Raw genomic sequence first — 65424 nt, forward strand, 5'->3', positions numbered from 1 at the left:
GTATGGTTGTGGAGTTTGGAGGGGTATACAGAACACGATCGAGAAGTATTTGAACCTCACCAAATGGAAGCTGGGAAACGGCTGCAAGATTAGCTTTCGGAAAGATATCTGATTCGGAAATAACACATTGAGCGAATCCTTCCCAGAGTTATTCTCAACCACAGTAAACAAAGAGGCCACCCTGCCTCAGTCCTATAGTGTTCCTCATGAATCCTGGGAGCTTCATCTCCGCAGGAATCTAAATGATTGGGAAGTCCAGAGGGTAACAGACCTCCTTGCCCTCATTGAGCCCATACACCTCTCCAATGCACCTGACTGTAGAGTGTGGAGAATTAAATAGGAAGAGGCCTTGAATGTGAAAAACTTCTACAATAGGGTGTCCACGAAAGATCATCTAAGTTCAAGAGCCATTAAAGTGATTTGGAAAGTCCTAATTCCCCCAAGGATAAGTTTTATCTTATGGGCAGCTTTGCTTTGCAAAGACTCCCGCCTGGATCACCTCAACAGAAGAGGTATGGTGCTAGTGAACAGATGCACATTATGCAAAACAGAGGAGGAATCAATAAACCACCTCTTCCTACACTGTCAGGTAGCCACCGAACTATGGACTTCTTTCTCAAATAGTTCAAGATACACTGGTGTTTTCCAAGATCATTGGAACACAACTTGGACCACTAGGCAGAGATAAAAACTAAAAAATCAAGAAGACAAATCTGAATGATCATCTCAGCGGCTATAGTTTGGAACCTCTGGAAGGACAGGAACAACAAGATCTTCAAGGAGGCCAACTCTAATAGCAGAGCGGACATAGAATACGCCAAGGGACAATTTTTTGCTTGGTCCAGGGTCATGAAAGAATTTAAGGATGTATATTTTATGGATATGGTAGTTAATTGGGAATTTGGGATGCTTGGATGATGTAACAAGCCCCTCTTGCAATCTTCCAAAGTTCCAAGTTTTTTATTTCTCTTTGTACAGTTTTCTTCTTTCAATCTACATTCATTCGAACTTTCAAGAAAAAAGAATTACATATCAAGTCAAAGTTTGCCCCAGTTCTATCTAAAACATTCAATAACAACAGATTTCAAGCACAGGTTCACCCACGTTATTTGACGCTACGCCAGGATGTGTACCTCAAGCAATATATAGCTTATCAGGTATAATATCCCATTCAGGAATACTTATAGGCTCGTGGAACTGAAGCTCCAACCCTTACTAACATAAATTGGAATTATGGACCGATAAAATTTAAAAATGTATCTTTTTAATATTTCATGCAGTTGATTCCTAAGATATTATGTTTTAATATCGAAGTTCATTATAATTTGTTCACGAAATCCTCTTCGTTTGCGAAAATCCTAAATCAAATCTCTGCCGTACTAAACCTCCACATTTGTTAGGATTCCGAGACTCAGTACTGACCACCAGAGTTATCCTCCTCTACTACAATGATATTCAAAGACCTCTTATAAACTTCGCCTAAAACATCGAATGAACGGTAACGTACACGCAAACAATTTTCCTCCCCAATAAGTAAACTAATCAATTAGCTCTAACTATTGAACTAAATCCTAATTAGCTCATTAAATTCTCTATGTACTGTCTTTTGTCTATAGTTTTCTGAAACTGATTATATTTTCTTCATAACCTTCCAAGCCTTTTCCCCGTTTATGAGGAAAAACTAGAGTAATGCCTAGCATTACAAAGCCTATCTGCTTCCGCAATCAAACTAAAGCCTTTCTGACGTGGATATAGTATTTACTAGCTGATTAGAGTTAGAAGAAAGTTGATTTCTCTCATCTTTATTAGGCAGTTATTTGCTTTTGAAGTTACGGATTTATTTGCTTTTTCATGCGTAGAAACATTTGCAAGCCAAAGTCATTATAGGTAGTTATGTTTATGTATGAATGACAAGAGTAAAGCAAGAGTAGTTCCACCTTCACCATCCATTCCTTGAAGAAGAGATGAGGTAAAACATATCTTGGATAAACAGTTTGTTACAAGCAAGCAGTAATAGAAAGAAAGATGGAAGAAGCCAATCCTGACTGATGAAGTTGTATTGCAAATTTAATCTAGCGAAACTTTCTTAGACATGGAGAATGATGCGAATATAGTATTCACTAGCTCATTAGATTAAGAAGAAAGTTATTTCTTTTATTAATCTTGATTAGACAGTTCTTTGTATTGGTTTTGAACTTAAGAAGTTATTTTCTTTTTCATGTGTGAGAGACATTTGCAAGCAAGAGTAGTTCTAGGAAGTTATGTTTTAGTCATATATAAAGATGGTAATATGCAGAGATAAAGGAGAAAATAGATTATACGTGTTGAAGTTTCATAGTTTTGGAGTGATTGCTGCAAAGCTACTTGCAGTGATTCCAAGAAAGGGTTCTTGGTGTGAAGCCAATAATAGTATTATTATGTATTTTGATGCTTCGTTATGATTACTGCAGATGATTGTTGTTGTCCGGGTTATTTCTTACTTCTCATTTTCTAGGTATTTAATCAATCTACAATCACCCATTTTCCCTCATTTTGTTGCTAATTCAGACTTGTCTTGACCTATATTTGAAATCTACACAACCTAGAGAACCCAAATGTTCATCATTTCTTATTTAGTATTGATCCCTAGACTTGTAATTGTTGTTTATTAGCCTAACAAACACTATTGTAAGACTCTAATAGGCTTCGAACCGTATATAAAATCGTACCAATAATCTACATGTTTATGCATAGAAATCAACACTTAACAATAACCAAGCTCAAAATCCAAATTAATTATATGAGTATAGAAGAAGAGATTTACCTGACGATTGAGAGTAGTAGGATTATGGCGAGACCAGAACATATCAAGCAAATTCTCAAAAGCACATTCTTTAGGATCATACTGAACCCTAACAACCTCAGAATGATTAGTTGTTCCAGTACAAATATCATTATAAGTAGGATTATGAGTAAACCCTTGAGTATAACCAACTTCAGTTTTAGTAACTCCAGGAACTCTTTGAAACGCTAATTCAACTCCCCAAAAACATCCAGCACCAAATTGAGCAAATTCTTGACCAGGAGCAGGAATATCTTCATCAGGACCTTGAGCAATGGAAGAAGAAGAAGATGAATCCATTGTAGAAGCTTTAGTACCAAAACCCAAACCTAATTTTCCTAACCAGTTCATTGAGGTAGTAGTTGATACGAAATTAGAGTTTTGAGGAAAAGAAGATAAGGGTTTGTTGGGGAATTTGGATTTACGAGAGAGAAAAGAAGAAGATGAAGAGGTAAGAGAAGGAGAGAAACGAGAAGAGATGATTAAGAGTGACGAAGGAGATGAAACGGAAGAGATAACTGAATGAAACATCCTTCTCCTGTTATTGGTTTGTAAATTGTTTCTTTAGAGAGAGAGAGAGAGGAGGCGTGTCTAGGGAGAGAAGGTTTTGTTTTGTATAATAGATAAACACTGTCCAAGAAATGGATTGTTGTTTTTTGGAACACCTCAAATCCACTCTTAACCCATCATCTCCCCCTTCCAAGCGGCTTATGTCCCGGACAGATAAATCTCCGACAATATTATCATGGGACAGAAACTCATCCACTCCTTTAAACAGATGGAAGGGATAAGGGCTATTTCGGCCTCAAACTGGATATGTCCAAAGTCTTTGATAGAATCAAATGGAATTTTTTAATCGAGATTATGAGAAAGTTCGGTTTCGCGGAACATTGGCTCAAGATGATTTTCAACTGCATCTCCACTTCATCCATGTCGGTCCTTGTGAATGGACGTCCTAGCCTCAAATTCTATCCTTCGAGAGGAATCAGACAAGGAGACTCCCTATCTCCTTTCCTGTTCACTCTAGCCATGGAAGGTCTGAGTCACCTCCTCACCTCTAACCCCAGCAATGGACAATTCCCGGATTTCCCACTTCTAACCCGAGCCTGACTTTATCCCACCTCCTCTCCGCTGATGATTGTATTATTTTTGGCAAAAATTCTATTGATAACATTCATAATCTTAAGGAAATTCTTGGTACTTTTTGCTCCGCTTCGGGGCAGATCATTAATTATGCTACATCCAATATCTTCTACTCTAAAAACTCTCACCCCAAGTTTAAGTGCCTCATCATGCGCACTCTCAAAGTGAAATGCACTTCCACTTCAGAAAAATATTTGGGTGCCCAACTATTCATTGGGGCAAACAAAACTAAGGTGTTCAATGATATCCTAGAGCAGATCCAAGCCAAATTATCTAAGTGGCACACTCTTTCCTCTCTCAAGTTGGTCGCACTGTTGTCATATCAACAATAGCTGCAACCGTTCCCCTATACCAGAATACGATTAATCTAGCATGGGCCACGTGAGGCCCGAGCAGTTTACCGGACAAATTGTTAAGTCGGGCATTCCCGACCCACCAAGGGAAACCGGTGGTTTCTTAGTCACAACCATCTAAAAGCTAAAGTTCCATTAAAGAGCGTTTCCACGGGGTAGAACCTCTTGAAAAATATAAGGTTTTCATGAGGCTAATCCTGAGCCGTCATCCAAGCACGGATACCTTCATTTAAAATAATATTTTTGGTGTAGAAAGTCTCAAATTCAGGATCTTCCGCTGCACGGGTTTCCTGGGAAACGAAGTCATGGGCATGTAGGTTCAGAGCCAGACCGACTACTCCAAGAGCACTCATCGATAAACCGTCGACGGTCGTCAAAAGGATAACTTTTCTTGTTTGCGTATTTTTCGTATTTGACAAATCCTTTCGAGGAATTTGTGGATTCTATATAGAAATTTGTTTTTTTGGGTGTTCTAGTCTTTCACATTACTTGACAATGTTCACGCTTGTTTTGGAGCTCAAATTGACCATGGGTGCTTAATTAGTCTTTCTTTCTCTTTTATAGACCTCAAATCAAGTAAGGGTTTAGGTTGGGTAAATCCTAGTTTGGATTCGACTTCTCGTGCCTTGAGGCAAGACGGACTGAAAGGGCGAGTAGATTTATGCAGACTCCCCTTACTACCCCGTGTTATGACTTAGTTTGCCTTGAATAATCTAAAAAACGGTAAACAGTTGACTAAGGTCAAATGAGTAGTACCTCGACATTTGAGGATAAATGAACATGACACGACTATCCTTAAAAGGTGAATAGATGTGCCTTTGTTGATAACCATAGAATCTGGTTTTAGGAAGCGAATGTGCCTATATAGTCATTCGACAACTGAGAAATACGTTGCTTCAGAAGTCGCGAATAGAGACACATAACCTCTAAGCCATAATTAAAGTCCTCTCGAGAAAGGAAACTGGTGGATCCTCATACCTTCATTATGGTTGGTCTGTTTGAAATCATAAGGCAACTCAGAGTTTTACAAGAATTAACAAATGACAACAAATGTTATCCTTCACTCGCTTCAATGCAGATCTTATGGAAATCCGACTGATGCAAGTCAAAAATAAAATTTATTGCTTGTTAATAAATGGAAACCCGAGAGATGGACCTAAAAGTTACGAATAAAGGAAGGTTGTTGTTGTAGCTATGGGGTCCAGGAATCTTCTCTTGGGTATTGGAGTAGTTTAGAACTTAATAACGGTTATTCCATTCTTTGATGTCTGAAAAGATCAGGCATTTTAAACCATTTCTAAAGTAACAACTAGATCTGAAAGAGAACAAAATCTTTTACATTATTCCAACGACTCTGATGAAAAGATTTAACTTCTCGTTAAATCCAACATTATAAATCAAATCAGATTAACACAAGACACATACAAAAGCACTAAAAAGATGGACCTCTTAGGTTGAGTAAATTAAAATCACACAGTGGTCAATCATTCGCTTAAAGTTGTGCACGTGGCTGAGCCATTAATATACTCATTCTGATCCTAGTGAATGTGATCGTATCTGAAATTTCTCTCACGCAAAGAAGATCTCAAGGCGTCGGGCTTGCTTCCACAAACCTCTCCTTCTAGAGCTATGGGTGGAGAGTGTACACATACCCACTCTTCTTCCGGAAATTAAGTGATGACAAAACATAAGGTGCGTAGGAGACCTGTGCCAACCTCTCATGTCAAGGCTCAAGTGGCTGAGTTCTTTTTGTCCACCTCTCTGGTGGTTTCGTCAAGGTCTCGCTTGTGCGCATTAAGGATCTGCCACGTGCTGCCTAGGTGAATCAGTTTACTTTTTGGTAGGTCAAGGATGACCAATATTTGGCTCAGCATTATCTAAGATTATTTTGTGATTGACATGCAAGAAATAATAAAAGAGTTCTATAATTTATTTTATATCAATATTAGCCAATTAGAGACCTAACATTCTCTTATCTTCGACTTTCAAAGAAATGTGGAAAATTTGCTTTGATTCATATTGTTGGTGGATGTCAATAAGATTTCTTGTTGAAAACTTCTATTTCTACAAAGAATCATTTAATTCTTAAAAGTCAAAGATATAATTTACAACTTAACATAGAGACCTCGTTTTCAAGAAAAATTACAAAAATGCCTAAAAAATATGGATAATATCAATTTAATTTTGTTTTTAAAGAAAATATTGAGGACAATTAATAGGAAAAGAAATTATAAGTATCTGCAGAATTAAATGAAAATCATATGGATCATCCAAATTAAATTTTAGATTGAGGTATAATGCCTATAAATTTGACAAGATTTAAGGTAGAACATCACATTCACATCATCTTCTACACTAGATAGATAGAATCAAAACATATTTTTGTTAGAAATGGCGGGAGAAAGAGTCGGAGCAATTGCATTTCTCATCATGTTTATGGTTTTCACTTCAGGTAGTCGACTTACTTCTCATCTTGTTTTTGTGCACGCTTCTCCATAGTATGTTTCTCTCCCCGCATATAACATATATGTATATACAAATTCTATGCAGATTATGTGAATGTGTTGGTGGTGCAGAAGGTAGAAGGACTACATTGTTGTCATGACAATCCAATTGGACCCGGCGAGGCACTTGCAACATGTAACTTGAGCAGTCCAGAAGACCAAGAAAAATGTGACAGCTTATGCAAGGAAAGTTTTTGTCGGGCAGGAAAATGTGTATTCAGTAAAAGTCACCATCATTGTCATTGTTGTTGTTAGATCAATTTTGTGGTAGGTCGTACACTACAATTGTTGCCCAATCACTAATAATACTTATAAGGAAAACTTATGTATTGGCTTTAATTTATTTTCCAAATATACAACAAATAATTAATAAAATTCGTACTTCGGAAAATCTCAACTTAATCCTAAACTTAATGCAAATTGTTAATATTCATTATAGCTAACTTGTGTGTTCGATTCTTTGTTCATGGCTTTGTAACATCAATATGTTATTGCATAAAAAATTGTCAAAGTTGTAGCATGTTATATTTGATGTCTCTAAAAACTTGATTCTCAATATATACTAGTTGGAAAAATTTATATTTTGATCGATAAATTTTGAGATACATCCTTAACAAAAATAAATTCACTAGTTTTCCCCTAATTAAGAAATTTGGTTAAGATGTGATGATGTCTCAAAATGGCTTTGGGGTATGCGAGGGGTCGAAATCGCAGGTCAAGAAGTCGATAGGACCGGGTCGATGACCGGAAATCTAACCTTCACCTGTTAATATTTTTGCGGGCACCTACGACGTCTTTGGACTCAACCTGTGACAAGAAACTAAAACACACGTGACCGTAAAATCCCTGGGACATCATGTTGGTGCCGGCCTAAGGGGGTTCCGACGGTCAAGTCAGTAAGCTTGCAAGAAAAGTAATAGATACGTGAATGATATCCTTGGAATGTTACCGTTAGTTGGATAATGGTCGTAGTTTAGGCACGGCTCGTAAAGTGGTCGGAGTTGGATCTCTACGGGTAGACTGACTTGTTTGGAGAGAGTTTATGTTAGCCTATGAGGCCTGTCCTTGAATTACGCAGCCCTGGTGAGGTTGGCCTTGGTCGAGGATATGTACCGGAAATAAAATGGTCAGCTTTAAGGTCTGACCCTGTAGATAATCACGTGGGGTGATGTGGAAAGGCTTGAAGGGTCTTACCTTGTTTGATAATCATGTGGGTGATGTTGAGAGAAGGTCTAACCTCTAGAGAGATAAAGTGAGCAAACCCTTTATCTAGATTTAGAATTAATTACGATAGCTCATGAAACTAGGAAGGACATGACACAATAAGTGCTAAGCTAGAAAAGTGTGGAGCAAAGAAAAAAACAAATATATCATGTGTGTGAGGTAATGGGTTTTATCACAATGAATAATTGGTTCAAAGCTACAAGTTATATGGGATTTTAATAAAACTTTCTGTAATTACATTAAAGCATGTGTTCTTAAGCTCCTAAGATCTTCACTAATTAATTGATGCAATTTTATAAAATGTTTGTCATATTTTGGGATGCAATTTGTCTTGCAACCTTCAAGAAGTAAATCTCGGTCTCGAAGGTGCAAATAATTCTTTAACGATAGTGTATTTCATACACGTTTCAAGTCTCTAATATCTGTTGGAATCGGAGTCAATTTTGGCTCGACCCGACTCGTCAAACTTAGAAACGGAATGAGCCATTGTGTTCGTATCGTCGAGCTCTTCAAATTAGAGCCAAGAATCACTCAAATCCGATTCCGGATGAATGAGAAATTCAAGGTTAAAGTTTGGACGAAGATCGGTCAAATTAGGGACTAAAGTGTCAAACCGGACAAGTCAGATAAGGGGGCATTTGAGCGAAGAGGATGCTTTCAGATCTGGACGGTGGGCGTTCCTTCTGCGAGATTGCGCCAGATCGGACGGTCGCGCTCATCCCCCTGTCGGGATCTCTTCGGGATAATGTCTAGAGCATTGGATCAGACAGATCCAACGGACCATGACTTACCCGGTTCGGGCAGGAGGTGGGCTAACGCCCATGCTTCATCTAACGGCTAGATTCATGATCTGTTGGGTACCATTCGGTACTGATCCAAGGGAGGGCGTTCTCTTCGAGTTTTGGAGCATGATCGAACGGCCTAAAACCCAACCGACACTAAACATGATTCAGACTTCAAGTTTGGTCCCTAGTTCCGAACAGATGTGTCCTTATAACCCCAACAAACACATATACCCATTCGATTCCTATATAAACAACCCAAACCCACTTCATTTTACATCAATTCATTCTCATCTTCTCTTCTCTTCTAACAATTAAGTATTATGTGTGTATGGAATACTGATTGAGAAGTAATTCTAGAATATCTAGAAAAAAGGGAGAAAAAAGTTTTGAGTGAAGTGATAATCTTAAAGCATCAAGAAGATAGAAGTCATTATCTTCTTCTCTTCTCTTCTAACAAACAGTTTTTTTATTTGGGAAGTACTCTAGTATCTAGAAACGCTTCTGACAAATAGTTTCTTATTTAGGAAGTACTCTAGTATATCTAGAAACGCTTCTAACAAACAGTTTCCGATTTGGGAAGTATTCTGGTATATCTAGAAACACTTCTAACAAACAGTTTTTGATTGGAAAGTATTTTATTATATCTAGAAACGCTTCTAACAAACAGTTTCTGATTGGGAAGTATTCTAGTATATCTAGAAAAGAAAGAGAGAAGTATCTGAGTGTCTAGAAGATCTATTCGCCTCAAGAGTCATATTATTTACGAAGGTTCGCCCGCTTTCAGAAAATAGAAGTACCATCTTAAAATTCTGAAAGGATAGTCGTTGTATCCCGAAGGCATACACCCTAATGTTTTGTACTGTTACGGGGGTGTAAAATGTCTTAAGGAAAGAGAATTTATTCTCGCCTCGACTCCATTATCTTTTGTCTATCTCGGTTAATCCGAAAGAGGGAATTACTGATAAAGTCGGTATTCGCTTATCGTTTATCTCTCTATAACTTAGAGAAAGGAAGTTCCCTACTTCAACCCAGGCTCCGGCTTAATTAAGACCAGACAGAGTTAAAGTAAACTCAAACCATAACCAGAGGAACAACAATCTTAAGACATTTTATATTACGATTATTTCTCTGGTTATAAGAAATTGATTTGGTTTATTTTCTGTATGTTTCAGAAAAAATGGCAAGAACCACTGTACGAGTTATTCTGCCTAACGCCACGAACGGGGAAAAACCAGAGAAGTTCAAGGGAACTGACTTCAATCGATGGAAGTTGAAGATGATGTTCTACCTAACGACATTGGGTCTGGTTAAATACTTAACAAAAGAGAGGCCCACCAGTGCAGAAATAGAGGATGAAGCGCAACGTACCGCTGAAATAGATGCATGGAAACAAGAAGACTTCTTGTGCAAGAACTATATCCTGAACAGTTTAGACGACGGACTCTATAATCTATATTCGGTTGTAGAAATGTCTAAACAACTGTGGGACACCCTTATCAATAAGTATAAAACTGAAAAGGCGGGTGTCAAAAAGTTTATAGTAGGACGATTCTTGGATTTGAAGATGACTTATCCAAAACCAGTTATGGCCCAAGTCCAAGAACTACAAAGTCTCCTACAAGAACTACATGCAGAGAATATGATAACGAATGAACCTTTCCAAGTTCGAGCTTTGATCGAAAAATTACCCACGGGGTGGAAAGAAATCAAAAATTAGCGATAAGAACAAAGATATGAGTCTTGAAGAACTCATCCTAAAGCTTCGAATTGAAGAGGACAGTCGCATTGCGGAGAAGAACTCTAAAAAGCTCTCTAATGTGAACGTCGTAGAGACCGGTCCAAGTAAGAATTCGAAGCGTAAGCATCTGTCTAAAGACGGAGGAAAGCCGAAGAAAAGCCGAAGAAAAGGGTCAGGTTCGGCCAATGTTGCAACTATGGCAAACGAGGTCATCTAGCTAAGGATTGTCGTTTCAAAACCGGCAAACGACATAAGAAGGCAAAAGACCAAGCCTCGCTAGTAGAAGACACTGAATCAAAATCTATGTACTATGATTACTGAAGCTGAAGAAGTGTCTGAGAAACTTCAGAAATTGAACCTCTGTGCTGTGGTATCTGAAGTTAACATGGTTAACAACTAGAGAGAATGGTGGGTCGACACCTGAGGAACTCGTCACATTTGTGGTGACAAAAGCCTTTTCTCTTCTTATAAAGAAGTAGCCGAAGGAGAGACCCTATTCATGGGAAACGACTCAACCACTCAGGTCAGAGGAAAAGGGAAGATCATACTAAAGTTTACTTCAGGAAAGGAAGTGACTTTGAACGATGTACTCCATGCTCTAGACATCCGAAAGAATCTGGTTTCTGGTTCTCTTCTAAGCAAGAATGGGTTCAAACTAGTCTTTGAGTCAAATAACTTCGTCCTATCTAAGAATGGGATGTATGTTGGGAAGGGTTACTTAGGTGGGGGGGGGGGGGGGGGGGGGGGGGGGTTATTTAAATTAAATGTAACCTCTGTAACGCCGAAGGCGTCTATTATTAATAAAATTAATAATTCCGTTTATATTGCTGAGTCTTCCAATATATGGCACGAAAGGCTAGGACATGTGAATAATAAGTCATTAAAGAAGTTAATGAACTTGAAGTTAATTCTGAAATGCGAAATTGACTCAAGACGAACATGTCAAACATGTGTAGAGTCAAAAATGACTAAGACATCGTTCAAATCAATAAAACGAGACACAGAACCTCTAGACTTAATTCATAGTGATCTCTGTGACTTGAAGATGGTTCGAACCAGAGGTGGAAAAAAGTATTTCATCACTTTTATCGATGACTCCACTACTAAGGAGTAAGGATGAAGCAATAGAAAAGTTCGAGCTTTATAAAACCAAAATAGAAACTCAATTTTATACAAAGATTGAGGCTTTGAGAAATGATTGAGATGGAGAGTATGAATCTCCTTTCGCCGAGATATACGCCAAGAATGGCATAGTTCGTCAAACGGTGACTCTTGTGGTATAGTAAAGTGAAAGCACAGAGCGTTAGAAGGGATAAAATTCGATCAGTGGAGATTGAAAACGATGATCGATCAAATCTCGATGGGTCATGTGAAGTATTTCACTAAAAGCTATCCCTAGCAGTGGACGAGAATACACAAGTCTTGAATACTTGATCCTAAAGGTTCAATTCGATGACGAATCGAAGAAGACAACCGCATAAGTGAGCGGAGTAGTATGTCAAGCCAAATGTCAAAACCTAAACGGTTAGACAAGGGCGACGACAGAATATTCTCGTTGTACAGAGAATTACAAGAGGATCCTCAGATATGTTAAAAGGAAGGACCTTTGCTGAAAGATCTCGAGATCAGGAGTTATTATAAATAAATCCTCAAGTCTTTGTAAGGTTGATAAGACGTAAAGTTGAATATTACATCATTTCGTTCTAGACGTGACTCGAATAATAAATTCAAGGGTCTTGGTAAGATTTTCGATTCAAGAGTGTGAACGAAATCTAGAGACGATGAAGGACGAAATAGGGAATGATAACTTTGATGATCATGGGATAGTTTTAAATCTATCAACGGAGTATATATGTTAAGACATATAACTTAAGAAAGAGTTAAGCGAGAAACTCACCGTGTGTTATATTTCAAGGTTCTAATGATCATAAATTATCATGTTATGGAACAAAACTAAAACCGCTACACTAAAGAAATTGTGTACGAAAATAGTTTTGTCAAAGAGGAGAATGCAATGGTTACCCTAGAACTATGGGGGCAGATATTGTTACGGTACCCTATATGGAATATTGTAAGATTCCACCCAAGTTAACGAATAAGAGAAAATACTCTTGAAATGTGGGGGGAACCGAGAAGGAACCGAAAAGCCAATTATAAAAAAAATAAAATGGCATATAGAACTCCAAATTCTTCTTAAGATATAACGTCGTAGGGACGTGAGAAAAGGGAAATTATGAAGTACATCGGAAACCAGATTTAGCCAAAAAGAATCTTTGGTCGATAAGGTTTACTTGAGCTAAGAACTATAGTTATATTCACTAAGTTGTGACAAGATTAAGAAATCAAGTGTGTGAATACAAGTGATGACGTGAATGTCTAATTCACTCAACAAATCTGAAAAAATACAAAGGGAAAGAACTTATCTTTCTAATCCTAAACTAAGTAACGAGATTCAACCGTGGATCATCTGTTCAAAATAACAGACGATACTAGTTAGGAATAAGAAAGTGTTTTAGAAGATATGATTCGATGTTTTTCCAGATTGAATCGTTGTTCATGTTTGATAATCTGAAGTGCATGGTTAGATAGAGAATGGTAGAATTACCAAGAACCACGATAAGCATAAATACTTGAACTTGAACAAATTCAAGAGAGAGTTATCTGAGTAACAAATAGTTCTTAGGTATCTGAGTATACTCGTATGATTTGGTTGTACATAGCATAAAGGAAAATGAAGATATGTGGACAACACTCGAATCTCAGATACAAAGTCTAAATAGTGGATTTGAAAAATCACTAAGGGCTACGATATCACAAAATCCTCAAAGGCAGACGTGCATAGCTGGATCAACAATGTAATCTTAAAGGCCTTTGATGGATACATTGCTCTGGAGAAAGCAAAGGAAGTAGGTGAACTTCTTGGAGGATATTTGTTTGTGATTGAAGCCAGTGCACGCAATAAACCTAAGTAGTTGTTGCGTAGGCACTAATACGGTAAGTCTAGAGAATTCAAAATAAATAGACTAGCACCGTAAAGCAATTGCTCTCAAGGAATGCATAAATTAAAATTATGCTCAATCCTAAGTTACCTGGCGGATCCGTAAAGAACAAGGGTGAACAAGAGAGTTGAAATCGCATCATCAAGGGGAATGTGGCAAAAACGCCTAAAGTAAATGAGTAAAGGCATGTTGAAACCCTACCTAGATGACTGAAGATCCCACGATCTAGGTTCAAAGGGCAACTAAAGCTATATCCTGACCCGACAGTAACACTGTAAGAGATTTATATCTCTTACCCATTCCTAGGATGAAAACAGTGTTGCCTGCAATGAGAGGCTAAGCATTAAGCTTTTAATGAATCTAAAAACTTAGAACTTGACTTTAACGTGAGGTATAGCAGGATACCTTATAACGAATAACCAATATGTGTGTGAATTGATGTCGGTTCTATGGAAAGGTCGTCTAGGCCGACTTCTCTAAAGCACACACGAAATCGGGGTTGTTCAGGGCCGAAATGAACACAACCGAGAACCTAAGTAGGTAAGGGATGAGCTGTGTGATAGTTATATTCAGGTTTACAATGTCTAGGACTCAGTTCAAGACGATAAGTTCATTGCCGTCCTTGTAGACCTTGTAGTTATTCACTAGGAAAGGTTCAAAGTCGAAAGACTACCTTCTTCCGATGCAGCGAAGTTCCGCATATGAGCTCTTATAGTGCCAATATAGAATGTATATCATAGTAAACCTCGAATTTTCATTCATGTGGGAGATTGTTGGAATCAGAGCCTATTTTGGCTCGACCCGACTCGTCAAACTCAAAAACGTAATGAGCCATTGTGTTCGTCTCGTCGAGCTCTTCAAATTAGAGCCAAGAATCACTCAAATCCGGTTCCGGATGAATGAGAAATTCAAGGTTAAAGTTTGGACGAAGATAGGTCAAATTAGGGACTAAAGTGTCAAACCGGACAAATCAGATAAGGCCATTTGAGCGAAGAGGATGCTTTCAGATCTGGACGGTGGGCGTTCCTTCCGCGGGATTGCGCCAGATCGGATGGTCGCGCTCATCCCCGTGTTGGGATCTCTTCGGGACAATGTCTAGAGCGTTGGATCAGACAGATCCAACGAACCATGACATACCCCGTTCGGGTAGGAGGTGGGCTAACGCCCATGCTTCATCTAACGGCTAGATTCGTGATCTGTTGGGTAACATTCGGTACTGATCCAAGGGAGGGAGTTCTCTCCGAGTTTTGGAGCATGATCGAACGGCCTAAAACCCAACCGACACTAAACTTGATTCAGGCTTCAAGTTTGGTCCCTAGTTCCGAACAGATGTGTCCTTATAAACCCAACAAACACATATACCTATTCGATGCCTATATAAACAACCCAAACCCTCTTCATTTTACATCAATTCATTCTCTTCTTCTCTTCTCTTCTAAAAATTAAATATTCTGTGTGTCTGGGATACAGATGGGGAAGTAATTTTAGAATATCTAGAAAAAAGGAAGAAAGAAGATAGAAGTCATTCTCTTCTTCTCTTCTCTTCTAACAAACAGTTTTTGATTTGGGAAGTACTCTAGTATATCTAGAAACGCTTCTAACACACCGTTTCTGATTTGGGAAATACTCTAGTATATCTAGAAGCACTTCTAACAAACAGTTTCTGATTGGGAAGTATTCTATTATATCTAGAAACGCTTCTAACAAACAATTTCTGATTGGGAAGTATTCTAGTATATCTAGAAAAGGAAGAGAGAAGTATCCGAGTGTCTAGAAGATCTATTCGCCTCAAGAGCTCATATTATTTACGAAGGTTCGCCCGCTTTCAGAAAATAGAAGTACCATCTTAAAATTTTGAAAGGATAGTCGTTGTATCCTGAAGGCATACACCCTAACGTTTGGTACTGTTACGGGGGTGTAAAATGTCTTAAGGAAAGAGAATATATTCTCGCCTCGACTCCATTATCTTTTGTCTATCTCGGTTAATCCGAAAGAGGGAATTACTGATAAAGTCGGTATTCGCTTATCGTTTATCTCTCTATAACTTAGAGAAAGGAAGTTCCCTACTTCAACTCAGACTCTGGCTTAATCAAGACCAGACAGAGTTAAAGTGAACTCAAACCATAACTAGAGGAACAACAATATCTACCCCTCTTTCTATTTTGGAAGATAGATTTCTATATCATAGATTTGCTACAACCCCTAATCTCATAGTTATTGATATTGTCCCTGCTTTTGAGTTTATTGTTGAGAAAAACTCAACATAGTTTGCAAAAAGGGTCACCACTTACTAAACTTGAACCTATAACTTCGGCTCGTTATTAAGCAGTGCGGCCGGCTATGACAAATTAACTTGTTTAGATGCCATATGTGAGAATAGTCCCACATGGGAGAATGGGTAACTAGCAACCAAGAATATAAAGTATAGGTCCTCTCCACTCATTGCCAATTGGTTTTGAGTTGGATGGCCACAAACTTAACATGGTATCAGAGCTCGGCCCACACGTGATAGGCTTAAAAGCCATACGTGCTCCACGTCACCCGTAAAGGAAAAAACACACGTGTTAGGCTCAAAGAACGCCACACGTGAGGGGGCGTGTGAGAATAGTCCCACATGAGAGAATGGGTAACTAGCAACCGAGAATATAAAGTATAGGTCCTCTCCACTCATTGCCAATTGGTTTTGAGGTGGATGACCACAAACTTAACACCATATGTCGTATGAAAGTCCCGATTAAAGTTTGGCACTGGGTTATGAATGGTTGGCCATGTCACGGTACATTATTTTCGCTTCGAAATTTTTTCTTATACAAATATAATATTGAGAACTTCCTCTGCATAAAATACCAAGATTGATTTCATATCACTGTCTCTACATATATTTTTATAGTAATATTATGACATATGTATACTTAATCAAGTGAGAGTGAGAGATACAACAGTTCCCAAAACAGAAAGAATCACTAAAACAAGATAATTATTCCCTCCACCATTGGTACAAAAACCATCTGAAGTAGAAGAAGGATTGAGAGTACTAGGTTGATTCTTCTTATTAGAAGGTTGTAAAGATGAAGTAGTACTTGACTGAGGTGAATTGGCAGGAGAGTTTGCTGTTTCTTGATCTTGATCAACATTAACATGAAGCTTCATTCCTCCTAAACAATATAATGTGTTACCAGATATAAAATATCTATCACCTGGTGAAGGTAATGGTATTGTTGTGTTACCATCTCTACTTGTCGTTATTACATTTGTCACGTTGCACGCATCGAAGCTTTCTTTCTTTACCTCGCTTACACTGTTCGACGATGAGTACGAGAATACTACACAAAATGTATACATTAATATACATATTTAGTATATATTAACAATATGAGGATATTGCTTTCGCCCGAAAAAGTGGTCTGAGGCAGATGAGCCAAACATCTTTTTTTTCTAAGATGATTGGCTCATCCGCGCCAACGACATCCGTCATGGGCTATGGTTGGTCGACTTTTTCGGGTGGTGGTATAAAGTTTTTCTTAATGAAAGGATTTTTACCCCCACCTACCCAGCTAATAATCTAAATAAAAAATCTCAAATTTTAATTCTGGTTGGATTGCAAACAAGTGCACAGACTAATCATCTAACCATTCTTTCATGTTAGTTGTTGCAAAGAAGCAACAAAATAAGCGGAACATCTCCTTCTGGAGGCCCTTTAAAACTGGAGGCTTAAAGCCACCGCTTTGATGGCTTTGGGCGAGGGCCAGGCTTGTGTTCGGCCTGCTCCCCGCTTCAATATTCTTGGCCAAGAACGTGGCTGACCGAGATTTAGATATATCCAAATCTTATCTAACCACGTCACCCAGCAGCCGGAGACGGGTCGGGCATAGTATTACCATTGTTAACATATATGTAAGTTGACGTTAAAATATATATATATAAATGAGAAATATGGTTGAAATATCAATAAAATACAACATAAAATAACATATATAGAAAATAAAATAAGAAAAGGAAAAGAACTTACAAAGAGAATCGCCAACTTTAAAAATCTTGTCTTTAACCCAAGTATCAAGATCAGAGCTTATATCCCAACCAGCTGTATCCCCAACCCTGTATGTTGTAGCTCTGCATGTCTCCCCGAAAAATCCTACAACAATAACAATGGCAGCAAAAGTGTAGCAAAAATGTGACTTACCCATCCTTCCTTTCCTTACTCAATCAAATCAAATCAAATACTCCTTAATGATCATTTGTTGTCAGAACTTCTAGGTCTATATATATATATATACACACAAAAGAGAGAGAGGAAGAATGCATGGTTTATTATTAGATTACCTAACTTCCCAACTAACATAAAGCTTTTGCTTTATGTTGTTAAATAAGTTCTTGTCTTAATTATTATATCTTGTTTTTTGTTGGTTTAACCAATATATGCATTAGTCAATCTCTGATTCTTTTTTATTGTTGAAAGTAGTTGTTTTAATTTTGTGTTATATACACTGTTCGGACAATTGTTTTTTTTTTTTGAGAAATCGACTACGATCTTGTTTAGGATATCCGACATATTTTTACTTGTGGTCTTGATACAAGTATGAGTTGATTAAGGCTGCCTCTAGGAGAGCCCCATCTTTTTGTTCTTTGCCCATTCCTCCCTTGACACTCTCCTTACGCCCCGGACTAAGCAGTCTGAGGCTTTCCGACTTGGCCTAATATGTGATGTTTAAATCCGGCATGGATTAGGAGCAGTCTAGAGGATTGCTCTTAGCCCATCCCTCTCTTGGCAGTCTCCGTGGACCTCGGACTGGACCTAATCTGTGATGTTCAAACTCAGTACGGATTAGGCCCAATCCGAGTTCCTTCGGAGTACCCCCAATTCATAGGGGGCGAAGAGAGAAAGTGACCCAAGAGTAAAATGAATAGGTGCCTATAGATTCACTTGTCGATTGATAGTTGTGATGTATGTACGAAACATTTTATTTTAGGCCGACAACAAAAGAAAGAAAATTAAAAGAAAAGATGAAAGAAAAAAAAATTAACACGTCTGGTGATCAAAGGAGAAAGGGATTTAAGAAATATAATTAGATCTAAATAGATATTTGATGATTGATAAGTTTGGTGAGAGTGAAGGTAAGGGTTGTTTTGACTTAGAATTTGTTCTTTTTCTTCCTTCTTTTTTCTCTAGAAAAAGGAATTTCTTAGTTCCCTACTATCAACCTAACTTACATCACTTCTAATGTTAGGTACCCACATAACACCGGAAAGTGCGAAAATGAACACACATCCCCGACATACATACGTAGACTATGGCACGCACAACCACGACACAGATTATGACACACGCAACCACGACATGTGCGTAGTCATACCACATTTTTAGGTTGCATAACATGATCAAGTGGAATTGGCAAAACTTGTAGGCGAAACATTAGCTCCCTGTAATTGAATCATATTACCCTCACCGCCTCACGCCCACGCCAATCATGACCAGGAGAAGAGCTTAGATTAGTAAAAGTATAATACTAAGAAAGATGAGAAGAATGTTTCATGTATTTCATTGATATCTGTTTGTAAGGCTAATTAAATTATCAAATGTTTTGAACAAAATCAAAGATACAATGATCAACAACACAAAGAAGAAAACCAGGAAGCTGAATCTCTATATCTCTTTTACCTCCTAACAAGAATATGAATTGCTTTGAAACAAGAAATGATCGCAGAAGCTATGTATGTGCAACAGGGATAATCCATCTCCCGATTTTAACATTTAACTCGATTCCGACGAGCTTCAGGGATCATCACCTTTAGGCATTCTCTTCAAGATCAAAAATTCTAGACAGAAATTTAAAATAGGTTCTAGTTTGTGTGTGTTACTGTCATCTCTGTTTTCTTTGTCTTCGTCGGCAATCAAAACAATCTGAACATGGATTCTGAGACTTAATTTCTCTTGAGTTGCTGGATTTGAGTTTGCCTGGAGGTACTTTTAGCTCTTCTACTAGTACCTGACGAAGTTTCTCATTCTCTTCCATTAATTCCTCTATCACTTGCTGGTGTTTCAATACCTGAAATGGATTTAAGAAAACGTTCAATAAATTGGTCGGTCTCATGATCCAAGCTTGTTGTATAAACTTGGTTTCATAAAAAATTGTTACCATCTGAAGAACGTTATTTTCTGATCGTAAACGCCCAGCCTACAAAACAAGAAACACATCTTAGAATATTATCAGTCACAATCATCTACTTTTGTAGCAAATGTACCGACCTAGACAATTGTTTTTTAGTAGTCCAGTCTTGAAGCAACTGTATCATAAATCTTGATAGTTCAGTTTTTTTACTAGAAAAGAAACTACAAGTTTGTCTTTGTGTAAAATGAACACCTGTGACCTATGTATGAAGTTGGGAAAGGGCCTGGCTCGCTCGGTCAGGCCCGAGCTAGAGCCAGCCAAGTGACCGAGGAGTCACGCAGCCAAACTTGGCCAAGCATATATATATATATAGCTGCGTGTGCGTGCCTGGTTCAATCTGGCCCGGATTCACGCAGAGGGGTGACTGAAGAGTCATTGGGCCAACACATATATTCTCAAGAGTCACTGGACCAAACAAGTGAAGAAATATATTCGTTTTCTATACGTATGTGTATATATAATGTGCATAACTAAATATTAGTATAAATATGATACTTCTTCTGTGGGAATGCAACTATTATACTACCATTCAAGTGTTCCATATTATTATAACGTATCAAGAAAGAAATATAAAGATAATAATGTAAACTCAAGCGGTGACTCAAGTTACTCGTGACAGCAATTGCATAGTCTATGAGGCATGAGCCCATGAGAAGAAGTAAAATAAACTTAGCCTCACCATTTCACTAAGTTGTGTGTCCTCGTCCTTGAGAACTGGATTCTGCAAAAAACTACTGATAACCTTTTCAGTACGACTTCCAAACGATGTTTTTGGGGAAGACGGAGTAGCTTTGGATGAGAACGTTTCGTATGCAGAGCCAATGTCCAAATTTCCATCTTTTATTACGGGTGTCTTACTGATTGAGTTAATGCTGGTCTGTAAGGAAGGTGGTAACATATTTTGACCAACGGATAAGCCAGGAACAGCTCCGAACTTCATCATCATCTTTACCATTGTTTGCTAGCAAATAAATAGGATGTACATCAGGTACTGAGAGAAACAAAGCTAAAGATACGATGGACGAAAGGAAATATAATATGTAACTTAAGTCAGAGATAAGTTGATACCGCTATACATGTTTGAATACGCTGTATTACCCCAGGCTTTATAGCTAAACCTGCCGGTGTAAACAACATCATCTTTACTGAATTTGTATGACAAGATACAAAACATATGTATATACATATATAGACACGCAGCCACACATTAGTGAGTGTGTGTGTGTGTGGGCATGTGATATGATCATTCACTTTTAATAAGATAAAGAAAGTGTATATATCTACATAAGCATGTGTTTGTGTGCGGGACTATCATAAAACAATGAAAAGACCCAGACGGAAGGCGGTGCATCGAGTAACGACATAAAGGTAGCACTAAATCATCCAACCGGCACAATTAACTATTCAAGAATCCTAGCTTGCTCCCGATAGCGTTATTCCACTTAACCTTCTCATGGACAAGAACCTAAAGCGACCAAAATTAAAGTTCAACTTTGGAGGTAACGAGCAACCTTATCTAGTTTACTCAGCCTGCTTGTACGATATATCTTTCGTGTGAAACCACTTTTATTCTTGTTTACTTGTTGGTGTCTAAAATCTTCTATCAAGAGTGGAAGCCACAATTGTATTAGTGAAGTAGTTCAGTAGTCAAGACTCAATTGAAAATTGTTGGATAAGGTTCTCTTGATTAGGATGATAATCAGTCTAAAACGTGACAGTTTCGTCAAAGACACGTATCTATGGAGATAAATATGATATTTCTGTAATGAAAAAAGACTGTTTTGTAGCTATTGTTGTACCACCATCCCAGTATTTCATATAATAATCTAAAAAGATTTTGAAAATAGAAAGAAAAGAAAACGAAGAAACAAGAAGAGGTGAACCCAAGCCAAATCCTGAACAGGAGAGTCTGTGATACACTGTATGCACATGGACAGAAAAGTAATGTGCCAAAAGCAAACATAAGAAATACTACTCAAACCTCCAACCACTAAAGAGGGAAATCACTTCACTACTGAGAGCATTTACCATTTTGACTCTCCTGACAGTTCTTAAACACATGATAGATAGCTGATGACAGATTAATATACAGATAAATAATATTAAGTTTCACATGAAGCAAAATTCATTATTAAGGACATTGAGAAAGGCCCAAGGTAACACTGACCTACTCCAAAACCATGGCCAAAACCAACTCCACATCCAATACCCGCTTCTATGTTCTTAGCCCCAAATCTTCTTAGCTAACAGTTACGATAACAAAAACAATTAGAGATGCAAGGTAAAGACGTAATTTTGAGAATTAAACAACTTTCAAGAAACAATTTCAAACGAAAAAATAAAGAAGATGAACTTACAGAATTGTTCACATGTCTCCCCACTCCAGAAAAAGCATCTGTTGCACCTCTGGTAGCACTCATAACTTGCTGCAGTGCTGGTATTGCCCCTGAATCAATGGATTAATCCTTCAATTAATTTCCGTTGCCCGTTGGGAATAAGCATCAAAAGATTGCAGAACAAACCGTAGATTATCATAACCAGTGAGCAATCAACTTAACAATTTCCTAATTGTAACAATCTATGTGATGAAGAAAGGTGCAGAAAGTGTATAATGACTCCTGCAGCCCTTTGTGTGTAAGGTAGTTTTGTTTTCGTAAGTCAGATATGGAATCTGACTCGAGGTTTGAATTAACTTCAGTCAGATTTCATAATGTTTATTCTTGTCTAACTTGTGATGGTTGAAGCGTCTAACACGCTGGTTCGAGTTGATTTTGGCCACACCTGAGTCGGACGAGTCAAATTCAGACAAAAAAACCTGTGTGATCTAGTGAAAAATCAAGAGTTCTCAAAATAATAATCAAGAATCCATTTCAATTAGTTAGAATAATAGCTTATCCTTGATTCAGAAGAGTCGGATTGATACAGAAAAAACATAACCTATATGAGCTAGTGATGAATCAAGAGTTCTCAAAAGGCCGACACTTTGGGGAAACAAGAAAATTTTAGGCGGTACAAAATTTTTAAGGAAAATTATGAATATTATTTAATTTTCCGGGGCAACAAAATTTCTTCTTCCTCATTTCCTCTGAATTTCCTTCACCACCTCCGAACTCCAGCCGCCACCACGACCTTCGACCACTGCCAACTTTTTTTCTCTCTCATCCTTCCTTCCCCTCTCTCTCTCTCTCTCTCTCTCTCTCTCTCTCTCTCTCCTCCTTCTCAAAATCTGTTCCGGCGAAGGGGAAAATCCCTTTGCCGGAACTTTTAGTTTGAGGGAAGGGTAATCCCTCAAACAAGAACGCACTGGTTTGGGGGAAGGGGAATCCCCCTTCGTCGGAACCGATAGAGAGATGGAGGAGGAGAAAGAGATAGGAAGAAGGAGAAAAAATTGGTGGTGGTGGTGGTGGCGGTGTTAGGAAGGAAGAGGAAAAAATGGTGGTAGTGGAAATGAGGAAGAAAAAAAAAATGGGAGGATAAAAAAATTAAAGGTCGCTGGCAATGGATGTTTGTTGACAAACTTATCAAAATCTTAATCAGGAATCCATTTCAAATAGTTAGAATAATATCTTATGCTAAAACTTCATCTTTTAAAGCCCTAATTTTTTCTATGGACTAACAGTCATTACATTCAATATGGCATGGGTAATCATGAACTGAATAAGTCTTATAACTACCATCAGCAAAGACATTTTGGGCCCTAAAGGCCATATAAAGAGCTTTAAGGCTATCCTAGGGGGCAATAGGGCATGAAAGCTAATTCGTACATTTACTATATTTATATCTGTTACCACCAGCCAATAAATAATGTATTCCACCCCACTGTGAATTGAACATGTGACCATTGAGTTTGGAGTAGATGCACAACCAACTTGCCAAGCAGTTGTTGGCAAGCCCTAAGTTTCAGAAAATAGGAAAGGAACAATGATTTATCGAAAGAAGACGAACACATTAATTGGCATCTAAGAATTGTACAATTCTTAATGATAATAATATAAGTAGACAAATTTATAAGCAAAACTAAAGTTGTAGTTCTACTTATAAATTTGAAACCTTGAACAAATAAAAATGCATATAGTTAGTCAAAATGTTAAAAATCTTATAAAATAAACAATTTCCATTTGAAACACAAGTATCCAACACTAACAAAATCCAAGATTAAAACTTGAGAGATATTGAATCTCATGAATGAGAAGAGAAATAAAGGGTTTTTTTTTTCTATATTGATCAGCAGAGGCGGTTACCATTTGGTTTGGAACTAGGGTTTTTGTCGCCATTGTTGGGTAAGGAAAAACCTCCAAAGTCCATTTCAACTATTTAAACTGAAGTAAAATAAGTAAAGATATGTTAAAAGAGAAATAGAGTTAGGGGGTGATGAATACCAATATTTAAAGGGCGACCAACACCAATTCCAACCCCACATCCGATGCCAAAGCCAGTGAATACTTGCCCAACCTTCAGAGTAAACGGATTCTCTACTTGAATTCCAAGTCTTCTCCCCTTTAACTCAGGAACTGAATCACTGCCATTGCCACTTCCACTATTCTCCATCTCCTCTCTCTCTCTCTATGAAAGCTAAAGCAGAGATGCCTAAAGTTAAGCAGCTCCTCTTCTGCAAGCAAAGAACACTCCCTCTCTCTCTCTCTCACTGTACCAAGGAAAGTGTAGCTTGTGAATAGGACTATAGGAGGCATAGAAATTTTAGGCCAGCGCTTTGGGGAAAGCTAAATAGTTTTCGGGGTGTGAAGACTTTGTCAAAAATTGGTCAAATTTGTTTAACAATTTTATTTTGGGGGAAAGCAAAATAGCTTCTCCACCTCACTTCTCTCTCTCCACCTCATCGTCTTCTCCGTCGAAGGTCGCCGGCCGGAAAATTTTCCGGCCGGCGACCTTCAAACATAATTTTTTTTTCTCTCCCTCTAAAAAAACAAAAAACTCTCCTCTCTCTAGATCTGGTGAACCAAATCTGGTTCACCAAATCTAGGTCTGTTCGCAGACCTTCATGAAGGTCTGCGAACAGGCCATTAGAGGTATGTTCGCAGACCAGATCTGGTGAACCAGATTCAGATCTGGTGAACCAGATTCAAATTTGGTTCACCAGATCTAGAGAGAGGAGAGAGATATTTTAAATAAAAAATTAAAAAATTTTACAGAGAGAGATTCAAAAAAAAATTTTTTTTTTTTTTTTTTTACGTTGAAGGTCGCCGGCCGGCGAACGTGTCGGAGAAGACAGATAGAGAGGTGAAGTGGGGGAGAGAGAGGTGAGGTGAGGTGGAGTGTTTTTTTTATTTCCCCTTAAAATTTATTTCCCCAGAAAATTTCTAAAATTTTACATATTCACTTTAAAATTTCACACCCCGGAAACTATTTAGCTTTCCCCAAAGCGCTGGCCAAATTTTAAATGTACTCACCAATTTTGTTATATACACTCACACCAAAGGTAGTTTTGTTTTCAACTCAAAGAAGATGTAAGTGCATAAAACAAAAATGGCGAGTGCATTTAACTCCCTAGAAGGCGCTGGTAGTCAGCCCGAAGAGACCGAGGTAGGAATTCTCGGAAGCCCCAAACGTGGTTGGGTCCGACGAATAAATAGTCAATCCGAAGCCTGACACGGGTAGTCACGTCCAACACGCCTATAAATAGTGAGTGGGCTCGGCTACTTTAAGATTCTTCTAATTCTCTTATTTTTCTTTTCAGATTGAGTGCAGGAGGCAAACGCTTCTCAGACACTTCTATGAATCCTTCGACAAAAATGATTGCCGGAACGGTTCAAATCCGTGTGATAACTGCCTCAAAATTCCCAGATGAGCATTCTTGTATTTGCAAGTTTTAATGTTTGATGTTGTTAAATGTAAGTTATCGAGCATAGTAGTTTAGAGTTCACGACGCTGAATAAGTTCAATGTTTTCTTTTTCCCACTCTCTACTCTCTCTCTAATAGGGATCAAAAACAAATTGTATGAATCACGAAAGAAATTACTCATCTACAACTTGAAACAGGACCAAAGAAGAATTGTTCTCCCTAGCCGTCAAAATTCTAAATCTGTGCAGTTGAAGAAATCAACAAGGTCGTTATAGTATAGTGGTAAGTGTTCCCGCCTGTCACCTGAGTGACCCCTGGTTCGATCCCCAACAAAAAGTCGAAGTTCCGGTAAAAAGTCATCCGTCGGTTTGTCTGGTTCGATGTGCGAATCTTTTTGTTTGTAAAATGATTATTTGTAGATTACATTTTGTAGATACTTAGGAAGCTCTAGTATTTTTGAAAGATTATTTCAGAAAGTGTCGATTCGTAAGATGTTATGCATCTAATATAGACTGGTGCACTTTACATTAGCATATTAGTCTAATACTGTGTTTTACGACTATGTTTAAGATATAAGAAGCGCATTCAACTCAATTCGAGAAGAACGCTTTACGAAACTTCATCAGTGATTCTCAGTCCGAGTGCAAAGAGTTTTCGCAAACAGTGTCTTTCCATTCTAACTGAAACCGTGTTCAAACCAACACACCAACAAGATATGAACCCCAAATTTACCATACAATGACGGTGATTCTAGTTGACGTATAAACGTTATGTGTCGTGAACAAAGTTGATGTCTCGCTTGTGTCTAGTGTTCAAGAAGCGTGTTTGTCCAAGAAGGCCTTGGCCAGATTGCTGAAGCTCATATTTACTGATCCAGCAGAAGCATACCGTCCAACTAATTCGACTACTTCAGGCTTCAAGATTTCTTCCTTGTTGGCAGGATTACATAGATAGTATAGAGCTCCCAATGCATAATTCACCTGAAAATCAATCAAGATAATAACACCGGAACCGATAACAATTTATAAAAAGCTTGCTACATAAATGATTTAGTAATTAGTCAGTTCGAAAATATCAGTTTCTTGAAAATTTTAAGCTCTTGTTGGGTTGAGATATGATTTCTGAGTTTGAAGACTTACAGTGTTTCGAATTGGGCTAGATAAGCATTGAATAACTAAAGGGATTCCATCACATTGAACAATAACAGCGGCATTCACTGGATCTGCAGAAAAACAGACGAGATCTTATTTTGGAGGTATAAGTCCATATGTTATTCGATCAAATTAGTTTACTCACCAACACACGCATTGCAAATCCCACCGACTCCAAATTCCACAAGTCTCTCGTTTCGCTCAGTTATGCAATCTAGGAATAGTTCTAATACATTGAGCTGTTTAAGCCAATATTTCAGAAATGATGTGGATATCCAAATAAATTAAGAAATTTTTGCGTCTCTGTGAAGGGTTTTTACCTGGCGTAGAAACGTAAAGTTAAAAGGATCATAGGCGAAATTAGCTAGATGAGCAACTATTCTTTCCTTTGATTCTACAACATAAGCAGCAAGCTAAGTAAATACCAAAGTCAGGATGATTATCATGAACTCTAGTACAAGTAATTTAGACCAAGCTTGAAAATCTAACTAATACTATCTTACTATTAGTATACAACATTAAACTACTAAGAATTTTCAGGAAATTGTTCATGTTACAGGATAGACTCCATGAACGGAAAATGAAGTCGCCCGACCAGTGGTGCAGGCCCATTAGTAGGATCCATGTGGAGGTATAAGTAGCTACCTTGTAATGCCTCGTGACCAAAATATGAGAATAAGAGATGTCCCGATAATTCACATAGAAGGCTAAAATCCGGTAAAGTCTCCTCTTAAAATTAGTTTCTACACTCGGGTTTTGTCTTTGTATGATATGCATTATGTACAATGCACCATTAAGTAATGATCTTATGAATCGATAAAAACAAGTATAAGTACAACAAAACTACAAGATACCCTGAAAGTTTAACGTCAATACCTTCAGTAGTCGCGTTCTGAAACTCGCCAACCAACTCCTACACATATAGATGAAAATAGGTAAGAAATAGTCGCTACTTTAATACATAACCAAACCAAAATAAATTCTTCATTTTAAGTCACTTCAAACGCCCTAGTTTGGGTGAATAAGAACACCTAGAAAACTCTAGATAGCACATCTGTAATTTGTCACGGCCGAGATGGCCGAGAATCTCGTGTCTTGGCTCGGTCTCAGACCTCTCACGAGAAGAGACTCGGTCAAAATACCAAGTTAGGGTTTGGCCGAGTTTCTTGCCTGTCTCTGCCGATCCAGATCGAGACCAGCTACATAATTTAGCACCACTAATAGTTATCTACTTCAAAGTGATTCAGCTCCCCTTGCCTGATAAAAAAAAAGCGAATACTTGATTTTTTGAAATAAGAGGATTATTTGCATAAATGGGTAAAACACCAATCCACCAAAAACTCACTAATCGAAACAGGTATAATCTAACAGATTCTAACCCATTCTTACGGTAAAAGAGACAACCCATGAATTGAAAACACTGGGTATGTCTACTATCAAATTAAGCAAGAGAAAGAAAGTACCTGAAGGTATTGAACCCTAGGAGTGCCATTTCTCCCTGTTCTTTCTTGCTGCCTTTGGTTGTTAGTAAACATCAAAAATTGCTCTTGATATTAGTGTTACTGGGTAGATAATTGATGGGAAGAAAGTCAAGAACTCTGTAAATAGATGAAACCATATACTGACATTAGTATTTTAAATGGGTAATTTCATTCAAATCTCTCATGGGCATTTTATCAAACAGTTTGTGTACTAACATTATATAAAGAATTTTCACCGTGAAAACAGCAGAAAATAGAGTAAATTAAACTTCTCTTGAAACCCATATTAATTGAATCTTAAAACCCACAAATTTCATTCAAAACTTTGATTTCTAGCTATGACATAAAGATGATCTAAAAATTTTATTTTCTCAATTTCGTATTTAGGAGTTACAGCTGTTTGAATAGCCAAAGTCTATTATATTAAAACAGCTCAGTCGGTAACGTGGGATTAAGAGATTAGTGGGAGAAAATCTGTTGTAACCGCTTTGAAGTGAATATCACTTACTTGCTATATATTTTTTTTTATCCTAACAAAGTTTTGGTATCTTTTTCAAAAAAATTCACCATTTTCGGTTATATCTTTCGTCTGCTCTATATCTCTCGGTCAACTTCAATATAGTCCACAACTGGTTACAAGAAACACAAAATGATCGGTGAAGTAGAGACAAAAAAATGTAGGGTTATTTCCCTAATGGCCCCCTACTTTGTGACCAGCTTCCCGCCTGACTCCCTACTTTACGAAAAATACCCATATGGCCCCCTTCCGTTATAACACCGTTACTCTCTCTCCTCCATCTCTTTTTCTAGATCTCTCTGCCATGTCACGCCACATCATATGTTACGCCACCTCATCATCTTCTCCGGCAGAGGTCGCCGGCCGGCAAAATTTCCGGCCGGCGACCTTCAAACTAAATTTTTTTTTTTTTTTATTCTCTTCTTCTTCTCTCTCTTCTTCTTCTTCTTCTTCCTCTCTCTCTCATCTTCTTCCTCTCTCTCTCTCTCATCTTCTTCCTCTCTCTCTCTCTCTCTTCCCCTCTCTCTCTCTCTACACACTCCGGCGAAGGGTTTCCCTTCGCCGGGGTACCTCGATATGTTCAAGGAACAGACCGGATCTGTTCTTTGAACAGACCTTGAAGGTCTGTTCTTGAACAGACCTTGAAGGTCTGTTCTTGAACAGACCTACTCCGGCGAAGGGTTTCCCTTCGCCGGAGTGTGGAGAGAGAGAGATGATATTAAAAAAAAAAAAATTAGAGAGAGAGGAGAGAGAAAATAAAAGAAAAATGTTTTTTTTTTAATATTTTTGAAGGTCGCCGGCCGGAAATTTGGCCGGCCGGCGACCTTGCCGGGGAAGATGATGATGTGTCGTGCTAAGATGATGTGGCAGAGAGAGAAAATGAGATGGAGGAGAGAGAGTAACGGAATGTTAAAGATAACGGAAAAAGGGGGCCATACAGGAATTATTGCTAAAGTAGGGGGCCAGGCAGGAAGCTGGTCACAAAGTAGGGGGCCATTAGGGAAATAACCCAAAAATGTAAAATTTTTTCTTCAATCTTCATTATTTGTATTTTTGTTTTCTTTGGTATTTATATTTTTTGTTTTGGTTTACATTAGTTGTCATCTATGTCTTTAGGGAAATTTATTTTATGTTATTCTTCTCTTTTGATTTAGTTTATTTTTGTTGTAATTTACTTATCTGGAGAAGTGAATAGTAGTATTTTTGATGTATTTATTTTATACTATATTTTTGTTGTGATTTACTACAACGGCGTTAGCCAAGGAATCTACCCCGCCTGTAAGGTGGGGTGGGAACCTAGTATTAATAATACTCCAAGTTTAGGCCCATATAAATTCTTTTTTTTTGTTGCAAATATAAAATTTGCTTTTTTTTTTATGAAAGAAATATAAAATTTTCTTGAAAGTAGTCAAAATAATCGTAAGAAATCATACAATATTACGACAAAAAAAATATGAATTTACTTACAAAAGTTATAGAGGGACCTTTGTGAGATTAGGCCAAAATTTTGATAGACGATAGAGATTTTTATCACTTTCAGGAGTTAAAAAGAAGTTAAGAGTGAGACATGTAAATTGGATTTGATGTAGGCTACTAAATCATAATTTTATTAAGAATATGCTATATCTAGAAGTACGGAGAGAACGGGATGTAAGCGGCCTGAAAGGGGGAAATAATAGATGAGAGATTGGTTTTGAGCCTATTGGCCAAAATTTTAGTGATGATCTTGTAAGTGGTGTTCAAGAGGTTAATAGGACGAAAATCAGAAGGAGTTTGGGGGGTTTTGGAGATAATTGGCTTTCTGAAGGAGTTGTGCAGTGATGAAAAAGTTCGTGACCATGGTAGTCACATCAGTGTGAACAGTGTCCCAGTTGGCCTGGTAGATAAGGGGGATAGCCATCTGGACCAGGGGCAGCATTAACTTTAAGATCAAAACCCGTCTTTTTGATCTCTTCAATAGGAGGTACTCGCATGACCCCATATGGTGTAAAAATGACCACAATGTACATGCACTTCTTACTGTAAGATCGACCCGACTTGATGTGAGAGGGTGTGATCATATATCCCACGGTACACCCACAATCGGAGAATAATCATTAACACTTTACTCGTAAAATTGAGATGTAATCAACCACAACGGCGTTAGCCAAGAGGGATCTACCGCGCCCTACGGGCGCGGTGGGAACCTAGTTTTCATGTATTTCATCGTAAAAAAAATTAAAATGAAATTGAAAACTAAAAATTTGTTTATTAACCACAAAGGTAATGATTTATTAATTCCGACTGAAATTTAAAAAGAAACCCTTAAATAATGTCTCAATGTTGAATCATCACAATAGTACTTCTAGATATACGACATTTGTCCTACTAAATGTCTTTTCATCTTCCCGCAACAATATATTCAATTTAGTAGCAGATGTGCACCTCTATAAAGCAACATACAATTGTCCATGTTGAATCATCACAATAGTACTTCTAGATATACGACATTTGTCCTACTAAATGTCTTTTCATCTTCCCGCAACAATATATTCAATTTAGTAGCAGATGTGCACCTCGATAAAGCAACATACAATTGTCCATGACTAAATACTGGACTGCGAAGATCAACTCCCACAAATTTTACTGATTGACCTTGAGATTTGTTTATTGTCATTGCATAAGCTAGCTTGACAGGAAATTGACGCCTTATTGATGCACCCGAAAAGGTTGCACAGCCAAGCGGAGGTATCAAGTAGTAACCGGTAAAACTGGGATCGATCCAAGGATAGGAAGGTAGTTTGGATATCGAAGAGTCTTATCCCTCGGTCTAGATATTAAATGCTAACTTAAACTAAAAAGGAAAGGAAGAAAGATAAATAAGGGGTTTTGATTGAATAAGCAATAAAGAAAACAAATACACTAATTAAACGATTAAAAGTAAACGGGCGAGAGAGATTCGAGAGAAGTGTCGGAGAAACAAGAGTCGGGAAGAGTCGGGAGATAAATAAGTGAGAGAGGTGTCGAACCGAGAATCCGATAATGATAAACCTACAAATATGTATGGTCCGACCTAATGTTCAAAGTATAACCGATGTTCGACTCCTAAGGTGATGTTTATAAGCACTACGTATATCCGGAGATTATACTTAGTCAAACAAACATCATAATCGGTTAATCCCGAGTCAACGAAAGTGTTGTCTAGTAGCCTAACTATGTGAAGTGCATGACAAGACACATGAAATTATGACTTAGACTACGATCGATATCGAATACTTCGTTTCGTCTATTAACTATGCGAAGTGTTTGACAAGACACATGAAAATACGATCAAAACGATAATCGAAATAAATGGACATCAATTTATAATCAAAACATCAAATCATATTAAACATAATCACGAATTCATCACATTTCATCTCATATAATCGACACACTAAGGTTAGCTAAACATGGTGATTGAATAAGAAATGGAAAGAAAATGATGAGAGAATCCCCCTTTTTCGATGTGGTTCGAGGCTAAGATCGTCGGAAAATATGAGTCTTTAAGGTGCAGCCGATCTCCCCTTTGCAAAATTCTGGGTTCCCCATAGCGACCACCATCATCTTCTCCATTTAGAACACAACCTCCATTAAAGCTTCACCAAGCTTTCTCTCTCTAATCACTTTTAATCAAAAACCAAATCAAACCACATGGGTAGCTAACCAACAACATGGGGAGTAAAAGCCCTAAGGTTTCCGGCCAAGAAAGTGGCCGGAACACCATGAAAATCCGGCCAAAAAAAAGACATGAAATCCGGCCAAAAACCATGAAATCCGGCCAAAACACTTAGATCCGGGCCAAAGGAGCTACCGGCCCTTGCTGCGCGTCCCTTGCTGCCGTCCCGAGCTAGGAACATTCCCGAGCTGCTCCAAAGCAGCTCGGGTTGCTGCTGTTCGGAGCAGCTATACACTGTCCGAGCTGCTGTTCCGGTCCAAGCCGGCCATCCCGTGAAAGCTGCTGCTGCTGCTGTGCCGAGCACTGTCCGAGCATTCTGTGCTTGCTGCTGCTCCTCCCGTGAAGATGGTTCAGCCCGAGCTGTTCCTTGCTAAATCCCGAGCTGCTGCCGGCCAAGGCTAGGCCGGCCTTAGTGTTGGCCGGCCTAGCTTGGCCGGCCTCCTCCCTCCTTCTCTCTTTTACTCTCTCTCAAGCTCTCAAGGACAATCAACCAAGAACACCCTCAAGAACCCTAGCCCTTTTCTCTCTCCCTTACTTGGTGAAGAAGATGATGAATAGTCCCCCTAACTTGTGTTTACACAACCCTAGACTTAGTCAAACTTGACTAAGTCTTAGGCCATTTTGACTTGGACCAAAAAGGTGCCCATAGAATCTCTATTATTCTCTTCCTTTTTGGGCTGTTGGGTTAGGCTTCTTTCTAAAGCAAGGGAGTGCCTTCATTTTGTCTCTACATTTAGAACCAAGGGGGGTGCCTTCATAGAATCCTTGTTTCAAGACCGAACCTCGGCTTCTTTCATTCACAACTTCTCCGAACGAACTCCGAATCGACTTCCGTTTTCACCGTCGGACTCGTCATTGACTTCACTTGTTGTTTGACTTCTGATTTTGACCAAACCCTTAGTGCTCTTTTCTTCCCTTTTGCTGCATAAGATAAAAATGTGATAATTCCCTCTCTTTATTCCGAATTACACGCCAAACCCCAAATCAACTACCTAGCAATAAAAACACATAAATAATTAGAAATAAAACTCGAAAAGAACTAACTAATCAAAGTTAAGTGACCTAAATGTGGCATTTTCACGCCACATCACTTATGAACTGGACGCTCGAATTGGAAGACGTAGGTGATAGAGAAATCCTTGGAATAAATACCAAGCTTCCGACTTTATCTCCATTCAAAATTCTACATTCAAGTACCCAAGATGCACATCTAATAACCATCAATCTCGTGCCATTACACATCCCATCTTTTGGAGAAAGATTTCGTAACAACATAACAGGACAACTAACTTTCAATTTTAATTTGGATGGTGGAAATCCAGGTGGATTAAGAGAATTTAATAATTCATAGGGATAGAGCGAGCAGCGTTAGTGTAATCGTTTGCTTCAACTTCATCCATTTTGTCGGCAGCAAAATAAGTAACAGTTTCTCCAGGAAATATATTTAATGCCAAAATATTGATTTCACTAACATCGTCATTACGTGCGGAGAGAATGGTTCTTTCTGTCAAGTATTCAGAAGAACTTGTTTCCACCACATGTAATCCTGGATAAGTCGAAGAAATCAAAGAATGCAAATTATTGCATCTGTTGATAGAAGACGGCTAGTTAACTCTTTCGGCTGTACTTGATCCAACCTTCGGAAAATACAAAAGATGATTAGTAAAAGGATATATAGTGGAAAAAATATGAAATTAAATATAATGCTTTATGTTACCTAAAGAAAATAAAATTCACCTCGAGTAAGAAATTTGAAAAATGGAGGTTTGCAGGTTCTTCGAGGCATAACCGCATGTTTTGATCAAGAGTGAGGACATTAATAAAGTCCCAAATAGATGACCGCCTAAGCGACGCACCTACGATCTGCTCCCTAACTCCTTTTGGTATCACAGATAAAATTTGTCGAAAATCCCCCCATGACGACTGTTATACTACCGAATGGTCTGATGTCATCACGAACATCTTGTAAGGTACGGTTGACTGCCTCAACGCAATATCTGTGTTGCATAGGAACTTCATCCCAAATAATTAGACGTGTTTGTCTAAATAGATCTGCGTGTGGAGTCTGCTTACCAATGTTGCATATTGAATCCTCATGAACATCCAAAGGGATACGAAAAGTGGAATGGGCAGTTCTACCTCCAACTAATAGTAAAGAAGCAATACCAGAAGAAGCTACTGTGATAACAATAAAACTCTTTACACGACAGCTAGCAACAATCGTGTTGTACAAAAAGGTTTTACCTGTTCCTGTTCCACCATTCAAAAAAAATATCACACCTCTTTCTTTATTAACGGATTCAGTTACAGAGTGAAAAGCTGTTTTCTGCGCGTAATTTAGACGTTCAACGTTAGAGTCAACATCTGAAATCTCAATAGCAATTTGAAGTTGTCTGTGCTCCCAAATAAATCTGTCACCAACAATTTCAGTCCATATTCCAATCGGTTTTGGCATGGAGGGAAAGTCGTTTTGAAGGTTTTTCCGGACTCTAGAAGTAGCTCATTGAGAAGAAACAATCCAAAATCAAGTATTTGTTCCTCATTCGGATTTGGAATGTCATGCGTGGTACGAAAGTTATGTGCAAGATTATCACATATATTAAGTGCAAATCGTTCTCATAAGACGTGTGGGTTTAACGGACAACATTCAATGAGAATGACACAAAAAAGCCTCCTCAACTGGTAACCAGAATTCATAAACTTTGCCTCTTCTAAACATTGTATCGGCTCGTCGTCATCTTCCAAAAGACCCCGTGCAACACATGCCAATTTAAAGGTATCATGTACATTACCGTCTACTGTGCGTAAACATTCAAATGATGTCGGACCTGGTACAACTGTGAGTAGCAATCTCAAGTAAAATCTCTCGCCTGCGTTTGGACTAACAAAATACATTCTGCCAATAGCAGAACCTCTTTGTCTAGGTTTCCATATTTTATGACTTTTGTCCCAAACGAAGTGTTGTGGGAACTCTTGATAAGTATAGACTCTTGCATCTGAAAATTTTCTACAACACAAAAAATATCCCATCAACGTCGACCTTTGTAGTTCTGCTCTGTGTTGAACAACTTCAGGTAGATCTGTAGGATCGAACACTACATTATGCATACCCGGTAGATGTACTGTCAATCTCACAACAGAAGGATTTTCCTCATGCAACGAATGACCGAAGAGTCTCCAAGCAGCTTCAGGCGGAGCAATGTACCTTGAATCAAGATACTGTTTAATCTCATCTGCCCCCCCCCAATAACCATAGTCGTGCGATCTCCCCCATTATAAATATATTTGTTGATATATTTCACACATCTGACGCTTGCACACACTTCAGCGTTGATGTGACAATCAAACATTCTAGAGAGGTACAGATTATATGGAACCACATTTAGGTTGTTAACTTTACGACCACGGACAGTAAAAACACGTCTATCATTACGACGAAGATAGAGTGGATAACCATCTTCACCCAGAACTGTATAATCTACAAATTTTCTAGGATATCCTTTCGTACACTTACCCTTGTTCATACACGGTGCATTTGGTTTTTCTTCTCCGCAAGGACAGTGGATCATACAATTTGTAACAGTATTAAATAATAAGGGATCTTCCTCTTCATCTGGAAATTCTGCACAAACAACTCTGTCGACCTGGTCTGCATCCTGAATCTTGTCTTTTTTTCCAAGGAATATAAGGGCATGCATATGTGGTAAACCACGTTTCTGAAATTCAATTGTGTAGACATGAGCAACAACTTCACCAAAAACATTATTTTCTTTTATCACTTTCATCAGATGTTTTCGTTTTAGCTCAAATACACGTGCGACCAAGTCTGGACGATCTAGTGTCGTTTGATGTGGTAGTAAAGCACTGGTTATTTCTGGCCATTCTGGATTTGCAGTCATGGTGAGGAAAATATCTGGGTGATGGTTGAATCGAGTAATAGCCATAAAATCTTGATAAATTTCGAACATATCTCTTGCTCCGCCTGTAAATGAAGATGGTAGAATGAGTTTTTTACCAATTTGATCAGGAGGCAACCCATCTCCAGCTATATCAGAAAGACCACAGTAAAGCTCGAAACGGAGCACATCCTGCCTACATCTGATAAACATCAATCGACTTTGTTCTGTTGAAGCCCAAGCATCTACTAAGAACTTGTGAAATAATTTTCCTCCTCTTAGAATAGTAGAATATTCTAAAGGCCTCTGAAAGAGTCTATAACTGAAATACTCCATTTGAGTTATCTGTACCTTACCTTGTCGATCATTTTGAACATCTGCATGTTCCAAAAAGACGGGTTTTGATCTTAAAGCTGATGCTTCCCCTGGTCCAGATGGCTATCCCCCTTATCTACCAGGTGATGAGACATGAAAATGTTCCATCTGAACCTCTTAACTTGGACTAGTTAGTCTATTTCGGGCAGTTACTCTCATGAATTACTTGTTTCTCTTTTCAAAACAAATCTCAAAGTTATCATTTTACTAGTTTTAGGTTGAGATAGATTTCCAACTTGTCTTCGTGGGATCGACTCGTACTTGCTAGGTCTACACTACATAGACCTGTGCCCTTGCGGAATTTTATTACAAAATACGAATTTATTTAGCCTATTATGTAGGTTAGTTTAAGTACGCATCAAGTTTTTGGCGCCGCTGCCGGGGATAAGTTTAGAAATTTATTTTGATCTGGAATTAGTTAGTTTTAGGGTTTTAAATTTATTTTTCTTATTTTTATTTTCTTTTTGTCTTTTTGAACAATTTAACTTGCTTTTCTTGTTTTTGGTTGTGTAGTTCACAAAAGAAGCTAAAGAAAGGGAGCAAACAAGGAGGAGGAAATCAAGAAGAGAAAGATTTTAGATTTAGGATTTTATTTTATTTTTAGAAAGAGAGAGATTTAAATATTTGATTTTTTATTTTTTTTAGACTCTTTATTTTTGGTATTTTTGGTTTTGACCCTAAATTGAAGGGCTTATAAAAATTGTAACCGAAAACCAAAGAAGCCTCGGGTTGGAACATTCACGGGAGAGTGGCCCGGGTCGTCTGCAAGGGTCATCGCCCGTCTTGAACGGGAGGTAATTTTTCTAATCACCCACGAAGCCCCTGTCAGTGGGTAATTGTGTGTTTTGTGTGCCTAATTGCTTTGATCGAATTGTTTAGTATAAGCATTCTAGTAAGGGCAATAACCCAATTAAAAGATAGGAGACGGATTTCATCACCGTTCTCTTGCCCAAATAGGTAACAACATTCACGATCCTAAACCTCACCTAAAAAAAAACTAAAATCTGATTTAGACATTAGCCCTAAGATTTCGAGCTCATAGGATCTTTGAAACAATTCAGGGACTTTGATTTTTATTTGGGCATTCCTCAAAGGAAAATGTCACTCAATTCTTTAAAAGGTCACCTCGAGAAGAGGAAACGTTACCGAAGGTTGGACGGCTATCACAACGTTCATCGTTGGCTGTCACCAAGAATTGTTTGACCGTATTACTTTGACGGAGTAACCCTCATAACAATTATAGTTCAAGCTTTGTAATGAAGTAGGAGCTGTCTAGATTTTTAGGGAGAATCTGACCAACTTGTTTGTCGTCTAGATTTTGTTTAGGTTGCTTGGTGGAGTCAGATTAATTGTGTTTGCTTTCCTCTAGTGACATTATGGGTGAAAATCTAAACCAAGCCAGGAATGGAAATCCACCTATGACACTTGATGTGACACGAAAATGTCACATTTGGAGGGTCTAACTTAGACTAATTAGTTCTTTTCGAGTATTATAAATAATATTTTATGTGTTTTTCATGTTAGGTACCTATTTTGGAGTTAGACATGAAAATCGGAATAAAGGGAACGAATTGTCACTATCATTTCATGTGCCGAAAACGAGAGAAAATAATTTCAAGCAAATCAAATTACAAGTGGAGGCAATGACGAGTCCGACGGTGAAAACGGAAGTCAATTCCGAGTTCGGACGGAGAAGATATGAAAGGAAGAAGCCAAGGTCTTTTCTTGAAGGCACTCTCCTTTGTTTCTAGTTGGGAATCAAAGTCAAGCCCACAAAGAAAAGAAGAAGAAAGAAAGGAGTAGAGATTTTAGAGGCACCTCTTTAGGGTTCAAGATGAAATGGTCTAAAGACTTAGTCAAACTTTGACTAAGTCTAGGGTTTGACTCAAGTTTGAGAAATGGGTCAAAGGCTACTATTCATCTTCTTAATCATTTTCTAGCTTGGGCAAGAAAGGAGAGAGAAAGGAAGGAAGGTGGCTAGGGTTTGAGAGTTCATCAACTTTCTAGGGTTTCAAGGTTTGAAAGGAGGTTTGAAGGCTAGAGAGAGAGCAAGAGAGAAGGAGGGTGCCGGCAAAGTTGGCCGGCACCACAAGAGCACGGGCTGGACAGCAAGGGGAGCACGGACATGGCTAACACGAGCAGCTCGGGTGTAGCTCCAACAGCAGCAGCTAGCACGGCACACCAGAGCACTTCCCAGCAGCTACCGGCAGCAGACGCGACCAGCAGCTGCTCCAAGACGCAGCTGCAGCTCGGAGTAGCACGGCAGGAAGCTTCCACAGCAGCAGCAACGGGACAGCAACTTGGACGCTGCTGTGCTTGCTCGGACGCGGCTATTCATGGCTCGGAACGGTCGGGACGGGCTCGGACTAGCATGGGAACAGCTCGGATTGCTCGGATAGTGCACGGCATGGTTGCACATGGCCGGATCTAGGGTTGGCCGGAACTAGGGTCTCTTTGGCCGGATTTTTCGAGGGTTTCCGGCAACATTTTTTATTCGAAACCATAGGGCTTTTACCCCCCCCCCCCCCCCATGTCTTGGTCTATCTTCTCATGTAGTTTGGTTTGATTTTGGGTGAAAAATCTCTAGAGAGAGAAAGCTTGATGAAGCTTTAATGGTGGATGTTCTTGAGATGGAGAAGATGATGATGAGTGCTATGGGGAAATCTGATTTTTACTCGGGGACACCCAAATTGCATTTTTAAAGGGAAATCCAGAATTTTGCTACGGGGAGATCGACTACACTTAGAGACTCATTTTTCTCGACGAACCTAGCCTCGAGCCACATCGAAAAAGGGGGATTTCTCTTATCATTTCTTTTCATTTATTACTTATTCACCATGTTAGCTAAATCAAGTGTGTCGATTATATGAGATGAAATGTGATGAATTTGTGATTATGTTTAATATGATTTGATGTTTTGATTATGAATTGATGTTCATTTGATTCGATTATCGTTTTGATCGTAATTTCATGTGTCTTGTCAAGCACTTCGCATAGTTAGGCGACTAGACGACACTTTCGTTGACTCGGGATTAACCGATTTAGACGTTTGTTTGACTAAGTATGATCTACATATATACGTAGTACTTAGAAACATCTACTTTAGGAGTCGAATATTGATTGTACATCGACACATTAAATCGGAGCATACATAGTTGTAGATTTGTCATTATGGATTCCCGGACTTCGATACATCAACTCTCGTATTCGGATACTCTTGAAGCATGATTTGAATGTGATGATTGACTTATTATTTGTTTACATGTGAGTTTAATTGCCTTCGTCTAGTTTTATAAACTAGAAGCCTTGATTTTAATCGTCTATTGACACAAAGTTTGATAATGCGTACTTAGTTTGATAGTCGATACTTACTAACCTTTGATCGATTATACTTAGTTTGACGTATTATACTTATTAGTGTCATACTTGTTCATTTTCAATTCATTAGATGGTGTGTGTAAGTTTGATAGTCGATGCTTAGTGACGTTCGATCGATTATGCTTAGTTAGACACATGATGCTTGGGATTGTCAATGTGGGTGAAGTTAGTTACATTTTCATGCGAATCGATACATAGTATTTGTCATTATCGATCTTGTGGATCGAAGTATCCGTCTCAATTAACCTTTACCTCGCTCACTTATTTGCCTCCCGATTCTTGTTCCTCCAACTCTTCTCTCGAATCTCTCTCGCTTATTTACATTAGATTATCTCATTAGCTTTACTTTTTCTCATCTCTTATTACTTATTCATATTAAAACCACCCAGTTATGTTTGTTCTTTTCCGCCTTAGTCTAAGTTAGATTGTGATACTTAAACCTTTGAGCGAGACCCTTTCGGTATCCAAACTACCTTCCTATCCTTGGATCGATCCCGGCTTTGCCGGATTACTACTTGATACCTCCGCTTGGGTGTGCAACCTTTTCGGGTACATCAAGTTTTTGGCGCCGCTGCCGGGGATAGGTTTTGTAGTTAGGATATCGTTTGTTGTTTTTTTCATTAGTTTAGTGTTATTTAAAGATTCACTTTTTCTTACAGGTCATGTGTAGTGCAGGAGGAATTTCCATTGTAACTAACATGGAGGAAACATGTGATTCACTTTCTTGACAATATCTTTAACATAATAACAAATTCATGCTTGAGTAGATAGATTTAAATTTTCTATCATTTCACTATTGGACAAGAACTTTCTTAGTTTTATACCATGAATTGTAGAACACAGGAAAATGAAGATGGTAAGAGATGCATTTATTTCTAGAGGATCATGTCTTTGAACTTTTTTTGGTAATTTTTAGCTCTCTTTTGTTATCGTTGATTCTAGATTATATCATTTTGCGTTTGTTTTAGATTAGTCTTAATTCTTTACAATTAATTCAAAATTCTATTGATAATAATTTCGTCAAGTTCACTTATTTTTACCGTGCCTCCGGCACGGGCTATACGCTAGTTGAGTTATAAAATAGATAAAGAATTATTAATGGTTAGATATCTTTTTATGAGTGTTTGTGGTGGATTCTAAACTCTAGGATTTTTCTCATATTAGCTTCCTTCCGATTGAACTATTATTTTCATTATATTATTCTCTTTTCAAAACAAATCTCAAAGTTATCATTTTACTAGTTTTAGGTTGAGATAGATTTCCAACTTGTCTTCGTGAGATCGACCCGTACTTGCTAGGTCCACACTACATAGACCTGTGCACTTGCGGAATTTTATTACAAAATACGAATTTATTTTAGCCTATTATTTAGGTTAGTTTAAGTACGCATCACTAGGCCAATTGGGACACTGTTCACACTGATGTGACTACCATGGTCACGAACTTTTTCATCACTGCGCAACTCCCTGAGAAAGCCAATCATACATACATTCGTCTTATCTGCAACCAAAACCCCACAAACTCCTTCTGATTTTCGTCCTATTAACCTCTTGAACACCACTTACAAGATCATCACTAAAATTTTGGCCAATAGGCTCAAAACCAATCTCTCATCTATTATTTCCCCCTTTCAGGACGCTTACATCCCAGGTCGGCAAATCACGGAGAACGTCATTATCAGCCAAGAAATTATACATTCTTTTAAAAAGCACAAAAGAACGAAGATCTATTTTGGTCTGAAGCTATACATGTGCAAAGCCTTCAACCGCATTGAATGAGACTATCTCTTAACCATCAGGAGCAATTTCGGCTTCTCTAATCATTGGATTACCCTCACAAAAGCTTGTCTTACCACCTCTTCCATGGTTGTCCTCATTAACGGCCGCCCAGGGCCCACTTTTAATATTAGTTGTGGCATAAGGCAAGGAGACCCCCTGTCTCCCTTTCTGTTCACTCTAGCCATGGAAGGTCTCATTCGCCTCGTGGAAAGTAACTCTGACCCGGAAAGCTTTATAGGTTTTTCTATCCCCAACTCCACTATGAGCATCAAACATGTCATATTCGCAGACGACTGTATCATTTTTGGGCTTAACACTCTGGATGATATTTTTCATCTCGATCAAATTCTCAACTGCTTTTTCTCGTCCTCGGGCCAAACGATCAATTTTGCCAAATCAAACATCTTTTTCTCTAAAAACTCTCACCCTAAGTTTAAACATATGATCATTAGAAACCTTAAAGTCAAACAGGCTTCCCTTACTGATAATTACCTCGGGACCAAAATCTTCATTGAAGCCCGCAAAATCCAATCCTTCTCTTTCATATTATCTCAAATCCAGAATAAGCCTGCCAAATGGCATTCAAACCTCCTCTCCCAAGTTGGCCGCACTATTGTTCTCTCAACGATAGTGACGACCGTTCCCTGATACCAGATGCAGTGATTTGCTCTCCCCAAAAGCATAAGCAATAGCATTGAGACTGTTTAAAGGTCTTTTTAGTGGGAAAATCTAAAATCATTCACATCATCAAGTGGTCCTCCCAGGGCCGTGCCTGAGAATTTAGGGGCCCCATGCAAAATTTTAATGTGGGCCTTTTGAAAAAAAAAAAAATTACAAGTAAAATTTAACAAGGTATAGTTTTTTTGTTAAAGATATTCGTTCTCCGTACAAGATATAGTTTAAAATCTAAAAGTGAGTATCTAAATTTAATTTTTCTGTATCATAATTTTCACCTATATATTTTCGATTTTTTGTATGTAATTATCAAATTTTTAAGTTTGAAAAGCTATTCCAAAAATGGTAGAATCCCACCAAAATAAAATGAAGTGTAACAGAGTAGAAATAAAGGTTCAATTAGCATGGTACCATGAGCTTTAAAAAATGAGGGAAAAACAAAATTAACAAGTAGCACGGGAGTTTCGAACTTGAGTCAAGTGCATGGAAACATACGCTTCTAACCATCTCGGCCAAGAGCTTCCTTGTTGAAGTATGTATCTGTACATCAATATATAAACGGTTAACATTGCCGAGAGTAGGCCCCTTTTAGGTTGGGGGGCCCAGTGCGGGCGCCCTGCCCGCACGGGCCCAGACACGGCCCTGGGTCCTCCATCTATCTTCCCAAAAACTTGGGGGACTTAGGAACCGTCTCCCCGGGGATTGACAACCAGGCCTTCTTAAGCAAACTGGTGTGGCGTATGCTTACTGAACCTGATGCTTTGTGGGTTAGAATCCTGAAAGCCAAACATTCCCGAACACACACAGGCTGGGCCCCTCCAAACCAACCCATTCTTGGATCTATAAAAATATCAAGAAAAACCTCGACAACATCAAAAACTTGATCTTCTGGAAGGTTCACAAAGGCACCTATATCAACATATGGACTGACTACTGCATCCCAAGACATCCTCCGCCTCTCGCTAACCATACCAACTCAAACCTCATATGGGTCGAGTAACTCATACATAATAACCACTGGGAAGAATCAACTATTACTACTATTTTTAACCATAATATATGCAATGATATACGTGCTTTGGAACTGCAGGAACAGGAAACGGATGCCATCAGATGGCCACTGACTAAATAATGGAAGTTCACTATTAGCTCAATGTACAACCAACTACGGGATAACCAATTAGACTCTACAAGAACGAAAACAGACTGGCACTTTATATGGAATATACCATGCACAAAACTATCTCTGTGGAAGTGTTGTACAGGTAGTCTACTAGTCAAAATGAAAATAGCGAAGTATGTAGGTCAAAAATATAATTGCGACTATTGTAATCAGATAGAAACTCTAGAACACACACTTTTTCATTGTTCCTATGCAAAAGTGGTATGGTTTTAGTTTGTAGTACGCACCGAACAAATAACCACATTAAAAGACTAGATCTCATCTTGGAAATTAACAAATGGAAACTACTCATGTGACTGTCCTTGCTAAAATTATTTCTTTTATATGGAAAGCCAGATGCGACTTATGCTTCCACCCACCTATCCCGACACCTCAACAAACTATTCAAAGCATACACAACATGCAAATTAATCCTAAGACATGCAGCCAAAGAAGACAAATCAGAAGAACGAACACTTGAGCCCCCCCACCCCACCCCAAGATCCTTATATCAAAATCAACACAGACGCATCATTCATAGACCTGGAAGAAATCGCAGGCATAGGAATTGTTGCTTATAACTCGTAATGCCAATTCATCATAGCTATAGCTACTACCACTCAAGGAAGAAATGTAGAAGAATGTGAAGCAAAGGCAATCACATGGGCGGCGAACAATAAAATAGATTACCTACTCATTGAAAATGATAACAAAAACATCATGGAACACCTGCAAAATCAACACAAGAACGTTCAATGGCAATCAATGGTGCTAATAGAAAAAATTCGACTACTGGAAAAAGCATTCAAAGATATTCAATATTCACACATACCTCGAGAGGGCAACTCCAAAGCAAACAAGATAGCTAACTGGACACGAAGACATAAAATATCCAGAGAATGGTCGACCTACCCGACTCTCCTCCTGTGATAGTGGTTTTTCTTCTTTCTATTTTTACTTTCCTTGTAGTCAACAAAAAAAAAAAAATTTGAGTAAGGTGTCGTTTAGCAACACTAAAATAAGTTACTTTTTTGCTTATTTAAGTTGAAAAGTAAAAGAATTAATTTGGTAACGAAAAATTGCCGACTTCATTTAAGTCAAAATTTGACTTTCTTTTAAAGTTAAAATTTTTAACTTTTGACTTTAAAGTAAAACAACTTATATTCAACACATGCATGAATTTTTTTTCTTTGTCTATCTCCACTATACAACCACAATTAAACCTCTACTATAACATTGTACCTCCACCACCGCAACAACCAATGCACTTCCCCCACCACCATACCTCAACCACCACACCTTAACCACCACCACCATCACTAACACCACTAGTCCACTCCCATACACCTCCACGACCACCACGACGACCACCACCACCACCATCACTACCACCCACATATCGTATCCACCATCACCACCACTATACCAGCACCATACCTCTACACCACCACTATACCACCACTATATCTCAAATTCTCAACCACCATACCACACCACACCACACCACTACCACCATCACACTTCCACCATCACCACCACCATACTTCCACCATCACCAACACTGTACTTCCACCACCACGACCACTATAAATAAATTCAATTAAAATCAAGTATCTTTACGAGTATAAGAGAAGTAAAATTAACGAAAGTAAATTTGATTAACAAACTAACTTTTTGACTTCTTTATTTATAAGTAATGTTTTTGCCAAATGTGCTTTCAAAACTTTTTTACTTTTTTTAAAGCAAAAAAAACTTCTACTACAAACAAAAGTACTTATACTTTTGGTTGCCAAACGACATCTAAATACTTAAAAGATGAGTTATTTTGTCATTTTCATTTTATTTTAATCTAAACCAAACTACCTTTAAGAGGTGATAGAAAAAACTCTTAAAGACTTGAGACCTACCTTCAATGTACTTGACCGCTTCGGGAAATCAAGAAAACTTTTCGGAGTATAAGGTTTTAAGGAAAATTGTGGGATTTGTCAAATCTTCTGGAGCAATAAAACTTCTTCTTCGTACCCTCCCATCTTCGGCCACCACAAGTCCACCACCGTTTATCTCCTTGCTCTCTCTCTCTCTTTCCTCACTTTCATCTTTCATCATCTCCTTTCCACCACTATCACCATCTCCATTTATCTCTCTTCTATTACTCTTATTCTCCAATTCTCTCTCTCGGCAAAAGGACCCTCCTGACAATCACAGTTTGTCAGCAACCATTACCAGCGGGGAGAAAAAATAGTAGTGGGGGTGGGAAACAAAACGAAAACAAAAATCTAAGCCAATAATAATTTCACTCAAAAATCTTTCCGTAAAAAACTTTGTATTTCCTCAAAACGGTCGTCGTACTTTATTTTGATTTATAAATGAAATGGAAAGATCCTGAGGTAAACTGTGTTCCTCGTCTAACCACAACGGCGGGTAGTTTTAGAGGGGTGACAACCCAACTTAGCCTAAATTGAAAAACATTTGAACAACTAGATTTATTTTAAATAAAGTTGTCCATTGGCAAAAGATTTTCCATCTTTTCGGCTATTCAAACTGTGGAGGTAAGTCAGGTAACCATTCAAAATTTGAATTGAACAAATTGCAGTCCTAGACAACAAAAGTACAGTGACTACTTTCTTTCTCGTAGTGACTCCTTTGCTTTTCGCAGTGACTCCTTTCATTTTAAAAATGTAGTGCTCTGGTTGCCAAATATGAACTTGGATATCTGCTTTTGGTTTCCAGTTAAAATTTCAAGTTCACCTAAAATATATGTGACACCAAGTGAAAAATAAGATTATATGTTTATATATATTATACTTATACTTTTTTACCATTTAAAAATGATTATTTACATTCATATAGTGTTCTTTTCTAGAGCAGCAAATGCAGATATAAGTGATGTCCCAAGTTGGACAATGCTAATCACAACCAACTTGATGTGTACAATTTTAGTAATAGAAATAGTAAAGTATGAGAGCAAAATTTAGAAGCCAATAGCAAAGATAGATCTTTTGTTCTGCTTACTAGAAATTGGTAATGTTTGTTGTAAAAATTGTCCATAACCACAAACTCTATCACATCTGTCACACCCACTTTATTTTTGTTGCAAGGATCACTTAATTAATAAACAAATGCATTATTATAATATTTGTGCCATAGAAAAGATGAATATATTGTCCAAATAAAATCACAACTATGGATAGGAACCCACTACTGTCAGCTTGAGCGTTTCCCTTGCGAGGTATATGAGAGAGTTTGAGGTCATGGAACTGTGAAAGAAGGTTTCTGATTGCTTTGACATGAGCCTTCAACTGTTAGTGAATCATTTTACTTGGGTTTTGAAGATGCTTGATGATTGTTTGATTGTCACTTACAACATTACAAATTTAACATTGTTGCTAGAAGTCCATTCGATTCCCACTATAATAGCTTGGATTTTACATTCTTCCTCGTTTCTTGATCTAATGGTATCGGCTTATGATTACAAGCACGTCCATAGGAAGAGTGAAATACTCGGGACAATATTAATGTTACAAATAAAGTTCCAGCTGATCGCATTATGTTAATCAGGGATGTTTTCCTCTATCATGTCCATTTAATAAAGCAATGTATCATGTCCATTTAATAGAGCAATGTATACATCAAACTGACATTGTAGTTATCACATTTCATAAACGTCCATTTAATAGAGAAATGTATCATCTCAATTGTTGTTTGAGTTAATTCCTATATGGCCCCCTACTTTGTGACCAGCTTCCTTTATGACCCCCTTTTTTTCGTAAATTCAAATATGGCCCCCTTTTTTGATGTAATTGTCCTAACTACCCTTTCTTTAAATCTTTTTTCAAAATTAAAAACAAAAATAAAATTATAATTCCACCTCATTTCCTCTCCACCACACATCTCTCTCCATGTCAACTCTCTCTCTCCACATCACTTATCTTTCCAACTCACCTCTCTCTCTCTCCAACTCACCTTCATCTTCTCCGATTGAAGTCGCCGGCCGGAGATTTTTCTGGCCGGCGACTTCCCAAAAAAAAAAAAAAAAAAAAATTTCTCTCATCTCTCTCTCTCTCTAAAAATCCGGCGAAGGGGGGTTCCCTTCGCCGGAGCCGTGAACAGACCGATCTGGTCTGTTCACGGCAGACCTTCAAAGGTGATAAGTTAGGGTTTCTCTTTGTTTCTCTTTTTCACTACAAATTATCAATTTTATTGGATAATTAGGATTTATTTAAGGTGATAAGTTAGGGTTTCTCTTTGTTTCTCCTTCACCTATCTGTTCTGATAAAAGATTTACAAATTTTGTCTTTATTCCACTTCAGAATTTCAATTAAATGGAGAACTATGGTTTATTCAAGGTAAGAAGTTAGGGTTATTATTCATTTCTCCTCTATCTATCTATATGTAGATCCCCAAGAAATGGATCATACAGCAGACAACGCAAGGTCTTCTCCAAATCAGTATTCAGCAAATTATCGTCAAAACTATGGTTCTTCACATAGTTCTAAATTTGCTGGTCGGAATTCATCTTATTCTGAGCAGGTTGGTGACGAATACGTTGACGAAGAAGAAGATGAAGAAGTAGAAGAAGAAGAGGAGGAAGAGGATGAAGAAAATGGTGGTCACAGGGTTGAAGAAGAAGCTGATGAAGAAGAAGAAGAAGAAGAAGCACAACAAGAAGAGGAGAATAATGGCGACAACGATGATAACAGCGATGATGATGACAATGATGGAGGAAATTATAGTCGGAGAAATGCAGGTCAAGAAGACTCGGGAAGGCATAGAAAGAAACGAAAATTGAAGAGTTTAGAATATGAATTTGCTCCGAGAGTTGTTGCTTCATCTGTAACAACAATGGCTGCCCCAAAATCTTCATTTGGTGGTCGTAATTCGCTTGCTGATTGGACTGAACATTCAACTTTTGTTCTATTAGATGCTTGGGGAGATAGATTTGTTCAGCTTGGAAGAAGAAGTCTTAGATCTGATGAATGGATTGAGGTTGCGAAAAAAGTGTCACAAGCATCAAAAACTATTCGAACCGATACTCAATGTCGGAATCGATTAGATACACTGAAGAAGAAATACAAAAAGGAGAAGATAAAGTTAGCTGAAATGGGTAGTAATACTAGTAAATGGGTTTACTTCAAGAAAATGGATATGTTGATGAATCCATCACCAAGACAATCTGGATTATCTTGTGGGTTGGACTCGGGTGAATAAGTTTTCATGAATCCTACGGTTTATTTGAATCACTCGAATGGGTTTGATGAAATGAGAGATAGTCCAGGGAATTCTCTTTCTTCAAATGAAGATGATGATAATCCAGATCTGGTCTGTTCACGGCTCCGGCGAAGGGAAACCCCCTTCGCCGGATTTTTAGAGAGAGAGAGAGATGAGAGAATTTTTTTTTTTTTTTTTGGGAAGTCGCCGGCCGAAAAAATCTCCGGCCGGCGACTTCAATCGGAGAAGATGAAGGTGAGTTGGAGAGAGAGAGAGGGGTGAGTTGGAGAGAGAGAGAGAGAGGTGAGTTGGAAAGAGAGAGAGGGGTGAGTTGTAGAGAGAGATGAGGTGGAGAGAGAGAGAGGGGTGAGGTGGAAATAACTTTTTTTAAATGTTTTAAATTTAGAATTAACAAGGGTAGTAATGACATTTACTTGAAAATAGGGGGCCATATTTGAATTTACGAAAAAAAGGGGCCATAAAGGAAGCTGGTCATAAAGTAGGGGGCCATATAGGAATTAACCCTTGTTGTTTTGAATCAATTGAGACACCGTAGTATAAGGGGAATTGTGGTTGTTGATTATTGGGAGTGGTTGATTCTGAGAAGATGACGAGGTGGCGAAGGGAGAGATGAAGTGGATGGGAGAGGTGATAAAATGGAGTACAAAGGAAGAGATGAGGTGGGTTTAATTTTTTTAAAATTTTTTTAGAAAATAATTCCTTTTTGGTTCCTAAAGATATTTTCGAAAGAAACTAATTCCTTTTTGGTCCTTTTTGGCCCTTGGCGAACTACCAGACCCGAATACTTCTGGGTCGAAACAATGAGTTAGTCACAAATTGGGGGCTAAAACGAAACTAACCCTTGAATGGTTAAACATATTAAGCTGGTAGGTAAATAAAAGTTATGAGTTAATTCCTATTTGGCTCCTACTTTGTGACCAGCTTCTTTTATGGCCTCCTATTTTCTGTAAATTCAAATATGGCCCCCTTTTTTACGTAAATGTCCTAACTATCCTTCCAATAAATATTTTTTCAAAATAAAATTAAAAAGAAAAAATAAATTCCACAAAACATAAATTCCACCTCACTTCCCTCTCCACCACTTATCTCTCTCCACGTCATCTCTCTCTCTCTCTCCACGTCACCTCTCTCTCCAGCTCACCTTTCTTTCTCTCTATCCAACTCACTTCTCTCTCTCCAACTCACCACTCTCTTCTCCAATTCAACTTTCTTCTCCGACAAAGGTCGCCAGCCGAAAAAATTTCCGGCCGGTGACCTTAAATTTTTTTTTTCTCATCTATCTCTCTCTCTAACCACTCCGGCGAAGGGTTAGAGAAAGATAGATGAGAGAATTTTTTGTTTGAAGGTCCGGTCGGAAATTTTTCCGGCCGGCGACCTTCGTCGGAGAAGAGAGATGAGTTGGAGAAGAGAGTGGTGAGTTAGAGAGAGAGAAGTGAGTTGGATAGATAGAGAGAGAGGTGAGTTGGAGAGAGATAAGTGGTGGAGAGGAAAGTGAGGTGGAATTTATGTTTTCTTTTTAATTTTATTTTGAAAAAATATTTATAGGGAAGGTAGTTAAGACATTTGCATCAAAAAAGGGGGGCATATTTGACTTTACAGAAAATAAGGGGCCATAAAGGAAGCTGGTCATAAAGTAGGGGGTCAAATAGGAATTAACTCAAAAGTTATTGAAGATCCTTTTGCATGCTAATGAGGTGGGAGAGGGTGGTGGTTTGACTTGTCAAATTCAAATGTACATTGTGGGTTGAATCATATGATTTGTTCTCCAAGAAAAACGGTTTACTTTTTGTCATATGATTTGTTCTCCAAGGAAAACGGTTTACTTTTTGTTTCCCATTGACTTGAGTTAATGCTTTTGACTTCGAATCTTTGTTACGTTGATGACTAAACCTCTGTTCCTTCTGAAGCTCACCGACATATAACCAGCAAAAAAATCAGAAAACACAGGATTTGTCCAATGAATGGTAACCCTAAGCTCAGTCAATAGTGTGACTTCGAATAATACGAGATTGAGAATTTTTACCCAACAACTAAACAAATTGGTCAAGTTCTAAGATTTGAATTCGAATAGACTTTTATCTTATATTATATTAATAGGCAATTTGTTCTTTCCATGTCTTTAGTTCAAACAAAGTTTATACAAGTAATGAAACTATGAAGTTCTAACATTAAGTAATAGAAAAGGTCAACTATTAGACTGTTTTTGATAATATTATAATATTTTATGATTCAAATGAATATAATGTTGTCTCTTCCCATTCAACAACAATTTAGTCTTTAATTTGCTAAATTTCTTGAACCTTTATGGCACCTAATCTATACAGTGTGGAGATAGTACCAAACTTGGGTTTTGCCAGTAAAAATAATTAACTTTTATGTCCATATCCCTCGATTTTTGGCTGATAAATAACTATACTACACAATCTTGTTTACGATAGATTGCCCACAACGCGCCACTATTACAACTTCAATGATTTTACGATATGGAAAATGGTTGTTGGGGTAAAAAAGATAATAATAGTATCAAAAAAAATTCTGCAATTTTTTTCTATTAGGTAGAAGTTACCAAACTAATGTAAATTATTATACTAATGTGTGTAGGTAAAGTAGAACTCTTTAGTCAGATTGATCATGTAAATGGCTGAAATCGTCATTGGAAATTGGTGACGGTCATGTTTTCCTTTTTCTTCTTACATTCTCTTCTCTCTTCTTTTCCAAGACGTCAAACAAATGACGAACAAATCCTGATCTCTACAGAGTGAGTGATCAGAGTTTCTGTTGTACATTATGCATAGACCTGGAATTACAATCGATTGAAATGAAAAATATGAATGACAAACCCTAATATCGATATTTTCCCAAAGTTATGGAGTTGTTTATGAATTATTTGTAGTTGATGATGTTATTATGGATTTATCTCTATGTAGTTTTAACCGGTTTAGGTGATTTTTCCATCTAATTGCACTAATTGATGAAGAAGAAAATTTTCAGTTGAAGTCCAAGAAACTTCAGCTTTTTTTTGTTCTTGATTTGCAAACTGAGATTACATTTTGCAAAGCTTGCAAACCCTGTTTGAAGAAAAACGGAAAAAAGGAGAGGTTTTTTTTAAAAAAAATTAGTATTCGGAAGCGAATTTTGTTAGAAAGCTAATGAAAAATCATTTCGAAATATATAAATTTTATTGAAATCTAACATTTGATGAAAAACTTAGTATTTATTTAAAGTTCAAGGAAATAATTAAGAAATTAGTTACACAAAAGGTTATTTAGTCTTCATATATTGTTGAGTTATTTTGCGAAAGGAGCGGGCATAGTACTGACTGATGAGTTTGGTAATGAAGATGTTCTCTTTTTGAGTTTGGGGCATCGACTTACTTTATCATCCAAAAAGTAACGGGGGCAAGCAACAATTAACGTTCGTGAAATCTCCCGTTAGGTCGAAAAAATGAGATGCCCCAAACACTAGTTTTATTTAAAATTTGATGTCCCCAAACAAATTTTTCAAATTCAAGTGTTCCTAACACTATTGTTACAATTTTTTCTGAAATATTCAAAATAAAAATCTAATTACAGCCCTGCATACTCAGCATTTCCTACGCTGAACACCACCATTTCTCTCTCTCTCACTCACTCACTCAATCCCCCCCCCCCACCCTCTCTCTCTCACTTACACTTTTAACAAAGCGTTTCCATCGTCGGAACCCTCCTTCGATCTCGGAGGAAGGGAAAGGATCTCATGTGAAACCCTAAAATGTTTGAGGTTACTCCATAACTCTCTCACTTTCTTTCTTCTAATTGTTGCGGTGGAGGGGAAGAGTTTCACTTGAAATCTTAAAACTCTCCATGCGAGCTACCAAGACGTGAACCCTTCTTTATTTTGTGGAGACAATGGGAAGATGGAGAGAGATAGTGGTAGGGTTCATCTAAGATTTTTTCATCCAAAACTTGGATTATCTTGATGCAAAATGTTATTCTTCAATTCACAGTCATAAATTTAACATCTTTTGATCTTTTTGAACAACACTAAGCTACTTGAATATTGATAGAGATTACTTTTTAACAATACTTTAACATATATATGAACAAATGAACATCTATGGGTGTGCTAATTTTTAGATCAATTTTTGTGCAAATAAATGGATGAATGCATACAATCAAATTTTGTGGTTGCGTTTTTCTAATATATATGTTCGTGCATGAGGTTTATGAATTTTTATGAATTTGGAGGTATATGTGAATATGGTTAATGGATGTAACTAGGTTATTCTATTTCCATTTTAATATTTCTTAAAAAATTGCAGAACGTGTGTTAAGAGCATTTGAATTTACAAATTAGTGCTTGGGGCATCTCAAGTTTTTAACTAACGCAAGGGTCAACTGACATTAATGATTGTTAGTTACTTTTTGGATGATAAAGTTAGTAAAAGTTAGTTGTTGTCTTAAACTCAAAAAAAGAACATCTTCATGCCCCAAATCACCAGGTATTTAAGTTTGCCCATTTCGCAAAATAACTCTATATTTATTATCTGAATAATAATTATGACATGTTTGTTGTGTTTTCACTTACTTTCAACATTATTTTGACCGATTTGGTTAAAACCATTTCTCAATAATCCGTAGTGCACATCAATCCACGTTAACAAAATAGATATAAATTTGTGTAAGCTGCAACATACCTTGAATAGAATAAGTGGGTTGTCGCGAATAATATTTTTTTACTTCTACATTTCTGTAATTTATATACTTCGTTATGTAATATCCTTGTTATATGAAAGAATTACAATATAATGTTTCAATAAGCAAAATAAAAATGTATGTTTCTACTGTTAGAATATTTAACCTTATTATACATGCATATAACCAAATACAAATACCATACAATATGACATGTATAATCTAAACTAGACACGCTCTCCACAAGATTCAAAGAGATTAAACTTAATCACGGAAGCGTACCTTGATCCAGAGCTTGAAGATAGTTGGGTAGGGTTGATCTTCCACTTAGTTCTTCTTCCTTTAGAACCTCTCTTGTGATGAAGGGATTTCACACTTAACCAAAATATAAAGATTAGGGAAGAAGCCCAAATGGGGACCATAACCCCTATTTATAGACTTTTGTTTCTAATTTGGCCCCTCATCAAATTAGAAATCACTTAATGGTCTCTACACGTTTATTCCATGACACTTTGATACCTACTGGTCAAGTCAATCCATATTAGACCACTTTACGACTTGACAATTTACTGAGATAGCCATACACATGTCTATGCATATGTGAGCCCACATATGTTGGAATTCTTCCAACAATCTCCCACTTGGGCCACATATGCTATTTAGAAATGTGTACATCCTTATGAGCTCAAAATGTGCTATCAAATATTAGGTATCCGAAACAATCTGGTCCATCAGTTGTGCTAGTATGGGATTAAAGGGACTTTCGTAACATTCAATCGTCACTAAATCCACCAGTAGTCACACATACCAACATAACCAAATGACATAGATCAATCATGGACGCGTAGCATGGAAATTACATGCAATGTGATCTTACCATGTCTATTTCCAACTGGTCCACCCTTAACTTTAGCGAGATCGACCTTAACATAACATTATAGAGTGTAAAATAACTGAATACCTTATTTCTGCAGAAAATACCCAAACATAGAGCAATGTCTAAATAACACCAAACCATATGTGTACAAACTCCCACTAAACCTTATTACCATATAGTTATATAACACCAATGAGAACAATGTTCTCATTAAACACCTTCGGTGTTAATCCCTCAGTTAGCGGATCCGCAATAATGGAGTTTGTCTTAATATGCTCTATATGAAACCCACTCTATGTTCTTTTATTCACAATCGAGAACTTTATATTTTAGTTCTCATTGTTGTTAATCTGAAACAGATGCAAAATAATTGTCATAATATGACTTTGATGGTATTTTGATACCCTTAGAATGTCATTTTAGTGACAAAATACTGCAATCCTAATCCAAAATTGGATGTCTTATAAACGGCTACAAATTCTATTACATAATCCAAAAGAAGCTACGAGTGTTTAATTAACACTCTTCCTAACATAGCTCTTTCAGTAAATAGACGAATGTAGCCTTATACTGGTTTTGTAATTATTTGCATCCACCATAGTCGGAATTAAGTGCTTTATGATCTCCCAGAGGATCCGACTTCTTCTATGTGAGCATATAATCTTTATTTCTCTGTTAGTATCTGAAAACCGTTTTGGCTGCTTTCCAGTGATCCATTCCAGGATTACTTAAATATTTACCTGACATACCAACTGCTGAAGCATAAGGAATCTGTTGAATTTCTTTAATTTTCACATTAGTTTGAGGGCACTGGCTTAGACTAAATTTGTCTCCTTTAGCGACTGGGATGTCTCCTGGTTTCGACATACAAAACCAGGAATACAAAGCTACTCCCACTGAACTTGTGATACACATAACCCTCAACAATATTTGTCTCAAAACCAAATGAGACTACAACTTGATGAAATTTGTAGTACCACTGACGGGAAGCCAGCTTGATCCCATAGAAGGATTTCTTTAATTTGCAAACCATATATATTGTTTCATCAATGTCTCCATTGAGAAACGCCGTTTTGACATCCATCTGATGTAGCTTAAGATCAAAATGTGCAACAAGTGTCATAATTATCCTTAAAGAGTCTTTCGAGGAAACCGGAGAGAAAGTCTCTTTATAATCTACGCCTTCCTTTTGAGTGAAGCCTTTAGCCACAAGACGAGCCTTATATCTCTCCACATTACCTTTCGAATCCCTTTTGGTTTTAAAAATCTATTGTCTTGCATTGATTTGTATTCTTCATTCATGGCGTTGATCCATTTTTCAGAGTTAGAATCCTGCATGGCTTGACGTAAGTTGATTGGATCATCTTCTGTCAATCCACCAGTGTCCTCATGTTCTTGGAGATATACTACGTAATCATCCGAATTAACACTTCTCCTTTCTCTGTTGGATCTCCTTAATGGCACTTCCTTTTAAGGTTGTTGAGTTTGTTCTTCAGGAACAACTTCCTGAACTGGAGTGGGGAGTTGTTCAACATTGTCTTCTAAGGGTTCCAAATCTCCTTCTTCGACAATCGTACGCATGAAGATTGGTACATTGTCAAGTAGTAGTAGGGATCACAATCGATTCCTCCTCAAAGACAATGTCTCTGACCTTATTTCTCCCCCCAAACTCAACATCCTCAAAAAATACTGCAGTTCCCGTCTTAAAACTAGACTTTCTTGTGGGATCATAAAATTTGTAGCCCCTAGATCGCTCCGAGTATTCAATAAAGTAGCTGCTTATTGTTTTGGAGTCCAACTTCTTTTTATTCGGCCTATAAAGCCTTGCCTCAGATGGACATCCCCAAATATGTAAATGCTTTAGACTTGGCTTTCGCCCAGTCCAAAGTTCATAAGGTGTTTTAGCAACTGCTTTAGATGGTACTCTATTAAGGATGTAAGCTGCTGTCTTTAAGGATGTATAGCTTATCATAAGCACTTAGGAAACCAGTACCACACTTATTTGAATTTAAACAAAGACTAAACTGATTGTTTCCAAATGAACAATGATAACCAAATTTGTCCAAAACAAAAACTGAAACCAAATTTCGTCTGAATGACGGTACAACAAAAGTGTCTTTCAAATCCAAATAAAAAACCAGTTCCTAATAATATCCTGAAATGACCCGTTGCCTCGACCTCTACCGCTTGCCTGTCTCCCACATAGATGTATCTTTCACCATCAATTGGCTTTCGATAGCTCAGACAACCCTGCATAGAACACTAATGTGAGTAGATGCACCTGAATCTAACCACCACGTGTTTCTAGGTACTGAAGATAAATTTACTTCAGAACAGACCAAAGTAAAGAACATACCCTTCTTGGCACGCCAAGTAGCATACTCGGTAAATTCTTTCTTCATATGCCCAGGTTTTCCACAAAAGAAACAACAATTTTCTTCCTTAGGTTTCTTTTGCTCTGGACCCTTAGCAGCTTCATTATCCTTATTCCTTTTCTTGCCCTTCCCCTTTGAGGTACTGGCCAAATGAGCACTTTCAGATTTCTCATGCTTCACTCTTTCCTCTTCTTGCACACAATTTGAAATGAGCTCCTTAAGAGTCCACTTCTCCTTCTGGCAGTTGTAACTGACCTTAAATTGACCAAATTGTGCAGGAAGAGAGTTCATTACCAAATGCACGAGTAAGTCCTCAGACAACTCGAGCTTCAGTGCCTTAAGTTTGGAAGCTATATGAGACATCTTTATGATGTACTCCCTTATGTTTCCTTTGCCTTTATACCTCATGGAAGTCAGGTTCGCCAAAAGCATTCCTGTTTCTGCCTTTTCGTTCTTTTCATACCTTTTTTCGATTTCGGCAAGGAAATCAATGGCCTTAGTTACCTCGGCAGAGATTGCGCCTCGAAAAGCTTCTGGAATGCCGCGCTTAATGATCATGAGACTCATGCGATTGGAGCGATCCCACCTCTCATAGTGTCTCCTTTCATCAGGAGAACTATCATCCGTAAGAGGGGCGGGTTGCTCCACCCTAAGTGCAAGATCCAGATCCATGCAACCCAGAATGATCAGAACACTCTCTTTCCAGTCCTTAAAGTTGTTCCCATTGAGAATGGGAATGTCGTTAGCATTCATTGGTATATTTGCAGCAACTACACAGAGAATTGACATAATAAATTTACATGTTCACATCATAACTGAAGTGAGATTTAAAATTTAAACAATAACTAGATACATAGCAGAATACCGAGCACAACATTAGTATCAAGTCTTTGGACAGTAATACTAATTTGTAAGTGGTATCTCTGTTGCAGTAATCAAATATAGACGATAAATCCTGTCAAACAATAAGTTTATCTTTGACAAACTCATTATTCACATGGACACCTTACAATCATCTCACATTTATCACCGCAGATGTTTATGTAGTTCGGCCAAATATTAAACTACCTTTGGGTCGAATTAATATCCGCATGAATTTACATACACACGACCTACTCCAACATTGTCATTGAACTAATCTACATAAAAGAGGTCACTTTGGCGACATTTTACTTCAATCAGTTCTATCAAATGTCGGATATTATTTGAGGGATGTATCAGTTATCAATGTTTAAATTTTACAAAATAAATGTCCAACAAAGAACCTTAATTAGGTCTGTAATTGACCCAGTCAGATCTGTCTGACTCAATAAGTCAGACCGGTCTAACACACTAAATGATCTGTCTGACTCAGATCTGTCTGACTCAGATCTGTCTGACTCGGATCTATCTGACTCGATCGAATCGTTGGGTAGGGTTGATCTTCTACTTAGTTCTTCTTCCTTTAGAACCTCTCTTGTGATGAAGGGATTTCACACTTAACCAAAATATAGAGATTAGGGAAGAAGCCCAAATGGGGACCATAACCCCTATTTATAGACTTTTATTTCTAATTTGGCCCCTCATCAAATTAGAAATCACTTAATGGTCTCTACACGTTCATTCCATGACACTTTGATACCTACTGGTCAAGTCAATCCATATTAGACCACTTTACGACTTGACAATTTACTGAGATAGTCATACACATGTCTATGCATATGTGAGCCCACATATGTTAGAATTTCTTCCAACATCTACAAAAGAAGAAATCAAACTCTGCCTCTGGACAAATCTTCATTTTAGACACAAATGTTACATCCTGAGAAAATTTAGGTGTGAAATTGGCGTATAAGCTGAATCAAATGGTAAGATGTCACACCACTTTCTCTCTCGATGAACTACGTGATGTTCCATCATTGGATCTGACTTTCACCCCAATTTTGCATCAACATTTTGTACGATGTATCATTTGTTTTTTAAAGGGAACATTACCCTTTCTTATTTCCAATAAGGGATGGCTCTATTTTATTTGGAAATTAGTGAAGCTCTGTTGTTTCTATTTAAAAGTACGAAAATAGCTTGATCTTTATTATATTCTTTTTCTCTCTCTCTCTCATGTCCCTCCCACCCACATGACACCCCAACTTCGACCCTCTCGTACACCGCTTTTTCATTTGTATGTTTAACATATATTAACATTTTTATTTTTTCGTTCAGTTCATCGTATAAATTTGCATTTGTTGTATTTGAAGCTACATGAGTTATATTTCATAATATAGACCACGAGGCCTTATGCGAGCTTAGTTATATTAAAAATCATCAGTTTGAACCTAAACCACTTGGATCGATTTAGAATTTAATAATTTTGGCTTAGGATTTTACGATTTTTTTTGTCAAACTGTAGCGGTTTATTAATTTTAAAAATTCTATAAATGTTGTAGGTAAAGTAGAAAGAAGATAGGTATGAAAGAAAAAAAAAAAAGGTGAGTATGAGAAATGAAGATTCGTGGCCATAACATCGGTGATGGTATCATATTGGTGAAGGGATATCAAGAGATTGAAGCGCCGGGTCAGAAAAACGGTAAATATAGGGTTAAGTCCTTTTAATTGGGTGGTCAATATAGGGATAAACAAACATCTTACATGCACAAAAAATTTGGAATGCGGTGTACATCACCATAGTTGACCAATTTGATTTCTTCTTAATTGTGGTATACAACTGAAAGGATCTCATATTTGAATAAAAATAACATAAGGATTATAAAATAAAGAACTAGATTACAAAAACAACTCCTTCTTTCACCATTAATCACAAACTCCATCACCCTCAAACACATAACAGAAGAGGATCTTCTTCTTATTTCTCCGTTATTACAACTTCCATCACCCTCACACGTAAAGGAATTAAGTTCAAACCTCTCCGCTCAAACCACTAATTTATTTTGCAAGCCTTTAACTGGAGCTAAAAATCTGAATTGATGCAGATCACTCTCTTAATTTCGTGACAACTTTGCCTCAGAACGGCTAAATTATCGTAGAGATCCCACAAAAAAATTTAGTTTGTCAAAGGTAAAGTTGTCACCAATTTTGACAACTTTGCTTCTTGGCCTAAATTTCGTGGCAAAATCTCATTTGATTAGCCAGATATTTGTGGAATTCCCTAGAAACTCGAGTAGGAACAACAAATTGTTTGGTGTCTACGATTCCAAAACCTTAAAAACTAAACTCAAGTCTTTCATCAAAATCCAAGATTCTTAGAGCTATTCAACAAAAAGTCAAGTATGTTGATGAAGAAAAAACCTAACATATTTAAGTTTTGAATTTGAATAAGAAATTATTTTTCTCTTTTTTTGTGAAGATTCTTCAACTATGGGTGCTTTTGGTTTGTTTTATCTTGTCATCTTCAACAATTTCTTCGCACTCTTTATCTCTCTAAAGAGTTGGGGAGTAAAAGAAGAACAAATAAATTTCAGGTTTATGGAAAGGAGGGTGACTTATCTTAAAATACCAATCCTCTTTAGATATTAGTTCCAATGTAGTACATTGGTGCCCCTTTAATTTTATTGTCCATATAAGATTTCTAAATTTGTGTATTGCCCACTTACAATTTTGTCCATATAAGATTCTTATTTGTCTACATATTGGTCATCTGTAGTTGAAAGAGAAGGTGTATATCCCCTGACATAAGTGAAGATAAGGTGAAACTTTCTTACTAATTCAAACTGGAAAGTTGAAGGAGCGGAAAAATGAACCTAGGGTTTATGTCACAGAGTGAAGGATTTTATACTCTCACAAGGATAGATGGTCGGTCCCATCCTTTAAAGAAGGAGTTCATGAATATTTAACCATCGTAAGTATTTGACGTGGTTTATTAGAGTTTCATCTCACTTTGATTCAAGCATTTCTTCCTAAAATTGTATCCCTATATTACTTGTAGTTTCCCTCTTGTTTGGCGATTTAGGGTTAATCACTAATACCCTCAATCAAGTTTTCATCAGATATCATTTAACTTTGTTTTTAGTCTATTTTTCCTGTGCTTTCTTGTTCTTAAAACTCACTCACCATGGGCATCTTGTTTGCTACTCTTTTCTTCTTCACTTTTAGCCACGAGGTTAATCAATCCTCCATTAACTTCCTATGGTCTCTATAACCTGTTGCATGGCCTTTTGATCCAGGAGGGTAGTCTGGATCTATCATGCTTCACACTATTATCCTTCTCTAGCATATATCCTCGACGGTAAACTTCCATATCCTGCCAGCAACATGTTACTCCTTGCTTTTGTCAAATCAAGTATTAGGAGAGAGACTCTTGTCCTTTCCTCACAAGTGTTGAACCTAGTTTAATCCTTGCTTTTGAGTTGGCCTTTCGTTTGGGTCTGAACTTTGATTGGTCTTTTCTTCTCTGGGCCCAGTGGCTTAATTGAGGTACAAATTATATTTTATATGGTTGGATCCAGTCGTTTTACGTTTTGGGGACTCATTCCGATCCAGGAAAGCAAAGTGAGACCTCACCCTTATTTCTTTTGGGTCGGCCTTTTAACCCTGAAAAAGCAGTATCGACGCTTTTGGAAACGATATGGGCTTCGATTCAGGTTAGTACTACTAATTCGGTCTCAGTCTTGCCCGCACTTTTAACTGATCTTGGTTCTTTCTCTCACCATTCGCAGTTTATCTGCACCTTCTTATTGGCATTGCCGAACTTTTCGCTTGGGCTTCGTTAACATCCTATGTTCCCAGGTGTCTTCTTACGATCTCTTTAGATTGTGGCGGAACATACTTTTTCTTTCGAGAGACTTCGAGTGGGGTACTCTTGAACATTCGGATTCCGCTCTTAAGAAATTACTCGGTTTCCATGAAGTTATTTATTTCTTTTTCCATAGGCTTCTACTGGTGTGGTTTGAGCTATTTCAGGTTTTTAAGTGGTGGATTCGGTTGACGTTGTATTTTGGTGGTTGCTCACCAGTGGACCTCTCTGTTTCTTTCGAGCGATTGCAGATTTGGTTTCAAGTTGGCTGGGAGACCGCTAATTCTGAGAAACTTTATGTGACGATTTTGGTTAGAACCGTGAAAGTTACAAGTTGGAGGGTGTGCTTTGAGTTTTGTTTTTCTGTTTCTCACTCTACTATTGTTACTTCTCTTTATGAAAATTTTGTTATAGAATTAATACAATGTTTATAGTTAAAAAAAAGTGAAGATAAGGTAATGCTAAGTTTTCCTAATATGAGTCTTTGATCCCAAAGTGTATAAACATGTAAGAGTCATACAAATATGCAAACAAAGACCCACTGAACTTTCTTTTTTTTTGAATTGTGAAATATTATTAAGCAACCAGAGTACTATTACAATACATATTCACTAAAAAGTAAGGTACCTTTTCCCAAGTCTTAGATATATTCTTCTTACAAGCCAAGCCCATTTAGCTAATTTGTCCGCTTGGGTGTTGAGATTCCTCTTAGTATGACTGAATTTGACATTGTCGAGTCGATTCTTGATTTCTTTGATTCTTCGGATGTGGATCATTGATTGCCATTGGATTTTGTGCCTCTGGTTTTTCAGATGCTGGATGAGGTTAATATTGTCGCTTTCTACTATTATTGTTTTGTGATTATTTTCCTCTGCCCAAGTGAGCCCCTGGAGAATAGCAATTGTCTCATTTTCTTCGTTGTTTCGTGCTCTTATCGATGTTACTTTAGCTTCCATGAATTTTAATTCAGCATTATGAACTATTAGACTAGTACCAATATTAGTATCAATAGTAGTAAAAGATGCATCAACATTAATTTTCAAGTACGGTGATACCGGGGGTTGCCATTTTTCCAAACTAGTGGGAGTCGGGTTATTTAGAGCTCTACTGGTTCTGGGAAAAGTCCTAATCATATTTATAACTGAACTAGTAGTATTACTTGTATGCTGAAAGCAATGATCGCAACGAGTTTTCTACATATGCCATAGTATGGTAACAAAATGAATGTCGTTCGATGTGTAACTATTTTGTGATCCTGCCAGGAAAAAATCCAGTTAGTTAAAGATGCAATGTTGGTTGATATGATATTGAAGTGAAACCAAATATTTTTCGCAATAGGGCAATGTAAGAGTGCATGTTCTATAGTTTCTATTGCTGTGCAGTTCGGGCAAACGAGAATGTTTTCTATATACTTACCGATTCTATCTCTGTCTGGGAGGGCTTTCGTACAAATTTTCCAAATAAAACGATGGATACGGGGGATAGTAGGGATGGACCAAATGAAATTCCAGTTGATCGGGGGAGGGGGTTGAGGATTATTGTTGAGAGTGAGATGCTGATACATGGATTTAACAGAAAAATTGGCAGATTCGGTGAGAGCCCATTTCAATTGATCGGTTTCTTCATTCTGAAGAGGGATAGCTTTAATAAGATTTTGAGTGGATTCATCGAAGTTAGCGTTAAGGATAACTTCGTTCCAACGATTATTAGTGATTAGCTGTGAAACTTTAACCAGATTAGAGTGATTGGAGTTTGTGATTGGGCTAGTAATACTAGGGATCCAAGGGATCCAATTATCTGTCCATATATTAATTTGTTCTCCCGTGTGAACTCCCCAAGTAATCAGGTTATCAATCTGATCGAATTGCTTTCTGAGGACTTTCCAGTTCCACGAGTGGTGAGATTTAGCAGGCCCCGGAGAGTCAGAGTTAGGAAAGTATTTTGCTTTTAAGAATTGAACTCAGATGACATTGGGGTCCGATTTGAGCCACCAAGCTAGTTTACTAAGGAGGGTTGTGTTATCCAGGAGAGGATGATGGATGCCCAATCTTCCTAATTTTTTTTTAGAAGACCCACTAAACTTGTTGTTGAGGTTAGGTTATGTTGCAAGGCACCTTGGGCTTTTATGACGTGACATCTAAACAAAAGAATCTCCATTGAAATTCGCTGCATAAGACAATTTGACTTTTTTAAGTTTTACATTAGAGATTCTCCAAACACCATAATTTGAACTTATTGTTGTTTCTCTGGTTATCAAATCGATAAGTCGATTTCTGTCTTGGCTTGATTTAGACAGAGTTTCCTTTCTCTAACTTATAGAGAAATAAATAATTACAGAATAATGATATATCAATATTCCTTCTTTCTAAATATGTAGTCGAGGCGAGAATAGATTCTCTTTCCTTAAGACATTTTACACCCCCGTAACAGTACCAAACGTTAGGGTGAATGCCTTCGGGATACAACGACTAACCTTTCAGAATTTTAAGATGGTACTTCTATATTCTGAAAGCGGACGAACCTTTGTCAGTATTATGAGCTCTTGGACTAATGCGGATGAACTTCTAGATGCTTCTGAAATTCAAATTTCACTCGAGACTTCTTTCTTCCTTTTCTAGATATTCTAGTCTATCCAGAACCTCTAGAAAATACTTCTTTAATTAGATATTCTAGGCTAACCAGAACCTCTAATTGTTAGAAGGGAAGAGAAGAAGAGAATGAATTGAATTGATGAAAAATGAAGTGAGTTTGGGTGGTATTTATAGGAATTGAATAGGTATAAATTTTTGGGACACATCTCTAGAGTTTTGGGGACAAAACTCTTGGTTTTTAGGGACACAACTCTTTGGGAAGAGTTGGTTATATAACTGGGATTTTTGGGTGAATTTTTGGCCATCAGATCTGGCTCAAAAACTCGGGTGAAACAGCAGCCGCTAGATGGGCGTGATCTGTCCCGAAATTGTCCCACAGTTGATCCAAACGACCGTTAGATCGTAGCCAGACGCGTGCCCGCGCGCGGAGCGAACGCCAGCTGTCGGATCGCGCGAAATCCCGCGCGATGAACGCTGACCGTCCAGATTGGCGCGCGTCCTCTTCGCGCAAATGCCCCTCAACTTGACTTGTCCTCTTTGACGCTTTAGTACCTATTTCAACCGATTTTTCGTTCAAACTTTAACCTTGAATTTCTCATTCATCCGGAATCGGATTTGAGTGATTCTTGGCTCTAAATTGTAGAGCTCGACGAGACGAACGCAATGGCGTGTTCCGTTTCTGAGTTTGACGAGTCGGCTCGAGCCAAAATAGGCTCCGATTCCAACAATCCCCCACATGAATGAAAATTTGAGGTTTTATGCTATGATATATGCAGACATACTATACTGACAGACTGACACTGACAGAGCTCATAAGCGGAACTTCGCTGCATCGGAAGAAGGTAGTCTTTCGACTTTGAACCTTTCCTAGTGAATAACTACAAGGTCTACAAGGACGGCAGTGAACTTTACGTCTTGAACTGAGTCCTGGGAATTGTAATCCAAAATAGCTATCACACAGCTAATCCCTTACTAACTTAGGTTCTCGGTTGTGTTCATTTCGGCCCTGAACATTCCCGATTTCGTGTGTGCTTTAGAGAAGTCGGCCTAGACGACCTTCCCATAGAACCGGCATCAATTCACACACATATAGGTTATCCGTAATAAGGTATCCTGCTATACCTCACGTTAGAATCAAGTTCTAAGTTTTCGGATTCATTAAAAGCTTAATGCTTAACCTCTCAATGCAGGTAACACTGTTGTCATCCTAGGAATGGGTAAGAGATAGAGATCTCTTACAGTGTTACTGTCGAGTCAGGATATAGCTTCAGTTGCCCTTTGAACCTAGATCGTGGGATCTCCAGTCATC

The 65424-nt window shown here is 37.8% G+C and overlaps 7 protein-coding genes and 1 pseudogene across 8 annotated transcripts in view; 1 reads left to right on the plus strand and 7 right to left on the minus strand.

The window, feature by feature from the left end:
- LOC147537447 (peptide methionine sulfoxide reductase A1-like) overlaps positions 1-3559 on the minus strand; it is a 5311-nt gene extending 1752 nt beyond the window's left edge. Inside the window, exon 1 of the mRNA XM_086641495.1 lies at positions 2804-3559. Within this exon, the coding sequence (XP_086497621.1) occupies positions 2804-3352 (549 nt within the window). The 5' untranslated portion in view covers positions 3353-3559. The remainder of the gene's footprint in view (positions 1-2803) is intronic.
- Positions 3560-16386: 12827 nt separating this feature from the next.
- On the minus strand, positions 16387-17798 carry LOC147537448 (mavicyanin-like). The gene is made up of 2 exons (XM_086642574.1): positions 17577-17798; positions 16387-16890 (listed from the first exon to the last, which is right to left on the minus strand). The coding sequence occupies exons 1-2, from the start codon at positions 17749-17751 to the stop codon at positions 16484-16486; spliced, it is 582 nt and encodes a 193-aa protein (XP_086498700.1). The 5' UTR covers positions 17752-17798; the 3' UTR covers positions 16387-16483.
- Positions 17799-19081: 1283 nt separating this feature from the next.
- LOC147537449 (dynamin) lies at positions 19082-24423 on the minus strand. 2 transcript variants are annotated; one of them, XM_086642586.1, is made up of 7 exons: positions 24114-24423; positions 22092-22180; positions 21902-21977; positions 20803-20852; positions 20414-20695; positions 19702-19740; positions 19082-19611 (listed from the first exon to the last, which is right to left on the minus strand). In XM_086642586.1, exons 1-7 carry the CDS (start codon positions 24280-24282, stop codon positions 19426-19428), a joined length of 891 nt encoding a protein of 296 aa, XP_086498712.1. In that variant the 5' UTR covers positions 24283-24423; the 3' UTR covers positions 19082-19425. The 2 variants fall into 2 exon arrangements, with proteins under 2 accessions (XP_086498712.1, XP_086498713.1); XM_086642587.1 differs by lacking the exon at positions 24114-24423 and adding an exon at positions 23976-24097.
- Positions 24424-25987: 1564 nt separating this feature from the next.
- LOC147537450 (uncharacterized) lies at positions 25988-28601 on the minus strand. The gene is made up of 7 exons (XM_086642588.1): positions 28383-28601; positions 28149-28283; positions 27562-27598; positions 27006-27079; positions 26831-26924; positions 26674-26756; positions 25988-26514 (listed from the first exon to the last, which is right to left on the minus strand). The coding sequence occupies exons 2-7, from the start codon at positions 28218-28220 to the stop codon at positions 26347-26349; spliced, it is 528 nt and encodes a 175-aa protein (XP_086498714.1). The 5' UTR covers positions 28221-28283; positions 28383-28601; the 3' UTR covers positions 25988-26346.
- Positions 28602-31144: 2543 nt separating this feature from the next.
- On the minus strand, positions 31145-34249 carry LOC147537451 (uncharacterized; annotated as a pseudogene).
- Positions 34250-34996: 747 nt separating this feature from the next.
- LOC147537452 (uncharacterized) lies at positions 34997-36279 on the minus strand. The gene is made up of 2 exons (XM_086642776.1): positions 35704-36279; positions 34997-35599 (listed from the first exon to the last, which is right to left on the minus strand). The coding sequence occupies exons 1-2, from the start codon at positions 36277-36279 to the stop codon at positions 34997-34999; spliced, it is 1179 nt and encodes a 392-aa protein (XP_086498902.1).
- Positions 36280-47782: 11503 nt separating this feature from the next.
- LOC147537453 (uncharacterized) lies at positions 47783-49251 on the plus strand. Its single transcript, XM_086641826.1, has one exon. It carries the CDS (start codon positions 48052-48054, stop codon positions 48850-48852), a length of 801 nt encoding a protein of 266 aa, XP_086497952.1. The 5' UTR covers positions 47783-48051; the 3' UTR covers positions 48853-49251.
- A 7412-nt stretch (positions 49252-56663) lies between these two features.
- LOC147537454 (uncharacterized) lies at positions 56664-57587 on the minus strand. Its single transcript, XM_086642777.1, has one exon. The coding sequence runs from the start codon at positions 57585-57587 to the stop codon at positions 56664-56666; it is 924 nt and encodes a 307-aa protein (XP_086498903.1).
- Positions 57588-65424: the final 7837 nt, after the last annotated feature.

The sequence above is a fragment of the Eschscholzia californica genome, unplaced genomic scaffold, assembly GCF_041429995.1.
Source record: "Eschscholzia californica isolate CP2 unplaced genomic scaffold, dmEscCali1.0.p SCAF_5, whole genome shotgun sequence".
NCBI lineage: Eukaryota > Viridiplantae > Streptophyta > Magnoliopsida > Ranunculales > Papaveraceae > Eschscholzia > Eschscholzia californica.

Excerpts from the sequence above, each read along its gene's own strand:
- LOC147537450 (XM_086642588.1), bottom strand. The coding sequence starts at position 28,220 with ATGTTTACTAACAACCAAAGGCAGCAAGAAAGAACAGGGAGAAATGGC. Across the intron at positions 27,599-28,148 it reads CTAGGGTTCAATACCTTCAG|GAGTTGGTTGGCGAGTTTCA; the intron begins GTACTTTCTTTC and ends CTATATGTGTAG. Across the intron at positions 26,515-26,673 it reads CTAGCCCAATTCGAAACACT|GTGAATTATGCATTGGGAGC; the intron begins GTAAGTCTTCAA and ends ATTGATTTTCAG.
- LOC147537448 (XM_086642574.1), bottom strand. The coding sequence starts at position 17,751 with ATGGGTAAGTCACATTTTTGCTACACTTTTGCTGCCATTGTTATTGTT. Across the intron at positions 16,891-17,576 it reads TAAAGTTGGCGATTCTCTTT|TATTCTCGTACTCATCGTCG; the intron begins GTAAGTTCTTTT and ends CATTTTGTGTAG.
- LOC147537453 (XM_086641826.1), top strand. The coding sequence starts at position 48,052 with ATGGATCATACAGCAGACAACGCAAGGTCTTCTCCAAATCAGTATTCA.
- LOC147537452 (XM_086642776.1), bottom strand. The coding sequence starts at position 36,279 with ATGACTGCAAATCCAGAATGGCCAGAAATAACCAGTGCTTTACTACCA. Across the intron at positions 35,600-35,703 it reads ATTGTCACATCAACGCTGAA|TATCTTGATTCAAGGTACAT; the intron begins GTGTGTGCAAGC and ends GAGATTAAACAG.
- LOC147537449 (XM_086642586.1), bottom strand. The coding sequence starts at position 24,282 with ATGGAGAATAGTGGAAGTGGCAATGGCAGTGATTCAGTTCCTGAGTTA. Across the intron at positions 22,181-24,113 it reads TGGTCGCCCTTTAAATATTG|GGGCAATACCAGCACTGCAG; the intron begins GTATTCATCACC and ends CCATTGATTCAG. Across the intron at positions 20,853-21,901 it reads TGGCCATGGTTTTGGAGTAG|GTTTAGCTATAAAGCCTGGG; the intron begins GTCAGTGTTACC and ends TTACACCGGCAG.
- LOC147537454 (XM_086642777.1), bottom strand. The coding sequence starts at position 57,587 with ATGTCAATTCTCTGTGTAGTTGCTGCAAATATACCAATGAATGCTAAC.